This window comes from Antechinus flavipes, chromosome 2 (genome assembly GCF_016432865.1).
Source record: "Antechinus flavipes isolate AdamAnt ecotype Samford, QLD, Australia chromosome 2, AdamAnt_v2, whole genome shotgun sequence".
NCBI lineage: Eukaryota > Metazoa > Chordata > Mammalia > Dasyuromorphia > Dasyuridae > Antechinus > Antechinus flavipes.
In genome coordinates this window covers 610,864,469-610,936,557 of record NC_067399.1, presented here as the reverse complement: position 1 = coordinate 610,936,557, position 72,089 = coordinate 610,864,469, and the positions used below count along the sequence as shown (strand labels likewise).

General features: G+C 36.2%; 1 protein-coding gene across 1 annotated transcript; it reads right to left on the bottom strand.

The window, feature by feature from the left end:
* Positions 1–19,833: 19,833 nt before the first annotated feature.
* On the bottom strand, positions 19,834–32,139 carry SLC35G1 (solute carrier family 35 member G1). The gene is made up of 3 exons (XM_051981688.1): positions 30,897–32,139; positions 25,362–25,542; positions 19,834–23,118 (listed from the first exon to the last, which is right to left on the bottom strand). The coding sequence occupies exons 1-3, from the start codon at positions 31,186–31,188 to the stop codon at positions 22,374–22,376; spliced, it is 1,218 nt and encodes a 405-aa protein (XP_051837648.1). The 5' UTR covers positions 31,189–32,139; the 3' UTR covers positions 19,834–22,373.
* Positions 32,140–72,089: the final 39,950 nt, after the last annotated feature.

The window sequence follows — 72,089 nt, the reverse complement described above, 5'->3', positions numbered from 1 at the left end:
GGGTAAGTGCAAGTGAGGGTTTTTTGTAAATGGGGGAAATGTAGCATGTTTGTAAGTAACAAGGCAAGAACCCAAAAATGGGGAGAAAATTGAAGATTAGAAAAAGAGTAGAGATGAGGCAATTTTCTGGAAAAGAAAAGAGGAGATGAGATCAAGGATGGATTTAAAGGAATTGGTCTTGGCAAGGAAAAGGGCTACGTCTTCATCAGACTGACATGAAGGAAGAGATGGTAGGGGAAGATATCAGAAGGACCTAAAAGGAGAAGATGTAGTTCATGGAGAATGGCCTCAATTTTTTGATGAAGTATAAGGTGAGATCCTCAGATGAGTGGGTGCCATGTCATATTTGAGGAAAGACAAAAAGGTATATAATAACAACTGTCATAAATGGAATAGAAATTCAATTAGAAAGGAATATAAGTATTGCCTTTATGTCTCAAGAGTTTAGCTAAAAGTAGATGAAAATAAATTTGTATGAAACCCAATCAGCAAGATTTTGTGACTTCCTCCAGCTCTGCTCAATAGTACACATACAAGAGCAAAGAAGGTAGGATTATGGCAATTATCCAGGATTAATGTTTGCTAAAGTGGGATTGGTAATAGAACAGAAGTAGACTGAGTGTAAAGAAGAGGGTAGAGGTGAACTGATTCATCAAAGAATTCGAGATTTGGAAGGGAGGAGAGTATAAATTCATGGGTGATAACTTGGGAAAGTATTGAGGGGTAGAGGATTTGAAAGTCCTAATGAGGAGGAAGAACAGGGTTAAGGATTATAAGGTATAGGGAAGGTAAAACAATAAAAGATTATGGTCAGATGAAGAAATTTAGAGTTGATTAAGTTAGAAATGGAACATTTGTGGGTGATGGTAAGAAGAAGGGTATCTCTGAATTGAAGACTATAAAATTGGAACTGAATAGACTGAGGAGCTGGAAAGTTAGAAAATTGGAAGGAATGTAAATACATTTTTTCTAGCTACTTATGGGACTTTTCAAATTAGATGTCTTGTAGATATCATAAGGTCAAAATTTCTAATATTAAACTAACTTTCTTATTGCTGTGGAGGGTCCTACCATCTTTGCACTCACCTGAGTTTACAGTCTAGGTTATTTCATAACCACTCCCATATTCAAACAATTGCCAAATCCTTTATTTTCTACTTTTAAACATATTTCTTATATACTCCTCTCAACTGACACTGCTCCTTTGCTCCAAGCACTTGTTACCTCACATCTGAACCATTAAAATAGCCTTCTAATTGGATTTTCTTCCTCTAGTCTTTCTCCAATTTAGTCTATCCTATACTCAATTGGCAAATAAGTCAAACACTAGATTGCTATGATTGACGATTCTGCCTTGTGAACCTAACCTATTCCACTGATCAACTAATCTATTTCTTAGCCAATACCAAATGGTTTTGGTGACTGCTACTTTATAAAATAGTTTTAGATTAGGTACATCTAGGCCACCTTCATTTGATTTTTTTTCATTAATTCCCTTGAGATTCTCGACCTTTTATTCTTCCATATGAATTTTGTTATTATTTCTTCTAGATCATTAAAATATTTTCTTGGAAGTCTGATTGGTATAGCACTAAATAAATAGATTAATTTAGGGAGTATTGTCATTTTTTATATTCTCTCAGCCTATCCAAGAGCACTTAATATTTTTCCAATTATTTAAGTCTGACTTTATTTGTATGGAAAGTTTTTTGTAATTTTGCTCATATAATTCCTGACTTTCCTTTGGTATATAGATTCCCAAATATTTTATGCTGTTGACAATTAATTTGAATGGAATTTCTCTTTGTATCTCTTGCTGTTGGATTTTGTTGGTGATGTATAAAAATGCTGAGGATTTATGGGAATTTATTTTGTATCCTGCAACTTTGTGATGAATTATTTCTAATAGCTTTTTAGTAGAATCTCTGGGATTCTCTAGGTATGCCTTCATATCATCTGCAAAGAGTGATAGTTTGATTTCCTCATTGCCTATTCTAATTCCTTTAATCTCTTTCTCAACTCTTTTTGCCAAGGCTAGTGTTTCTAATACAATACTGAATAATAATGGTGATAGTGGGCAACTTTGCTTCACTCCAGATCTTACTGGGAAAAGTTCCAGTTTTTCCCTATTGCATATGATGCTTACTGACAGTTTTAAATAGATGCTCCTGACTATTTTAAGGAAAACTCCATTTATTCCTATACTCTCAAGTATTTTTATTAGGAATGGATATTGGATTTTATCAAATGCTTTTTCTGCATCTATTGAGATCATATGGTTTTTGTTAGTTTGGTTATTGATATAGTCAATTATGCTAATAGTTTTCCTAATATTGAACCAGCCCTGCATTCCTGGAATAAATCCTACTTGGTCATAGTATATTATTCTGGGGATGATTTTCTGTAATCTTTTTGCTAATATTTTATTTAAGATTTTAGCATCAATATTCATTAGGGAGATTGGTCTATAATTTTCTTTCTCTGTTTTCAGCTTACCTGGTTTAGGTATCAATACCATGTCTGTGTCATAAAAGGAGTTTGGTAGGACTCCTTCAATCCCTATTTTTTCAAATAGTTTATATAGCATTGGAGTTAATTGTTCTTTAAATGTTTGGTAGAATTCACATGTAAATCCATCTGGTCCTGGGGATTTTTTCTTAGGGAGTTGGTTAATAGCTTGTTCTCTTTCTTTTTCTAAGATGGGACGGTTTAGGATATTTACTTCTTCCTCTCTTAATCTGGGGAAGCTATATTTTTGAAGGTATTCTTCCATTTCATTTGTCAAATTTATTGGCATAAAATTGGGCAAAGTAACTCCTAATTATTTTTCTAATTTCCTCTTTGTTAGTGGTGAGTTCTCCCTTTTCATTTTTAAGACTAACAATTTGATTTTCCTCTTTCCTTCTTTTAATCAGATTTACTAAGGGTTTGTCTATTTTGTTGGTTTTTTCATAGAACCAACTCTTAGTTTTATTAATTAATTCAATAGTTTTTTTACTTTCAATTTTATTGATCTCACCTTTTATTTTTAGAATTTCAAGTTTAGTGTTTGACTGGGGGTTTTTAATTTGTTCCTTTTCTAGCATTTTTAGTTGCAAGCCCAATTCATTGACCTTCTCTTTCTCTATTTTATGCAAGTAGGCCTCTAGAGATATGAAATTTCCCCTTATTACTGCTTTGGCTGCATTCCACACATTTTGGTATGATGTCTCATTATTGTCGTTTTCTTGGGTAGAGTTATTAATTATGTCTATGATTTGCTGTTTCACCCAATCATTTTTTAGTATGAGATTATTTAGTTTCCAATTATTTTTTGGTTTACTTTCCCCTAACTTTTTGTTGAATGTAATTTTCATTGCATCATGGTCCGAAAAGAATGCATTTACTATTTCTGCCTTACTGCATTTGAGTTTGAGGTTTTTAATATCCTAATATATGGTCAATTTTTGTATAGGTTCCATGAACTGCTGAAAAGAAAGTGTACTCCTTTCTGTCTCCATTTCGTTTTCTCCAGAGATCTATCATATCTAACTTTTCTAGTATTCTATTTACCTCTTTGACGGCTTTCTTATTTATTTTGTGGTTTGATTTATCTAATTCTGAGAGTGCAAGGTTGAGATCTCCCACTATTATAGTTTTGCTGTCTATTTCTTCTTGCAGCTCTCTTAATTTCTCTTTTAAGAATTTAAATGCTCAGAGGGCGGAGCCAAGATGGCGGAGCAGGCACACACGACTCTCTAAGCTCCTCTCATTACCCTCATAACCAACTATTTAATCCAGCCTCAAAAATAACTCTTCACTGCTTAAATTCATGAAGATAAGAAGCACTACAATTTACCAGCCGATCTGGAAGATCGCCAGGAAAGGTTTGTCCTGAGAGGCCAGGAACAGACTAGCACAGGCAGCGAGAGGCTAGCATCCTGAGCAGACCAGGGGCGGGGGTGATCTCTGTGGCTAAAGAAGTTATAGGGACCACTCTGCTATAGGCTAACTGCTCTGCCCTGATTACAAAGCAGTAAACTGGCAGAGAAATTAAAGCCTAAAACAGAGGGTCCTCTAAAAAACGCCAGAACCTAACGAGATCTGGCTGTAACCCCCTCAAACCCGGAAGTGAGTCAGGCAGACTTTACCGCAACCCTGTGGCCACATCCGGCAGTTCGGGGCTTTTGCGGGGGCAGTTACTAATCTGCACGGCAAGGGGGCACAGCCTGGGCAGCCTCTGATCAGCAGAGTGGGGGGCACAGCCTGGGCAGCCTCTAATCGGCAGAGTGGGGGGCTCAGCCTGGGGCAATAGAACCCCCCCCAGCTGACTGCGCTTCCCAGGCAGACACTTCCGGTCCCTGCAAATCCATTCACTGCACAGCTGCTAATACCCCTAGCCCCAGGGCAGGGTTTGGCTTGGGGCAGTGAAACTCTCACTGCTAAGTGTCTAGCTCCAGGGCAGTCATTATCTCACACAGCTGAGGTTCTTTGAAAGGCACTTTCCCAGCCCGGCCCTGCAGGCCTGAGTTACTTTCGGGTGGGGAACTCTTTCCCAGAGCACTCCAGTACCTCGCTGCTTTTTGTAGCAGGTCGGCAGAACAGCTACCCGTCCATATACCTTTCACTGCTCTGCAGAGGAAGCTGGTAACCCCCTGGTTCTGAAGGCAGATCTTACAGGCTTTAACAAAATGAGTAAAAAAATCAAAAGAACGATTGATAGTTTCTACACAGAAAGAGAACAGCTTTTCAAACCTGAAGAGACTAATAGCAGACAGTCTCCAGACGATTGTTGGTCTCCAATACAAAAGGCTCTCCTAGAAGAGACTATTAAAAACCTTAAAAGAGAGCTAGAAGAGAAATGGGGAAAGGAACATAACTCACTAAAAGAAAAATTTGAATGTGAATTGGAAAAGGTAAAAAACAGAGTTTGCGAATTGGAAAAAGAAAATGACTCACTAAAAAAAAAATTAGTGAAATGGAAAAAAATTCCATACAGCAAAACAACTCAATTGGACATATACAAAAAGAAGTAAAAAAAGCTAATGAAGAAAATAACTCACTAAAAATTAGAACTGAACAAATAGAAATGACTGATTCATTGAGACATCAAGAATCAGTCAAGCAAAACCAAAAAAATGAAAGATTGGAAAAAAATGTCAAATATTTACTCAGAAAAACAACAGACCTGGAAAATAGATCTAGGAGAGATAACCTGAGGATCATCGGACTACCAGAAAATTATGATGAAAAAAAGAGCCTAGATACTATTTTACAAGAAATCATCAAAGAGAACTGCCCAGAAGTAATAGAACCGGAAGGGAAAATAGGTGTCGAAAGAATTCATCGAACACCTTCTGAAAAAGACCCTAAAATAAAGACTCCAAGGAATATTGTGGCCAAACTTCAGAATTTCCAGACTAAAGAAAAAATTTTACAAGCAGCCAGGAAAAAAACAGTTCAAATACCGAGATGCAACAATAAGGGTCACGCAAGATCTGACTGCCTCAACATTAAAGGATCGAAGGGCCTGGAATCAGATATTCCGAAAGGCAAAAGAACTTGGAATGCAGCCAAGAATAAACTATCCAGCTAAGCTGAGTATTTTTTTTCCATGGAAGAAGATGCACATTTAATGAAATAGAGGAATTCCATATGTTTCTAAGGAAAAAACCAGACTTAAACAAAAAATGTGATCTTCAACAACAGGAATCAAGAGAAGTAGAAAAAGGTAAAAGGAACTCTTGAGAACTATATTTCTGTTGTGAATATACATAAAAACCATATGTATAATTTGATCTTACCGATATAACATAAAAAAGGGAAGTAGAAATGGAAAGGGGATAGTGTCAGAAAAAGGGAAGAAGGGAGATAAAAAGAGGGAAACTACACACGACAATGAGGCAAAGGAAACCTATCATATATGAGGGAACTTAGAGAAGGGGAGGAACATTGTGTGAATCATACTCTCATCAGAGTTGGCTCAAAGAGGAAACAATTAACATATTTGTTTTACACAGATTCTTCTCTCACTTCATTAAAAAGTGGGAGAGGAAAAGGGAGAAGGAAAAAGAGTAATAAAGGAAGGGTATAAGAAAGGGGAAGGGATTCAAAGGGAGGAAGAAGGGATACTAAAGAGGGAGAGCTGCGCAACGTTAGTGGGACCAATAGGGAAGAAGGGAAGGAGGGCAAGAAAAAGAAAAGTATAAACTGGGGATATTAGGATGGCAGGAAATGCAGAATTGGTTATTTTAACCGCAAATGTGAATGGGATGAACTCTCCCATAAAGAGGAGGCGGATAGCAGACTGGATCAAAAGTCAGAACCCTACAATCTGTTGTTTACAGGAAACACATTTAAAACAGGGAGATACATACAGATTAAAGGTAAAAGGTTGGAGCAGAATCTATTATGCTTCAGGTGAAGTCAAAAAAGCAGGGGTAGCCATCCTTATCTCAGATCAAGCAAAAGCAAAGATTGATCTAATTAAAAGAGATAAGGAAGGAAACTATATCTTGCTTAAGGGTACTATAGACAATGAAGCAACATCAGTATTAAACATATATGCACCAAGTGGTATAGCATCTAACTTCCTTAAAGAGAAGCTAAGAGAGTTGCGAGAAGAAATAGACAGCAATATTATAATAGTGGGAGATCTCAATCTTGCACTCTCAGATTTAAATAAATCAAATCACAAAACAAATAAGAAAGAAATTAAAGAGGTAAATAGATTATTAGAAAAATTAGGTATGATAAATCTCTGGAGAAAACTGAATGGTGACAGAAAGGAGTATATTTTCTTCTCAGCAGTTCATGGAACCTACACAAAAATTGACCATATATTAGGACATAAAGACCTCAAAATTAAATGCAGGAAGGCAGAAATAGTAAATGCCTTCTTTTCAGACCACAATGCAATAAAAACTACATTCAACAAAAAGTTAGGTGTAAATAGACCAAAAAGTAATCGGAAACTAAATAATCTCATCTTAAAGAATGATTAGGTGAAACAGCAAATTATAGACGCAATTAATAATTTCACTCAAGATAATGACAACAATGAGACATCCTATCAAAATTTATGGGATGCAGCCAAAGCGGTAATAAGGGGAAATTTTATATCCTTAGAGGCTTACTTGAATAAAATAGAAAAAGAGAAGATCAATGAATTGGGCCTGGAACTTAAAAAGTTAGAAAAAGACCAAATTAAAAACCCCCAATCAATTACTAAACTTGAAATTCTAAAATTAAAAGGAGAAATTAATAATATAGAAAGTAAAAAAAAAAAAAACTATTGAACTAATAAATAAAACTAAGAGTTGATTTTATGAAAAAACCAATAAAATTGATAAACCTTTGGTAAATCTGATTAGAAAAAGGAGAGAGGGAAATCAAATTGGCAGTCTTAAAAATGAAAAAGGAGAACTTACCACTGATGAAGAGGAATGGATTTGCAGGGACCGGAAGTGTCTGCCTGGGAAGCGCAGTCAGCTGGGGGGGGGTTCTATTGCCTCAGGCTGAGCCCCCCACTCTGCCGATTAGAGGCTGCCCAGGCTGTGCCCCCCACTCTGCTGATCAGAGGCTGCCCAGGCTGTGCCCCCTTGCCGTGCAGATTAGTAACTGCCCCCGCAAAAGCCCCGAACTGCCGGATGTGGCCACAGGGTTGCGGTAAAGTCTGCCTGACTCACTTCCGGGTTTGAGGGGGTTACAGCCAGATCTCGTTAGGTTCTGGCGTTTTTTAGAGGACCCTCTGTTTTAGGCTTTAATTTCTCTGCCAGTTTACTGCTTTGTAATCAGGGCAGAGCAGTTAGCCTATAGCAGAGTGGTCCCTATAACTTCTTTAGCCACAGAGATCACCCCCGCCCCTGGTCTGCTCAGGACGCTAGTGTTGCCCAACTTTATGCCAATAAATTTGATAACCTAAGCGAAATGGATGACTGCCTCCAAAAATATAGGCTTCCCAGACTATCAGAGGAGGAAGTAAATTGCTTAAATAGTCCCATTTCAGAAAAAGAAATAGAACAAGCTATTAACCAACTCCCTAAAAAAAAATCCCCGGGACCAGATGGATTTACATGTGAATTCTACCAAACATTCAAAAAACAATTAGCCCCAATGCATTATAAACTATTTGAAAAAATAGGGAATGAAGGAGTCCTACCAAACTCCTTTTATGACACAGACATGGTACTGATACCTAAACCAGGTAGTTGAAAACAGAGAAAGAAAATTATAGACCAATCTCCCTAATGAATATTGATGCTAAAATCTTAAATAAAATATTAGCAAAAAGATTACAGAAAATCATCCCCAGGATAATACATCATGAGCAAGTAGGATTTATACCAGGAGTGCAGGGCTGGTTCAATATTAGGAAAACTATCAGTATAATTGGCCATATTAATAATCAAATTAACAAAAACCATATGATCATCTCAATAGATGCAGAAAAAGCATTTGATAAAATCCAACATCCATTCCTATTAAAAACTCTTGAGAGTATAGGAATAAATGGACTTTTCCTTAAAATAATCAGGAGCATCTATTTAAAACCAGCAGTAAGCATCATATGTAACGGGGACAAACTGCAACCATTCCCAATAAGATCAGGAGTAAAACAAGGTTGCCCACTATCACTGTTACTATTTAATATTGTGTTAGAAATGCTAGCTTTGGCAATAAGAGTTGAGAAAGAGATTAAAGGAATAAGAATAAGCAATGAGGAAACCAAATTATCACTCTTTGCTGATGATATGATGGTATACTTAGAGAACCCCAGAGATTCTACCAAAAAGTTATTAGAAACAATCTACACCTTCAGCAAAGTTGCAGGATATAAAATAAACCCACATAAGTCATCAGCATTCTTATATATCACTAACAAAACCCAACAGTTAGAGTTACAAAAAGAAATTCCATTTAAAGTAAATACTGATTGTATAAAATATTTAGGAATCTATCTGCCAGGGGAAAATCAGAAACTTTATGAGAAAAACTACAAAACACTTTCCACACAAATTAAGTCTGATCTAACCAACTGGAAAAATATTAAATGCTCTTGGATTGGGCGAGCAAATATAATAAAGATGACAATACTACCTAAATTAATCTACTTATTTAGCGCTATACCAATCAGACTCCCAAAAAACTACTTTGATGAATTACAAAAAATAACAACAAAGTTCATATGGAAAAACAAAAGGTCAAGAATTTGAAGGGAATTAATGAAAAAAAATCAAATGAAGGTGGCCTAGCTGTACCAGATCTAAAATTATATTATAAAGCAGCAGTTACTAAAACCATCTGGTATTGGCTAAGAAATAGACTAGTTGATCAATGGAATAGGTTAGGTTCAAAGGACAAAACAGCCAATAACTTTAATAATATTGTGTTTGACAAACCCAAAGACACCAGTTTCTGGGATAAGAATGCATTATTTGATAAAAATTGCTGGGAAAATTGGAAATCAATATGGCAGAAACTAGGCATTGACCCACACAACACCGTACACCAAGATAAGGTCAAAATGGGTTCATGACCTAGGCATAAAGAATGAGATTATAAATAAATTGGAAGAGCATAGGATAGTTTACCTCGCAGACTTGTGGAAGAGGGAGGCATTTATGACCAAAGAAGAACTAGAGATCACTATTGACCACAACATAGAAAATTTTGATTATATCAAATTGAAAAGTTTTTGTACAAACAAAACAAATGCAGACAAGATTAGAAGGGAAACAATAAACTGGGAAAACATTTTTACAATCAAAGGTTCTGATAAAGGCCTCATTTCCAAAATATATAGAGAATTTACTCTAATCTATAAGAAATCAAACCATTCTCCAATTGATAAATGGTCAAAGGATATGAACAATCTCAAACGAAGAAATTGAAACTATTTATAGACATATGAAAATATGCTCCAAATCATTATTAATCAGAGAAATGCAAATTAAGACAACTCTGAGATACCACTACACACCTGTCAGATTGGCTAGAATGACAGGGAAAGATAATGGGGAATGTTGGAGGGGATGTGGGAAAACAGGGACACTGATACATTGTTGGTGGAATTGTGAACACATCCAGCCATTCTGAAGAGCAATTTGGAACTATACTCAAAAAGTTATCAAACTGTGCATACCCTTTGATCCAGCAGTGTTTCTACTGGGCTTATACCCCAAAGAGATACTAAAGAAAGGAAAGGGACCTGTATGTGCCAAAATGTTTGTGGCAGCCCTGTTTGTAGTGGCTAGAAGCTGGAAAATGAAGTGATGCCCATCAATTGCAGAATGGTTGAGTAAATTGTGGTATATGAATGTTATGGAATATTATTGTTCTGTAAGGAATGACCAGAAGGATGAATACAGAGAGGACTGGCGAGACTTACATGAACTGATGCTGAGTGAAATGAGCAGAACCAGGAGATCATTATATACTTCAACAACGATACTGTTTGAGAATGTATTCTGATGGAAGTAGACCTCTTCGATAAAGAAAGCCTTAATTGATCAAAGATGGACAGAAGCAACTACACCCAGAGAAAGAACACTGGGAAATGAATATAAACTGCTTGCATTTTTGTTTTTCTTCCCGGGTTATTTATACTTTCTGAATTCAATTCTCCCTGTGCAACAAGAAAACTGTTCAGTTCTGCACACATATATTGTATCTAGGATATACTGCAACCCATTCAACATGTAAAGGACTCTTGCCATCTCGGGGAAAGGGTGGAGGGAGGGAGGGAAAAAACCGGAACAGAAGTGAATGTAAGGGATAATGCTGTAAAAAATTACCCTGGCATTCTATCAATAAAAAGTTATTAAAAAATTTAAAAAAAAAAAAAGAATTTAGATGCTACACCACTTGGCGCATATATGTTTAATATTGATATTGCTTCATTATCTATGGTACCCTTTAGCAAGATATAGTGCCCTTCCTTATCTCTTTTAATTAGATCAATTTTTGCTTTAGCTTGATCTGAGATCAGGATGGCTACCCCTGCTTTTTTGACTTCACCTGAAGCATAGTAGATTTTGCTCCAACCTTTTACCTTTAACCTTCATGTATCTCCCCGCTTCAGGTGTGTTTCCTGTAAACAACATATTGTAGGATTCTGGCTTTTAATCCATTCTGCTAACTGCTTCCTCTTTATGGGGGAGTTTACCCCGTTCATATTTATGGTTAAAATGACCAATTCTGTATTACTTGCCATCTTGTTAACCCCTGTTTATGCTTTTCTCCCTTCTTTCCCCCTTACCCCCCTTCCCAGTATTAAACTTGTGAGCACCACTTGCTTCTCACAGCCCTCCCTTTTTAGTATCCCTCCCCCTGCCTTAAGAGTTCCTCCCCCTATATTACTCCTTTCCCTCACAGTTTCCTTATTCCCTTCCGCTTAGCTTATTCCTTCCCTTTTCACTTTTCCCTTCTCACTTTTCAATGAGGTGGGAGAAGTTTCACCATAAATTGAATATGTCTAAAATTTTTCTCTTAAAGCCAATTCTGATGGCAGTAAGATACCCATTATATTTATTCCCCTCCATTCTTTCTCTCAGATATAATAGGTTTCCTTTGCCTCTTCAAGAGATGTAGTACCCCCACTTTACCCTTTTTCTAGTACAATGTCCTTTCCACTCTAGTTTCTAGAACAAAGTATATGTATTCTTTATACATCTTTGCTGCAGAAATATAGTTCCCAAGATTTCTTTTTACCCTTTTAGGTTTCTCTTGAGTTCTATATTTGTAGATCAACCTTTTTGTTAAGTTCTTGTTTTTTCATCAAAAATAGGTGAAATTCGCTTATTTTGTTGAATGTCCATCTTCTTCCCTGGAAAAAGATGCTCATTCTAGCTGGGTAAGTTATTTTTGGTTGCATACTGAGTTCCTTAGTCTTTCGGAATATCATATTCCAGGCCCTTGGATCTTTTAATGTGGATGCTGCTAGATCCTGGGTGATCCTTATTGTGGTTCCTCAATACTTGAATTGGGTTTGTCTAGCCGCTTGCAGTATTTTTTCCTTCATCTGAGGATTCTGGCATTTGGCCACTATATTTCTGTGTTTTGATTTTTAGGATCCCTTTCAGTAGGTGATCGATGAATTCTTTCAATGTCTATTTTACCCTCTGTTCCTATGACTTCTGGGCAGTTCTCTTTGATGATTTCCTGGAAAATAGTGTCCAGGCTCTTTTTTTCATCATATTTTTCTGGGAGTCCATTGATTCTCAGATTGTCTCTCCTGGAACTGTTTTCCAGGTCTGTTGTTTTCCCCAGAAGGTATTTCACATTCCTTTCCATTGTTTGATTTTTTTTGGATTTGCTTGACTGATTCTTCTTGTCTCCTCGAGTCATTCAATTCCATCTGTTCGATTCTGATTTTCAATGAAGTATTTTCTTCACTCACTTTTTAAAAATCTTTTTCTAATTGTCCAGTTGAGTTATTTTGTTCTATGGAATTTTTTTCCATTTCGCCAATTTTGTTTTTTAGAGAGCTGTTTTCTGTTTCCAGTTCACTAATCCTATTTTTCAAGGATTTTATTTCTTTATCCACTCTCTCTTTAAATGAGTGGGATGACTTCTCCAGACTCTTTTGCCAAGCCTCCCTCTCCTTTTCCCATTTTTCTTCTAGCTCCCTTGTGAGAGCCTTTTTAATTACTTCTATGAGGTTCATCTGTGCTGAGGAACAGATGATATCCTCCTTTGGGGATTCACCTGGAGATAGTCTGTTTTTAGTCTCCTCAGGACTTAGAGTCTGCTCTCTATCTGTATAGAAGCTGTCAAGGGTTAAAGTCCTTTTCAATTTTTTGCTCATTTTGTCAGAGAAGAATCAAAGACAAACTAGCAAAGAAAAAAAGAAAAAAAACCCTAACTGGAGTCTGCTTTCTTTGGGGGAGGGGCTGGGTGGTGTTACTGAGCTTCCTCTACAGACTGCGGGGCAGCAGTGAGGCACTAGCCCGACTGTGCTGCGCCTGTGCTCTGCGACTCCGAGGGTGTGCTAAGACACTGTGGGGGAGGGGTGGCCTGGTCCCGAGAGACTCCAGATGTTCTGGGTTGTATTTTTCACCCTCGGTGTTTTTAGCTTCTCTGCTGGGCTGCTGGCTTGCTGCCGGAGCAAAGTATCCAATCCTGTAGCAAAGCTCCCTCCCCTCCCTCCCCCCCCCGCCTCAGCCCCAGACTGCTGAGATCACACCCCACCCCCTCCAGTCTGCTCAGCTGTGAGCTGCTCCCGCGCTCTCACTGCCGCTGCCCTCAGCCTGCACCTGATCTAAAACCGTCCCTGCCCTTGAGCAAAAACAGACCTTTCCTGGTGAATCTCAAGGATGGCTTCTCTTGGCAACTATTTGTGGGTTTTTTTTTCAGTCAAGCATTAATTCAGAGGCATGTAATGAAATGGATTCTGAGAGAAAACGCGGAGCTTATGCAGCTGTGTGCCTCCTCTCTGCCATCTTGGCTGGAAGTCCAACTGTCAAATAAGTCATTCCTCTCCCCAGTAATCTCCCTCATTCAATTAAATCAATTCCAGTGACCCTCTTCGCCTCCATGATCAAATAAAAAATATTGTTTGACTTAGATAGTTTTTCATAACCTGGCTTTCCTCCAACCTTCTTAGGCCTCTTATATCTCATTTTTCTCCATGTATTCCAGTAACATTGGCCTCCTTGCTATTTCTCATACAGGACATTCCATCTCCATCTCTCTTCCTCTCTCTCTCTTTCCCTTTTCCCCCTCCCTTTCTTCCTTTCTTTTTCTCCTTCCTTCTTTCTCTCTTTTTCTCATCTCTGCTTAGGTTTCTCTGGTTTCCTTCAAGTATCAGATAAAGTTCCACCTCTTACAAGAAGCCTTGTCTGTGTCCCCTTAATATGAGTTCTTTTTCTCTTTTGATTATCTCTAATTTATCCTGTATCTATCTTGTTTGTACATAGTAGTTTACATGTTGCCTTTCTTAAAGTGGGAGCTCCTTGAGATTAGGGCATTTTTTTTGCATTTCTTTGTATGTACCTCAGTATTTAGCACAATGCCTACTATATCTTAATAAAGGTTTACTAACTGACTAGAAGTCCCATAGAATCAAAGCATGAATTGTATAAAGAGAAACACAGTGCAAAATATACTGCAGTGTGACTTCTACCTTATAGGTGCCAAAGAAAAGCCCAGAACTTAGGGTTTTAGATTTTACAGCAAACTTTGGAAGCAGGAGCAGTAAGCTGATCTAATAATGGAGTATTATGGAAAGTGATTTGTGTTCCAATTCTCTTGCTCGCAATTTCCTTGTCCCTTTTGTTTTCATGGATTTCCTGGATTCCAATAACCTGTCCAGAACTTCATTTTGTCTTTGTACCTTCGAATAGTATCTTCTGGAGTACCCAATACCTCCTACCCAATACTTTCCTGCCTGCTTATGAACATCACTGCTCACTCCTGACTTGCTCACTTCTGCTTTGTCTCTTGTCTGCTAGCTCTTTGGCTATTTCATCACATAATCTGGCTATAAGTCCAGTCCTAACTCCTTTTCTAGAATCTATCACCTGACGCCATCTACTCAATGGCACACTGTAGACAGAGGAATTGATGGGAATCAAGGATCTGACATCTTAGAGTTCTTCCAATGACAGATGATACATTTGGAATATGATCAAGGAAGGTAAAAGGTATCAGTTCAGGTTTGGAACATAGAAGTCTGGGAAACAAGCCAGATGAGATAATATCTGGAGGTGAGGAATATATGAATCCACTAATATAGGGAAGTTAGGATGCTGAAAAAACCACTTATAGATTTAGAACATGTGTTGTGTGCATGTGTACATGTATATACCCATAGATGAGCACAGTTAGGTAGTACAAGTGAAGAGAGTGCTGGATCTGGATTCAGGGAGACATCTTTCTGAGTTCAAGTCTGGCCTCAGGCACAATGTCTGTATGAAGTCACTTAACTCTGTTTGTTTTAGTTTTTCATCTGTAAAATAAGCTGGTGAAGGAAATATCAAACCATTCAGGTGTCTTTGCCAAGAAAAGCCCCAACAAGCTCATAAAGAATCAAACATGATTGAAACAACTAAACAACAACAATCTATATATGAATGCATAATAATGTGTGTTAAATTCAAGCAATGCTTATTAAGTGCCTACAATGTACGAGACCTTGCTAACTAATAGAGATACACAGAGGAATTGTTTTCACCCTTGGGGACCACAGATTGTATAGATTGATCTTATATAGAGTAAGGAGCAATGAGGGCAAAAGGAAATTACAGATGAAGTACATTAGGAATGTCTGATGTGGAAGAAAATTATTTCAGCTTGGGGTGGGATCAAAGAAGATAAATTGAAGCTTATAGCACCAGAGTTAAGCCTTTAAAGAAGAAACAAGCAAGCATTTATTAAGTGCCTAATATGTACTGAGCCCTGTGCTAGGTGCTAAGAATACAAAGTTTAAAGCCAAAGAATATTGTTGTAGCTATTGATGATGACGACAAAGACAATTAGGTGGTGCAATGAATAGATCCCTTGACTTGGAGTCAAATATGGTCTCAGACTTACAATCTATATGACCTCAAAAAAAGTCAGAGGATTTGAACTAAAATCCCAATTTTGCTACTTTCCATCCCGTATCAGCTTGGTCAAATTACTTATCTTCTCTGGGATTCAGTTAACTCTTTCTCTGTGCTATACAAGGGCAAGATGAGATAATCTCTGCATTCTCTTCGAGTTCTATGAGTCTGATTATGGAAAGTCATAAGTGGCAGACTAAGGGAGTTTGGTTTTTATCTTTGTGGAAAGGAAGAAAGTACTATTGAGGTTTTTTTAACAGGAGAGTGAAATGGTCAGACTTGTGCCTTATTTGGCAGTTATTTAAGATAGATTGGAGAGGGAAGAGCCTGGAAGGAGTGAAACCAAGTAGGAGGTTCTTAGAATAATTTAAACAAGGGGAGATATAAGCCTAAACAAGATTGATGGCAGGTAGTAGAAAAATGGGATACTTGTAAGAGATATTGTAGAAATCGAATAGCAACTGATTGGATATGAAAGGAAAGGAAAGGAAAAATCAGCTCTAATTCTAGGATTTTTAACTTTTGTGACTGAAAGAGGAGAAATCAGCAAAGAAACAGACATGTTTGGAGGAGATACAGGTGTAGTGGAGGAAGAGTAAGGTTTCCAAACTGTCCATGCTGAATTTGAGGATATACGAGTGGTGGGAAATAAGAGACTAGAATCCAGGAGAAACATTAGCCCTTGAATGTCTAGTAAAAGGTAAGTTAGGTATGTTTTCTATAGAGATAATTGTATATAGAAAGATATTTTCATGATGTAGCCAATCAAAGATTGATATATTAATGTTCATTTATAGCACCTATATATCAATACTAATCATAATAACATGTTAATACTAATCACATTAGCATTAATGATGATTAATGCTACTTACTAATCATAAATTGTATAAATCAATCAATAAGCATTTATTAGGAGGTCTACTGTGTGCCAGTCACTATCCTAAATTCTAGAGATACAAATAGAGAAGCAATTTCTGCCTTATAGTTTATATTTCATGAAGGGAGATGACACATATCCATAGAGGTGGACAAGTCCTGCCCAAAACAGACATGAGATAATCTTGGATGAAAACATTCAGCAGAAATGTTCAAGAAAGACCTCTTACAGAAGGCAATGTTCAAATCTTGAGTCAAAGAGGGTTTCCAAGATTTGGAGATAAGGAAGGAGAGTATCTCAAACAGAGGGGACACCCAATACAAAGACACTGAGATCAAGAGAATGGAAATACAGTATGAATAACATAAAGGATGCCAAACAATGTGGCAAGACCTTGGGGAGAATAATGTGTGAAAAGGTTGGGAAGAGCTTTAAATGCTCCAAAGAGGAATTTATATTTGATCATAGAGAGTTTAGGGAACCACTTGGGTTATTCAGTAGGGGGAATGACCTGGTTAAACTTATAGAATATCACTTTAGCAGCTATGTGTTGAATAGCCTGGGCTCTGATTCCTGGAAAATTTTAGAGTAAAGTATCAAAAAGATGGTTACTGGACAGATAACTAGAAAAGGAAAGAACCAGCATGGGTTCATCAATAACAGATAAAACCCATTTTCTTTAACAAAAGAAAACTTTAATGTAATTTTCTTTATCTAAAGGGTCAATAAATTTGTAAATCAGGGTAATGCTATAGAAAATGTTTACTAAGATCTTATCAAAATGTTTGATAAAGTATATGATGCAGTTCCTCTGGAAGATGGAGAGATGACAGATTTTTTTTTTAAGCATATGAAAGGCAGTAGGGCGTCTGTTTATTTAAGAGATTAAATATTTCATTTAATATTTATTTTAAATTAATATTTTTAATATTTTATTTAAGAAATCGTAGCCAATTTATTTGGAATTTATTGAATGGTTAATCTAATAACATAGATATTAATGATTTGATGTCAGCTTAAAAGTTTTCAATGGAGTACCCCAGGGATCTCTTCTTGATCATATGCCATTTTTGCCAATAACTTGGATAAAAATTTAGAAGGCATGCTTATCAAATTTTCAGATGATACAAATCTAGGAGAAAGTTAACACACTGGAAGGTACCCAAAAAATCCTGACAAGCTACAACACTGGGATAAATTGAAGATGAAATTTAGTAGACATAAATATTTAAGTGTTACCCATGGGTTTAAAAAACCAATTTTACAAGGACAAAATGGGGGAGAACTGGGGAGGGAAAAGGAGAGAATTAGCATTTATATAGCACCTACTATTTGCCAGATCCTATTAAGCACTTATCTCATTTGAAATAATACCCTTGGATTTCAGGTGCTATTATTACCCCTATTTTACAGATAAGGAGACTGAGGAAGATGTTGTAATTTGATTACATAACCAGTGTCAGAGATCACATTTGATTTCAGGTTTTTCTGATTCCAGACCTTCTACTCTATCCAATACTCTACCTAGTTACAATTAAAAAAAAGGAGACTGACAAACTGTCCAAAGGAAGACAAACTGTACAATGGACGGCCTTGAGTGCCACTTGAGGATGAGCTGAAGGGCACAAGATGTCCTGATGTGCTTGGAGAGAAGGCTCCAAGGACTTGGAGCAATCTTGTGATTGATTATTCTCTTTAATATCAAATAGCAGAATTGGAAGTAATTGGTAGAAGGAACAAAGAAGCAAATTTAGTCTTTGTATCAGGAAAAACATAATTAGAGCTTTCTAGAATCTAAATAAGCTACATCAGTAATGGGTAGTATAGTAGCACAATGAGTAGAGTATAAGGCTAGAAGAGTTTAAATCCAACCTCAATTAGTAGCTGTATGAGCCAGGGCAAGCCATGTAATCTCTTCTGCATATTCCCTTCCCTAACACCTTCCACCTCCCACTCCCAGTGGGTTCCTTTCACTGGAGCTTTTCAAGCAAAGGCTGGTTAACCACTTATTAACTCTACCATGAAGGATATTCCTTTTCAGGCATGGGTTGGATTCAACTCCGAAATGATGGGAAAATTGGGAGAACAATCTGGAGTTTAGGAGATTTTAAGTCAGGCAGTTCTACTCTACAGTATGAGAGACGCCTTGTGGTCCAATAGAATTCTCTGACATAAGCTATTGCCATTTGTCCAGCCAAGTGCAACAAGAAAGCCACTTGGTACCTCCCTCCTGTGGCAGCATTTCTGCCCAGGGAAACCAATATACAAATGAAATGCTTAGTGAAAGCAGACGATAGTGGAAAAGGGAAGGAATTCCCATTGGTTGACTCATGGCATTACTTCCTGGGTCCTCAAAAGCCAGTTTGAAATTTAAAATCTGGGCAAACTATAGGTAACCTACAATGTAAATGATGTTATATCTGGGGTGTTGCAAGCCAGCTCTTTGATATGCAACAACAATTAGAAAAGGAGAATTAGGGAGAAAGAGTAATGATGGAGATAACTACTTGAAAGCCAACAGGCTGACAATAACTGAAACAGGGTGGATGAATTTACCAAAGCAATTCATCTTAAGCAAAAAATAAACTCATATCCCATTCAAAGATTTTATTTTTCTTCCCCAAGTTGTGATCAAATTATTATCATCATTATGTCAAATACTGCTCCTGGAAAAAGCAAGTATCTTCTGGGGAAAATTATTTGAATAATTACCTCTAAATAATTTTTTTAAAATTATTTTAAAAAAATAATTTGAATATTACCTCGAATTTGGGGAAGAGAGTGAGTAAAGCCAGCAAGGAGAAAATTGATAAACACTAGTTTTGGGGAAAATTCAAAAATAATTTCCAAATGATTATGTACTTCTCTTTTCTTAAGTAGAATCATAGCACTTTACCATGTATTAACTAAAATTAATTTGGTAGCAAGTAAGTTTTAATGATAATTATTTTATGTGCTGTTCCTATGGATTGATGTTAAATTTGCATGGAAATAGTAAGTAATTTTATTATTTTCTGAGATAATTTATTTAGAAATGTGTAATATATGCCATTTAAAATTTGATTTTATCTATACTCAGAAATCCTAGACCAATATCCTACTATTTCCTTCCCATGTTGTAGATAAAATCTTGGATTCTTGGTGGTTATGCCAGGAGACTACAGGTCTGAGCATTGGCTTACCTCCAGAACAATGCCTGCTGTTGAGGTGATGAATCATTCCAGCAACGGCAAACAGCCAAGATAATCTACCAAGTATTTGAAGGGTTATAATACTTTCAACCCACACTAAGGAAATCAAAGAAACACTGAAATATGCTTCGAAAGAGAGAGAGCAAGAAATATACTCTAGGATTGATTAATCAACTATTTTCCATTTAGGGTTTATGGTTAAAAAATCAAACGTTATTTCATGAAAAAGAAAGTACACTTATTCTTAATATTTATTTTTATTAGTGCTTATGAAATAAAAACATCTGAAAATATTTTATTTTTCAAGAAATGATAATAATGTCTGCAAAATACATATGCCAAAAATAGCTTTACAACACAAAGGCTTTTGCATATTTTAAATATTATAAGCCCTTTTTAAAAAAGTCACAACTCTAAAGTAAGTTCTTCAGAGTTCCAAGGATGGAGGACTGAAGCAAAAGTCTGGAAAAGCAGTAAACTTTCAACATGGTCTCAGTGATTAAATTACACTGATGAAATCAACTTTCCATGTGTGAGTTCAAAGTGACTTAGCTTTCAGAATCCCAGGGGACCCTGCATTGGATAAGATATTTATCAGTGCGTTCCCTATGAGGCTTAATTCATCTTTGTGAAGAGTATAGAGTAGTTTACTTACCTTGCTTCATCATGTATTAGGAGAGGTAAATGTGATACATAAAAAAATGTAGGAACAAGTCAAATCCTTTCTCTGGATATGTGAGAGGATGAGTTACTAGGTTCTCAAACTTTTTGGTCTCAAGATCCTTTTAGAATCTTAATTACTGAGGAACCCCAAAGAGCTTTTATGAGGGTTATTGATATTTATCATACTAAAAATTATAACAGCTAAGTATTTTTATGAAATTAGTTTTGACCTACAGGCTTCCTAAAAAAGGTCTCAGGATGTCCTGAGAGCCCCCAGGCCATACTTTGAGAGTCCCTGGATTTGATAAATATCGAAAATCCCAGTTCCAATATTAGATGATTTCAGGGACAGTTAGGAACTGAAATGTCTACAAACATTTCAATTAATACATTAGAGGCCAGGTCAGTAATATAGGCAAAAATTAATCTTTGTTTAATTTTCCTTTGCAATTCTTTAATCAGGAAGGACTGGGAGGGAAAAAAATTATTCTCATGATTATTTCCAGAAAGAAAAATAAAATCTCATACAGGTATCAGGACCTCAAATCCCTGTTCCTTCAGTATAAATGAGCAGAAAATGGAAAAGAAGTTGTGTTACTCTAACTCAGTGGCTCAAGGGTTATGCTAACAGAAAAGTCAGCTTGGGGTGGTGAGGGAGTTAAATGTCATCATATACTCATTAGAGAAGTTCTTAGTATCAACACAGAGATCACACTAGTTTTATAACATGTGAAGCTGAAAGTTCTATAGGCAAGGAAATAGAAAACCTAGAAGTAAGTGACCTGGCTCAAAAAATTATCAGCAATAACTGAAATTGAAAATCTGGTCTTCCATCCCTAAATCCATTCATCTGACACTAAGTTACTTAACAAGTAAGTTACCAAATAGTCTTCTGGATACTACAGTTCTTCCATTTGAAGACAAGATAAATTCTGGCTTGACAGAATACTGCATATATAATATTTTATTTAAACCCCTAGTAACATTTAAAGCCTCTAGAGTTAATAAACACAACATTCAATAACATATCAGCAATTATTTGTCCATTACTTTTATGTTCAGTGAGATATTTATTTTTTCCACTCAAAGTGTCAGGAAGATAATGACAAAAAGTTTGGACATTAAAAAAATAAGAAACCACATTCCAATTCCATTGGAAAAACCCTACTTCTTTCACAAATTAGGATGACTAATGCTGCTTAGAAAAATTGGCTTTTAAAAATACACCACAGTTCTCTTATGCCATGTTTTTGGTTTAGAGGTTATTGTAAAAAGTAATTCTGAAAAGTTATTTAAAATCCTGAGAGATTTCCACTTGGTATTGCTTTATATACTAAAAGAGATTTATAGAAAACTATTTTTTCTGGGAAGGAAACCACTTTAGGCTGCAAATGTGGCTAAAATATGCCACATTGTTCCCCTTTATGATTTGAAAAACTGAAATGAGAGACCATAAACAACAAAATTTGAATGCATTTTTATATAATAATAAAGGAAAATCAAATTGTAGGCTATAACTATAATTACTGTTTAATTATTTAAACATTTGGCCAATGTTGACTTAAGGTCTTTTAGCCCCTTAAAAAACCGTGAAGCTTTTGCCTTGTTCAAATTTTAGTATTAGCATGGAAAGGCACTTTATGGATTTAGGCTTTGGTTTATTTGTTGTTGTTGTTGTTTTTTTATGGATATGAGCTATTAAAAAATCAATCTTTCTACTCTAAGTTTCTTCTTGCTTTGCTAAAATGTATAAATGTAAGAATTTATTCACTTAATAGAATATTACTTTGGCCCTCATGTTGCTCAAAATATCCTTAATTCTCTCTCCTACACAGGTGCTCATAATAAAGATAATACTTTTTTTTTTTAATTAAGCATCATACATGTACTTTTTTTGGTTCCAGTCATGAAAGAATTGAATCATTTTTTTCTTTTGATAAAATTCATAATTGTATGAGCAAAACAGTCATTTAAAACTATTAAAAACACACATGTTTTTAGGACAATTATGTTCCTATTATTAAACTTATAAACCGTATGACCAATTAGTAAAAATACACCTTAAATTTCTGTTCTTGGGATGAAGTATTACCCAACAAGTTCATCTTAGCACTGTTACTTTGCTTGGGAATTCTCACACCATTTGCGGATGACAGCTCCAGAGCTACTGGCTACCACACAAAGGGCACCACTCACTGTCCACCAGGTTGGCATTTTATTAAGGAAAATAATCTGAAGTACGAAAGCAAAGACCACATCCATTGTTTTCATTATGGCCACGGGCCCTGCTTTTTCTACCTGAACTGCTTTAGTGAGAAATATCTGCCCCCCCAATCCGAAAAGTCCTATTAATACCAAAAACAGCCGATCTAACCCACAGTGGGGTAGATGCCATTCGTCCACTATAAAGAGTACAATGATAGATTCCAATAGTCCAATCACTACATAATACCAAATGTTCAGGAAATAGTGCACAGATTTCCCCACCTTTCTTAGGATAACAAGAGTCAGAGCACTAAATATGGCACCGCCCACAGCTGCTAGGGCTCCTCTGAGGTGATAGGAATAGTTTTCTTCCATCCCAGCTGTGCTGGAGCCAAACAGAAATGGCGGTCTTGCAATAAGCACCACACCAGCAATTGCAAAAATAGTGAAGAAAAGATCCCAAAGACTGTATTTTTCCTTGAGATATATCCAAGCAAAGAGTGAAGTGAAAACCGGACTGGTAAATGTGATAACAGTAGCATCAGCAATGGGCATTAACTGGAAAGCATAGTAGAGAAGGATCATCGCTGTCGAACCAAAGACTCCCCTGAGGAAAAGGAAAATTCGTTTGCCTTTTGGTCCCACAAACCCCGTTCTGTAAATCAAAAAAGAAAAGCATGTTACATTAACTTAGTGCTGACATGCAAATTTCAGCTTCCCTATAAAGGAAATTCACTAATGAGTAACATGTACTGTTAGCTGGATACATGTCTGGAAAGGATGTGCTCTACAAGAAAGGCTAATACTACAGGAAATATGAGATAGCAAATGGAAAAAAAAATGGATAAATTAAATGTTTCAGCCAGTCACTCAATCAGCTGTTGATTATAAATCCAACTATGCAGTTTGGAAATCTTTCTGCAATATGAAGGACTTAAAATTGACTACAGTATCCTGAGGATACAAATACAGAAAATATCCCCTGCCTTTAATGACATAAGATCTTAAGCTCCTTGAAGGCAAGGGCTCTCTTTTGATATCAGAAATACATTTAATAAATGCTTGTTGATTGATTGACGCTGTTGTTATTAACAGATAAACATGAACATATGAACACATACATAATTACAGGGTAAAGTGCTGATGACTGGTGTCAGAGCTAGATACCCTTCTAAGAGTCTAGATTTGGGAGTACATTATCTGTGAATATCTGGCATTACACTAGGGGAAATGCACATCATAAGAGGCATTCTTAACAAAAATCTCAGTGATTCAAGGGATCAGTTAAGAAGATTAGATTATACCTTGAAAGAAACTGAAAGTCTAAAAATTGACATAATAAATATAGTTCTACAGACCATCCCCCCACCTTCACAAATATACAATGCTTATCAGATTTTTAGTTGATTATCATCTTTAAAACTGCACTAAGACTTCTGGGAAATCCGTATTTTTTCAGATTTTCATTATTATTCAGTAAATAAGTCTCACACTTTTTATATGGCACTAAATGACAAAATTAATTAAAATCTAGATTTACATATTTCTTTTACTAATTTCTTAATATCTGGCATGAAAAACCATTTCCAGTGAATATCCTAAATTATTTTAGAAATAGATTGTCTTGTGTGACAGTGAGGCTAAACAAATGCCGGTCAGAAAATTACTTCATGGAGTGGAAGATGACTGAACTGATCTCTTGGGTACTATATATAATGTAAAATTCTCTGTGAGAGGAAAAATATTTTTAAGTCACTGAAATTTATGGTTTACAATTGGGATTTTTTTTCTAGCTTCAAGTTTGAAAGTTAAGCATCCTTGCTTCCAAAATAATCCAAGGAATTCTAGCTCATTGTTTGCCTCTCCCCCAATAACATTCTGGTGTGATCTAGAAGATTACAATCTCATACTTCTAACATAGGGAAGACAGAAGGAAACAGTGGAAGACAGATATAAGAGCAGATTGGTAGGGATAGAGAAGTCAATATTGACAAGCTTTTTTCTTCCCCATGTAAGCATCAAATGGTCTGTTAATTTAATGCTTTTCTATGTCCTATATACAAAATATTGAGATATTACTACATCACATAGAATACTATTATTTTATTCATAGAAAATTATATATTATTATGATAATCCATTTTTTATTATATTATATAATAATTAGGATAAAAATAAAGCAAAACATCTACTGCTTAGAAAAGACTGCTAACAATAACAATATAACATATCAGAAAAGAAAAATAATTGATAGTAGTGAAAATGAGTGAGAATGAATGAAACCATTGCTCAGGAACATACCATCTTTTCAAAATGTGTGCAAGTGTGTTCCTTATGAGGCAGCTGGGTAATACAGTGAACAAAGTGCAAGGATGAAGTCAAATCTAGGCTCAAAGACCTAGTAACTGAGATCCTGAGCAAGTCATGTAACCTGTCTGCCTTAATTTCCTTAATTGTAAAATGAAGATAACTATTACATTTACCTCAAAGGATTATTGCGAGAATCAAATGAGACAATATTTGTAAAGTACTTATCACAGTGCCTGGCACATAGTAGTCTTATAAACTATGTTTGTTCCTTTCTCCCATTCTTTTGTATGTAACCCTACTACCACCACTTTAAGTGGGTAAGAAAACAAAAACTTTGCACTGTATTTCCTTTTAGTATATATGGAAATCAGAGTGGGAAATCATCTATTAGCATATATAGGAAATCTACTAGCAGATATATTCTATTGATATGACAGTGAAAGCTGGGAATGGATAAGAACATTGAAAAAAATTATTGCTCAGTGTTAATGGGGGTCAATGAACATTCTATAGACAGACAAATTTTAGGTGTGGCAAGCTGTGAAAAGTTACTAAGTCCCTCATTTTACATTTAAAACCAATACTTACTTTTTGTATATTAAGCAAGGAAGAACGAGTAACATTTGGAACACACATCGAAATGCACTAATTTCTGCTGAATGGATATCTTGTATTTTTTTAACTAATAAAGAGGCCACCGAGAAAAGGAAGGCAGACAATAATGTATAAAACAAGCCAAGTCCAGGGCAGGAAGCTTTCTTCTTAGCTTCTGAAAAAAAGATTAAATTCCAATTAGTTTTTGTTTTCATAAATGCTTCTATTAGTTACAAATGGTTATTTTAGTTAGAAATTTGGGGAAAATTTTACAATATTCAAAAGATGAATGAGTTCACAAACTTTACTTTTTAAGCTATCCACTCACTATCCCAAGCATCAAAATTTTCACGTCTGTTATTTGTACATAGTCATTTTTTTGCAAGTATAGAAATACCATCATAAAACCAGGAAGCTCTTTGCCAAGATAACAGAAAAAACTCTGGAAAATGGTTTGCCAACAAAGCAGGGGAAAATTTCATTAGCCCCTCTGAAAACATGTAGTTACTATGGAAGCAGACTTTTGAATGCAAGAAATATTCTCTAACTACTATGTGTTAAAACAAAAATATATTTCATAAAAGAACTTTGTGCAAGGCAGGGAAACACTTTCATAACACTAGGAGGCAGCATCAGCTAATAAATAGAGATCTTTTATCTTGAAATGCTAACTTTAACTTTTCATGTATGCTGGTCTGATCTCCCAGGTTGACAATAAAGATTTTGAGAACAGGACAGGCCTATGTTTCTCTGTAATTCTCATTATAATGTCTTTTACACAAGTACACAACTATTTCACTTTTATTTAAATGAGATTTGGGCTTTATTATCTGAAGTTTATATGAAGTATGTTAGACTTGAAGTCAGAAGACCTGGTTTCAAATCCTTTCTTTGCTACTTTCTACCTGTGAGAACTGTCTTGATTCCCTCATAAATTGATGAGGTTGGACCACACTCAAATTCCTCCCTGCTCCAAGTCTATGACTTTAGTATTCTTGGCTCCCTTGTTGATCATATGAGCTTTAAATTCAATCACACCAATTCAAATAGAATTGTGCTAGAGAGAGCCATCTGCATCTAGAAAGAGCATTGTGGGATCTGAATATGAATCAAAAATAGTATTTTTACCTTTTTTTGTTGTTGTTTGTTTGCTTTTTTCCCTTTCTCATTTTTCCCCTTTTTGATCTGATTTTTCTTATGCAATATGATAAATGTAGAAATATCTATAAAAAAATTGTACATGCTTAACATATATTGGATTACTTGCTGTCTAAAAGAAGGGAAGGCAGATTATTTATACCTTCTGAATTCAATTCTCCCTGTGCAACAAGAAAACTGTTCGGTTCTGCACAAGTATATTGTATCCAGGATATACTGTAACCTATTCAACATGCAAAGGATTGCTTGCCATCTGGGGGAGGGGGTGGAGGGAGGAAGGAGAAAAATCGGAACAGAAGTGAATGCAAGGGATAATGTTGTAAAAAATTACCCTGGTATGAGTTCTATCAATAAAAAGTTATTAAAAAAAAAGATTAAATACAAAAAAATAAATAAATAAAAGGGAAGGAGAAAAATTTGGAACATGGGGTGTTGCAAGGGTGAATGTTGAAAGCTATATTTGCATGTATTTTGAAAATAAAAAGCTATTATTAAAAAAAGAAAAAATAAATTCAACCATAAATTTCTATATCCTTTATATTTATAAATATAGTTATAGTAATATAGAGTATTATATATATAGTATAAATATAGTTATAGTAATAGCAATAACCAAGGGTCTTCTCCCTGGTGAGAGTATAATTTGTAGCAGAAGTAAATTAGGCCTGGGATAAGATAGAACATAAGGTATCACAAACTTTTAAAACTAATGACAATAAAATCATTTAAATTTTCAAGTGCAGTTCCCCTGATGCACTTCATAGTTACGTAAGAAATGTTTACAAAAGTTCACACAACCCTCAATTCCCTGAGTAAGGGACAGAAAGCCAACCACATGGTAAGCTTTGCGAACTAAAGTTTATAATTTTCAAAACAGGAATGTACAGGGTTAGCCACTAAACACTATTGCTTAAGAATATTGCTAGTGACTTGTAAAAAAAAAAAAAAATAAAACAACAATAAGTAACAGCCCTATTTCTATAAATGAATTGGTCACATTTAGGATTCTAAACACCAAAATTTATATATATTTAAACTTTTGAGGACCATTCCTTTCTTTTTTAAATGAGTAAGGTAATTTACAGCCTAGAATATAAGTATAATCACAGATGTAAACTTTTTATGAACATTTCTAATAATTTATCTTTTGTATTTAAGAATGGATTTGCTTGTTTTTTGATTCCTGTGTGCATAAATTTGGCTGAAGACTAATTTGTAAGTAGCAGTCATTAATATATGTAACCAAAACCCCCTAATTTATATTCTGCATGAAAATAAAAACTAGATATATTTCATCCCAGAAGAATGAAATTTAAAGCTTGTTGCAAGTTAACTCGTGTGAAATACATACTTCAGTTGCGGTTAGGACTTAGAAATTACATTTTTGAAATTTCATACTTCAGGTCCAAAAAAAGTAGATTCTTTTTAAAAGAAAAACATTCATGGAGCCTGAAATCCTGGATTGTAACAGGAAAAAGAAAAAGGAAAAAAAAACACCCTAGGATAGAAATACTTCCCCCTTTCTGCAATTCCACAGTTATAGTCATTAATGACTAATTTTATTACATTTTCTTCAAGAAATATTTTAACTTCATAAGAAAGTCTTTTAACTTAAATCATATATTTTGGCTGCTGTCATAGAGACATAACTATAGTATAATTATATTCATAATTGGGGGAAATGGAACAGGGCCATGAAAATTCAAGTGGGGAGGAGGTGAATGGAACTGGTTATATATGGATAGTGGAGGGAATTAATCATATTCAAACTGACAAATACTAATAAGACCCTCACCAAATTATCACTGCCCTCTGAAACTGCTTCAGATCTGGCTGGGAAGATAAAATATAGTGACATTAAGCAACTAGAGAACATTTAGAGTCAAAGCAACTTGCAAAGCAGTATAAGAGATGTCACAAAGCATGCCAAACAAGCTATCTGTGTTATCACAGAGTTCAATGGGGAAAGACTTCTGAGAACTAGAATGATCAGAAGAAACTTCACAGAGATGGAAACACTTGCATTGAGTCTTTTGAGGAGTGCTGGGTTATAGAAACTCTGAAACAGACAGATGGAATGGCTCATCTTCCCTACTAGATTGTAAAACTCAAAGGCTGGAATCTCAAGTACTTCTGTGTCTCCTTTAGCACTTCACAGAGTACTTTCCATATGGTAAGCATTTAATTAATAATTAAGATAACCAACAAACGGAATTTGGCAAAATGTCTATAAAGGTGACCTGGAAAAAGTTGTGGTAGGTCCTGAATGAATCAGGTAGAAGGGGAATGAACAGCTTGGACAGATTGGACTTTGCCAAATTACATTCATATTTCAATTGTTGGCAGTAATAGAAAGGAGCAGGAGAGGAGATCATCTAAAGTAGCATTTGGCCTTGTAATCTATTTCTCTGTTTTTCTTGAATATGAGAGAACATTCTTCTATAACAATGCTTTAAACCAAATAATGAAAATCATTTTGTGAAGTTAAGCCAAAGTACTCTATTATAAATTTCAGCTATTGTGATAATGTTCGTCTACAAAGAACTTAAAGAAATTAGGGTATCCATTTTTAAGACAAAACTTTTTTATTTGTGGAAATAACAGAAGCTGGCCTTAAGTGGGAAGAAAAGAGAGAGAAAAACAACCTGTAATAACATTTAATCTTCCTTTTTAGGGTTTGTTTTCCAAAAGGACTTTTTGTTTCAAAGAGCTTCAACTGCCTCAACCTGAGTAGTTTCAATTAACATACTGTTATTAAAAATGGCTATAGAAATCCTAAGCAAAAAGATGTCTCCCAAAACCTGGTGCAGTTTTAAGCATTAATAGCTTACTAGCATAAAACTGCACCAAGACTTTTAGGACACACTCTATGTTTAAAGTTTTCTTCCTGTCTTCTGTTTTGGATATCACCATAGCTATCCCCAGGATTCCTTCCCTACCTCTTCCTAGAAAGCCATGCCATATCACAAACTGAACTTTTTTTGAGGAAAAAAAAAATAAGAACACTTGATGATATAGTTTAAAAAAAAAAAAATCCCAAAACACGTACAATGTGACCTTCGTATCTCCAGGGGTTTGGAAGAAAACTGGAAGTATATCCTGTATTTTAATGTGATTATTTAGTTTCAAACATTTGGCATTATAGTAATGATTTCTGAAATGAAGAGTGATCATTATTACCACACTATTTCATAAAATAAACATTTGTGTTTTATGTCAAGCTAGAGAAAACTATAGAGTTGCTAAGGAATTACCAGCAATAAATATCATAAACAATTTTATGAGTTTGGAAAATAGCCACTGATCATTACACTAGAACAGCTAATTGTTAGGTAGATAAGATGGTATAACTAGTCAGTGACAAAGAGTTGAAGGTTAAGCCACACCCCATCTTTGTTAATGGAGTGACAGGACTATGGACCACAACAAGCTGGAAAGCACTGTAAGGACCATGCAACCACCAGTAATATTTATTCTAATTAGCCCATTTTATAGATGAGAAAATCTACCCAGAGAAGTGAGCTGTCTGTCCAAGGTCACAAAACGAGTCAGTAGGACAAAAACTCAATTCCACTGGCTCCCAGGGCACCAATCATACTATATATAAACAGCTTTCAATTTTATACTGTTCATTCTACACAGATTTTTAAAAATACTTTCTATATTTTCTGCTGTCTTCTAGCTTAATTCTATACATTTAACAGATTTAAAATCTACTTTCTATACTTTTCCCACTGCTTTCTAGCCTAACTTTATGCTTTATATGACTTTGCATATATAAACTTCAAACAACCTTTCTATACATTTCCCACTGTCTTTAAGCCGAATCCCAAATATTTTAGACTTTTCTAACTTCCAGCCTAATCTGCTACATGTACCTAATTGGGCGCTCCATTCAACTTAACTGAAATTCCTTTTGGAGATGGGAAACGGGACAACTTTTCTAGGGAAGGAGTCTGAGAAGCAAGAAGCATTTGGAACTCACCCCGAGTTAATAGACAACTGCATGATCTTTAAGGAATGTTTCTGCACCCCCTGCCCTGCTTCTGCCCAGACCCCCAGCTTACCCCGGCCCTCAGAGAGCGAGCCGCGCACCGGAGAACGGGTTTGGCTACAATAGCACTTGACCGCACTTGGTCAAGTTCAAGTTCAGGCGTAGGGCGCTCGCGCGCTCCCTGGCCAGGGGAATCTCCCGGGATCTGGCTGCCCGCAGGAGCGGTCCAAAGAACGTGCCCAGGTGGGCACAGCCTTCCTGAGAGGGTCGGGGCCGGGGCGGGAGGGATGCTCCGCCGCTGGCTCGCCTGCAGCCCCAGCCCCCTCCGGGCCGGGGGCGCCCGCAGCGCGACCTCAGGGACAGCCCGCCGCACTCACCGGAGTTTTCGCTTCGGAACGCGCAGGGGCAGCAACAGCCAGCGGCGTACTGAGAGGGGGCCGCCGCCGCCGCCGCCGCCGCCTCTTCCTCCGGGCCGCCGCTGCGCTGCAGAAGCTCCTCCTCGCGAACCTGCAGCGCCGGCTCCAGGCGCTCAGGCTCCTGAGGCTCGGCCGTCACAGCGCCCCCGCAGCCCATCCTGTAACCCCCGCCGGCCGGCACTAGCGGCCGCCGGCCCCGCAGCCCCGGCTCTTCCGGCAGCTCCGGAGCGGCGCATGCGCGTGGCCGCCCCATCGCACCCCACCCACTCACCCACACCCGCCCCCTGCCCACAAGAGGCTTCCCCGGGAGTACGGGGAGGGCTGTCCCGCACGCTCCCGGACCACTATGTCCCGCCGCCCTCGCGGTCTCCTGGAGTCCTGGGAGCCGCTGGCAGTTACCAGCCCAAGGCTGTCAATTTAAGCGACCCCTGCGTATGTGGAGCGCCCCTCAACTCTTACCTGCGGCCGATGCCCTCAGATAAAGAACCGTAGCTCAAGAGCCCGCATCCCTGTGCTTCCATCGGAGTGCCAGCCAGAGGACAGGAGGAGCTAACTGCAGACATTCCCTGAAATATCATAGTGGCCAACTCCCCCACAAAGACGTGTCTCCCAAAACACTCCATCCCCAGACACTGGATGCTCTCCATGCCCGCCTCGTTCTTCTCTCCCGGCTTCCTTCCAGTCCCGTCTTCAATAGGAACTCCTTCCAGGTCCCCCTTCTCTCCACTGATCTCCAATTTATCACATATTTTGTTTTTCGTTGCTATGTTGTTTTCACCCCTCTCTCAGACTGTGAGCTCCTCGACCTCTCTATCGTGCCATCTAGCCAGCCTGAAACCTAGAAGGTGCTTAATAAATGCTTATTGACTGACTGGAAATACAGAACACCATAGGTTCACAAGTGAAATTGATGTAATGTGATTTTGGGATCCCCTGATCTTGGGGCTTCTGTTCTAATGAGTCCTTGGTCTTCTGGCTTTGGAATCTGCCTCAAGAAACTAAGCCCACCCAATCTATCTGAAGACCACCCTTGATTCATCTGGAGATTACTTCCTAGTCTTACCCTCAGGTCATAGAATTAACAAATCTACAATTGAAAACTGTATAAGTCTATCTCCTTGCTTCAGTCTCTTTATTGGATTCTACTTAGAATTCAATCCGCTCTATAACGGCATCACATTGCTTTTAATAAACTTTGCCCCATTACTAAGAAATGGGTTCAAGTGTGCAAATTTTTTTGAGATACCTCGTGACCCGGGTCTGGGACTTTTGGGATCCTCCCTTCTCATCCTTAACAAAATGGCATATACTTGGCTAACACTACCTATACCCCCAACGCCCCTTGCCCTAATATTTTCTCCAAACTTCTTGTTGCGTTGCTGAGGTTCTACTAGGAAAGATAGTATGGCAGATCTCCGTGTTTGCTCCTGTATTGGATTGTGGTTCTCCTCTCTCAGGCATTTGCAGGGTTCACCTGAAACCCTGCCTTAGAGTACTATTATACACTTTTTTGGGGAGGAAGAACAAGGTCCTTTACTCCAGCATCAGCCCAAGGAAAAAACAAAAACAAAAACAAACATCTCCCTCTCTGAATTTTCCAAGCTTTTCAGGTTTGTGGAATCCATCTTGACTAGGGAGGTGGCCCTGGCTGACCTGAATTCTTGGGTTTGCACTGGTGCCCCAAAATCTTTGACATGGGACCCCTCCCCAATATATCTGGCATAGAGAGTGAGACAGCCACTAGGCCACAGACCTGTAACGGGACACTTAGGTCCAAATTTCTCCCACCCTCTTTCCCTGGGGTCTTAAGAGTCTGTCAATTTCTTAAAACCCTGTAGTTGCAACGAAAGGGCAGTTTTCTGCTACTGTAAGTTTTGGGATTGTGTGTTTATACTAGAATTCTGATTCTGAAATTGTAGGAGATAATTACTATTAACTCTAAAAGTGTGAAGTTGTTTATTCTGGCATGAGAATTTAGAAATGTGTGCATTGATACTGAAGTATTTTTACTAGAAATTTATATCCATATTTGATTTGATTTTAAGTTAAACATTTTAGTTCCTTAGGAATTTAAATCACGTTTGAATCTCCTAATTAGATGAAATATAGTTAAGCTACTGTGTTGCTAAATTATGTATTGGGTAATTTGTAAAACTTGTATGAACTGTGCTTTAACATTTTGTCAGCCCAGCTAGATGTGGCATAAATTTTGTGAAATTTGATCCAAGGTTATTTAGAATATTAATCTTAAGGTTTGTCTTGCTTTCTCCCTTTAACAAAGAAGTAAAAGCAAGAAAATTTGGCAAACAGGGATGTGTGTAATTGCAGAACAAATTGTATCTGAAAAATGTGTGATGTCTAAAAATAAATAAGTATTGAGGCAGTGTCCCCCCAATTCCCAGAGAGAGGGAGCCTGACTCCAGAATATTTAGGTTAGGCTTTAATGAAATAACACCAGTGAGGAAAATGTGCAAGATGCTACTGTCTATGGAGAGATGATGGTGAGAAAGAAAACTCCTCTTCCCCCCAGTGTAAAGTACAGGCTAGCTCCCTGGAGAGCTTCCAGGTCAGCCAGAGTCAGGATAAATTAAAGTCCTTAGGCTTTAGGGGGAGAAGTGAAGGAGTCAGTCAATCAAAGGACAGGTGGGGCATGATAGCAGCTGAGGTTACACCCAGAGAGACTTTAGAAATTCAGGACTCTGATGTCATCAACCAATAGAAAAGCAATCAGGATTACAGTTGGGAAGAATACAGGCCTTTTAAGACAACAAGGCAATATCCAGTGCAAACAACTCCAATGTAATTACCAGATGATGAGGAGAAATCCCAAATTTGGTAAATAGAAGGGAATTAGATTAACTGCTTGGAGAAGAGGATCTGCTTATATTTCCACAGATGGAGAAAGAATCAGAGGGCTGACAATGAGACTGTTAAAAAGACTTTTAAAATCTTCAGGAATCATTGGATTTCCTAACACAAGATGAAACTGTTTTAGTTCTTGAAAAACCAGCAAGAATCATTGGGTTCCCTGAGATGAAAAATTGTTGATGAGACTTTTGCAGTACTTCAGAGCTTACAGGAATTATTAGATTCCTGGCACATGAACTAATGGACAATGGATTCCTTATGGACTATTTCTAGGACTTATGGACATGTGTAAATTTTCAGGTTGAATGTAAAGGACTCTTGCCATCTCCGGGAAGGGGTGGAGGGAGGGAGGGGTAAAATTGGAACAGAAATGAATGCAAGGGATAATGCTGTAAAAATTACCCTGGCATGCGTTCTATCAATAAAAAAATTATTAAAAAAAAATTTCAGGTTGATTCATGTTATTTGTTACATTAATACTAGTCTGTGTTATATTGCTATGTGCTTATGTATTTTATATAATTACAAGAATCATTGGATTTCTTGAGATGAAATATTGTTTATGAGACTATTGCAGTACTTAAATTTTCATGTTGATTCTTGTTATTTGTTACATTACTACTAGCCTGTGTTATATTGCTATGTGCTTATGTAAATTATGTATAATGCCTCCCATATTGATGGATTTATGTATACCATGTATATCTGTTACAAAGTTCTGGCCCATATTGATGGATTTATGTGTACCCCCATCCAAAGATGTATCCTGGATTCTAGAGGCTGGAGTCTCTAGCCTCTCTCCTCCCTGTCCTGAGGCCAAGTGACTCTGACTTCTCTCTTCCCACCCTCCAATCCTTGCCTACGATTATCTTATTACCAAACATCCAGCAAACATCAATGGTAAGGAGAGCCATCATCCAAATATATACTAATAGAGCCATTGTCTCACATCAAATAGGTATCCTTAAGTGCTCTCATCTGATTCAGAATTTCAGCACTCTATACCTCAGTTGTATTCTTCGAGAGGTTCAAGGAAAAAGAATATTTTTTTTTCCTCACTCACTGGATAAAAGGACTCTTCAATTTCTTCCATTTACTCAGATTATTTCATACCCAAAGGGCAAGTCCATTGTCTAGATAAATCCAGTCCTATTTCTTGAATCTTACTTACACAAATATTCATTCAAAAGTTTCATACTTTCCCTTTCAGCAAGAGAAACAGGGAGACTACTGATGAAGGGTCCCCAGAATGACTGTCATGTGCTATTCATTTTTGTTTTCTTTGCATCTCCACCAAGAGATGTTAAAAGAGAAGGTCCAAGTTTGAATCAGAACATGTTTTCCTCAGAAGAAGGAAAATTGTGTAAATTAGGCCTACTTAAAAACACAATAGACTAACTCTAGTTGATAGGGCCTAGCAACTTAAAACTTATTCTCAAAAATCCCAGAACCTGCTAATAAAAAAATTTTTTTAACAGTTTTACAACAATTATTTCTGCAGACACAAATTGGCCAGTTCTGGGTTCATAGAAATTTTTCATTTCATTAATTATTTTTTTTAAGTGGTAGCACACTGCTTTTCCATTTCCCAAAAGTTCTCAAACTCTCAAATCCCTTTCAGTCTATGCTCTTCTCATTCATACATACTCTAACTAACCTTTCTATATATTATATTTCTATATCAGTTAAAGATCTTGTTTCCAACTCAGCCTGAACTCTTCCAAACCAGTAACAGAGGCTGACTCCTTAACTCTCAACTTTTAACACAGAACACAGAATGCAAAGACACATACATGGAAATCACACAGACACACAGAAATCTATTTTACATACAGATTTGGACAAACTCAATTAGCCCTGGGAGCATTCTCCCTATACAGAATAATCATTTTGGGCAGTGGGAGATTTTTGGCTGAGCCCTTCCATTTTGAATATTTGATAAGACTTTTCAGAGCATCCCTTCAGGGTCTCTCCACTCAGAGGTGGGTTCAAGAGTCTCACAGATAAGTTTCTCAGACGAGTCACCTCTAAAGCCCCAAAGGTCTGTCCTGTCCAGAGCACCCCTCCAGAGTCTGTAGCACCCCTCCAGATTTGCCATGGAATTTACTAATTTATTGATTTTTGTTTTGCTTTGAGTCTTTCCTCACTTGGAAGCTGGGGAAGTCTTGGAAATTCACAGGCTGCCTAAAGCAAGGCAGGGAGAACCATCCTGCTAGCTCTCAAGACCTCCTCCATTCACCAGACCACATAATCCCAGAGAACCCCCATAAACTGTATGGGATGAAACCAATGGCTCAAATAAATCAAATAAATTAAGAAGATTTCTCAAGGCAAAAGCAGAAAGGAATTTTATTATGATCACTCGAGAAAGGGCATCTTCCTCCCCACAAGCAGTTAGACAAGGAAAGAAAAGACTCAGTTAACAGACAAGAATTATAAAGGGGCCTGGGCTAACACTCTCTAGAGACTGGATCTTTACCCTGATTAGACAAGACAAATGACCCCACATTCTAAGTCATAAATGAGGAAAAACTTTCAACCCAACCACATCTTTAGGATGACTATATTATCTTATATACCTTATAAATATTATATAAGATGGCCCCAATTTAATCTCACACACAAAAAGGTCCCATTCCTTGAAAACTAGGTGATTTCTGGAGAAAGAAACCTGACTCTGGGGCACAGCTGACCTTCTCTCAATTTTTAGAACACTGTCTCCACCTTGTGAAACAGCTTTCTTCATTCAACAATTCACTTCAACAATAATAGCTAGCATTTATGTGCTTTAAAATTTGCAAAATGCTCTGCAAACATCTTATTTGATTGTCATAACAATCCTGAGAAATAAATACTATTATTATTCTCATTTTGCAGATATGGAAACTGGGGCATTTGATGATTAAATGGTTTACCCAAAATTCCATCAAATTTTGTAAGAGTTTGAAGAATACTGAATCTGGAATCACAAAAATATGAGTTCAAATTTGACTTCAGACATTTACTAGTTGTGTGACTCTGGGCTAGTCACTTAATCCTGTTTCCTGTAAAATGTGCTGGAGAAGGAAATGGCAAATCATTCCAGTGTCTTTGCCAAGAATATCCCAAAAGGAGTTATGAAAAGTTGGACATAATTGAAAAAAGTGACTAAATAAGACTTCCTGACTCCAGGTAATCACTCTGTCTACTAGACCACCTGATGTCAGAAGAATCAAATTTGAAAGTGATCTAAAAGTAAAGGTAAATATCACCAATAATGATGATTACAAGAAGGCAAAGGAAAACTGTGCAAAGAATGCTAGATTCAGAGTCCAAAAATATATAATGGAATCCCAGCTCTGTATTAATATTTGTTTCACCTTTGAGAGGTCACATCATTTCTATATGTTTCTGTCTCCTCATCTGGAAAAATTAAAATTGAAATTAAGATTACTGACAATTCTAAATTATTTACCATATTAATTCTTGGTGACTTTAAAAGACTTCATCAAAGACATTAGGATAAGAAAAGAAGGTAAACCTGTCGTGTTGGTAGAATGAGAGATACAGATTCAGTGGTATGACTGCATTATTAACCTGAGAAATATTAAAAGAACCAAAGACCATCTTCTACCATTGACTAGCTCCTTGATGGAAAGGGATGAATAAGAACCACACAATTTTAGAAGGTGTCACTATAATCTGATCTTGAAAAGGCATTGTTATTGTTCAGTTATTTCAATAGTGACTGACTTTTTGGAACCCCATTTGAAGTTTTACTGACAAAGATACTTGAGTGGTTTGCCAATTTCTTTTCCAGCTCATTACACAGATGAGGAAATTTAGGTAAACGGGTTTAAGTGATTTGCCAGAGTCACATAGCTAATAAGTATCTGAGGCCAGATTTGAATTTAGGGAGTTTAGTTTTCCTGACTCTATCCACTGTGTAGCTGCCCTAGGGAAATAACCATATCAATGAGATAATAGATATAACATACTTTGGAGGTTGTAAAAATTTTTTGTTTACATAGGTTTCACACAACTTTGAACTCCTGTGGATATTCCAAATTCAGCATAAGGTTATTTTGTTAGTCAAATTGTGCAGTTTATAACAAGAGCCCCCACCCAGTGGATTCTTTACTGCCAGACCATACATATGACACATAAGTTAATTGATCTATAAAATAAATGTTAAGAAGAAAGGAATTAAGTAGCAGAGTGGATCTATGCTCTAAATATATGTAACCTTCTACACTTCCCCAGAGGGGGTTAGATTAAGCTACCAGATAGAAACTTGCTGGAGAAGGCTAATGAAGAGATGGAGAAACTGTCCTTTGCATGTGGACAAATGAGATAAGGGAACTGTGAATGAACCCTGTTTTTTCTCAGCATGCTGGCAATGTCAGTCACTGAGATCTGCTAACCTGGGGGAGGGGAGGATGAGGGATGAAGAAATCTGTTGCTCAGGAGTCATCAGGTTTCTGCCTGACCTCCTCTGTCCCTACTTGCTCCCACTGTTCTGTTAGCCTTGTTTTTCTTAATCTAGTCTGCAGGTCCAGCCCCATGCTCACAGCTGTTCAGTGTGGTCACTTCTCTTCTTCCTTCTCCAAATATCTCTACTTCTTTTTCTTGACCAATTTTCCTTGTCTGATTCAACCCCCATATTCAAGTATAATTTCCCTGGGAGTCTCATGTCCTACCAGTCACTTCTCCAATGAACAACAGCTCCCTTCTATCATAACTATGGGCAATTGAAGCTTTCCTGGACAGCTTCCTTCCTATTCAGGATAGCCTGTCTACTATATTTTTTCTACTACATTTAAATCTATGAACTGATTTATTCTTTTCAAGCCACATTCACTCTATCCATAAATGACTCCCTGCTTGACAATTGAGCACTTGTGGGAAACTTCTTCAGGAATACCATTTTTGTAATCAACTGCCCTTGTAGAAAGTCTAGACATTGCTATGCCTTCCATATACTTTTCTTTTAATAATAAAATGTTTCATCTGCTTTGCTCAAAGTAGTTTTGCATATTGGCTTTTGCCTAGGAAAAGAACAGACTTTTTATTGTTTCAGATAAGGAAAAAAAAATAGTAGGATTATAAAAGCATTCAGGGACCTTAGTGATCATCTAGACCCACCCTCTTTGCTGTGTTCTGGGAAAACTTCTTGTTTTTCTTGCCCAGATTTTTCTGTCCAACAGGCTGCCTATTCCTCAGAAATAACTCTTTCTCCTCACTATACCCCCTTCCCTTTTGCCCATTCCACTCTCATCCCGATATATAGGAACCTTCTTACTTGGAACATTCCAGATTAGTTTCCTAACTAATTGTCTTTTCCCTGACTGTGACCTCAGGGGTAAAAACAAACAAAAAACCAAGTCCAAACAATTAAATCCCAAGTAGTACATCTCCTCCCTAGAAAAATGTCCAAGTGATTTTGATCTGGAATAAGTTTGGATATCCTAGCCAATCCAAAAAATATCCTAGCCTTACAAAGGTTTGAATAACTCAAAAATACAGATCCAGGAAGCCTAGGTCTTTATGAACTCCTTTACAGTATAGCCTAAAGTCTATGATTCTTAAGGCTTCCTGGTAGCAACCTCTTTTGGGAGTAATATTCTAACCTTCTCTTTCTCACAAAAATTAAACTAGTGTTTTCTTGAAAGTTATTGAAACCATCCTCAATATTTGATTGGATCAAGGAACTAAATCTTCAGAACATTTCCTAGTCTTAATCCTAACTTCATGGCCCTCTGAATTCTAGAGGTATGTACTCCAAAAGTACTCTGCTTTTTGGATGCTGAACCATAATGGATAACTTAGGCGGAGAAACTTTGATCAGCTAAATTAACTTGGAACATTCTCATTACATATCTTCATCGAGTATCTTCCTGGTGTGGGTAAGTAAATCTCCTTTTACTAACTATGAGAATTTTGGTTCATTCCAAAATCAATAATAAACTGCTAGGGGACTAACCCAAATTACGACTGGTCCAGGACATCCCCCTAGATATATTCTTTTCTGGCCATTCCCTATCTCATTTTGGACATGTTAAGTCCAGCATCAATGTGTGTTTGTAGGGGGTGTGTGAGAGAGGGGAAGAAGCTAACTGAAGATAGCATCTATGAATTGCACTAGTTTGGAGGTACCAATTCTCAGTCCACTGTTAAGTGTTTCACAAGCTGCTTTTCTCTGAAGGTATTGGTCCTGACCACTGTTGAAAAGAGGAGGAGGGTCAGTGTGTGGTTCTAGTATTTTTCCCTTGTCCTGGTTTCCTACTTCCTTAAATGAAATTGTTAACTCATATGATATTTCCTTATGAGACATTTTTTAAATATGCATGTCAATCAAAAGTCTTTAAGCTGGAGTTCATAAAACAATTGATTGGAAGTCAAAGAGCAAAATGTGACCTAATATTCAGTTTCAGTTCAACAGTGGCAGAGATTGGCTTATCCATCTTTCCTTGGATGCACTGCATTTGGAAGTGAACTTGGTAAAGTTAATGCTATGTGGAAACTTGATATAAAGAAGAGTGTAGCCCCAAATTTATATTCCTATGCTTGCTTGATCTCAATAAAATCTCTTAGCAAAAACTAAAAATCACCATGCCCTTAAGGTACTCTCTCGCTTTCTTCCACAAGCATTTTATTTATTTAAAAGGTAAGGGAAAGGCCATATTTTGTGAAACACAGAAAACAAAAAAGCAGCTTGAAAAGAAACATAACCAGTTCTGTGAACAGCCCCTCAGGTAAATATGTTTGTAGAGATACAAAATATTAAGGTTAGAGTGAAAATATGCTTCTCAAGAGTTAAAAGTATTGAGATTCAGAAGGGATCCCCAAAGATTGGGGATCACAGACTAGTGTCACGAGGTATCTCAAAAGAATGTGCAAGCTTGAACCCATCTCTGAGTCAAGTGGCAAAGTTTATTGTAATCGTAATGACAATTGAATCAGGCTAAGTTCCAAAAGCATTAGCAAAGAACCAGAAGCAAGAAGATAAATTTATAGGAAAAAGATGGAGAAATCAGGAGCTTAGTGCCCCTGAGGAGTGATCTCTTCACTATTGTCTCAGGAATTTGGTTGTCACTGACTAGCAAATTATCTATTTGACAGTCTGCAATGTTGTTAGGCCTATCCCAAGGCTAGAAGACTTTAGAATCAGACAGATGGTTCCTAAATTCTGGGAACTCCCGTCACTGCTGTTTCCCCAGGGAATTGTACTTTATTATTTTCCCTCTCAGGCATTTTTGAACCCTGGATTCATTTGGGACAAAGGGATGGAGAGCACATCTCCTGGACCTGCTTCATGTTAATAAGAGGTATAGAGCTGTTCCTGCCTAGTGAGGTCTGGACTGAGGAGGGAGGAGGGAGACAGAATATGCCCAATACCCAAAGAAAATACCAAAGATATACCCAAATCCCTGCTATAAATTGTGTAGCTCCCCTTCTCAGTCTGGACTCCACTAGGGAGGGTCAGCTCTACATCCCTTATCAGCATGAAGCAGCTCCAGAAAATAAGTTCTCCAACTCTTTGTCCTAAATGAATTTGGGGTTCAAACTGCCTGAAAGGGAAAATGATGAGGTATAGCCCTATGGGAAATAGCAATAATGGGGTGCCCTGAACTTAGGGTGCTTTTGTTTTAATAATCAGTCTGATTCTAAAGTCTTCTGGCTTTAGGAGAGTCCTACAAACATTGCTGACTATCAAAGAGATAATCTTTTGGTCAGTGATAACCAAGTTCCTGAGGCAATGGTGAATAAACCACTTCTCAGTTCTACCCCTAGGCCATAAAATTAGCATATCAGTAGCATGAAGTACCTGCTCTCTCTATCTTTTTCCTATAAATTTATCTTCTTGCTCCTGGTTCTTTGCTAAATGCTTTTGGAACTTAGCCTGCTTCAGTTGGAATTGCAATTACAATAAACTTTGCCCCTTGACTTGGAGATGGGTTCAAGCCTGCAAATTCTTTTGAGATACCTTGTGACACTGCTCTGTGACGCCCAACTTTTGGGGTCCCTTCTGAATTCAACAAAAGAACTGACCTATTATAAAGCTAGATGTTGTGTATTGTTTAATTTACATGTGAGGTAGGTTTTTTTGGGGGGGGGTATTGTGGTTTTTTGTTTGGGTTTGGGAGCTTTTTTTTTTTGAAATTTTAAAACTGGGAAATTGAATTTTAAAAGTTTTTTTGGCATTATAGAACTACTATAGAATAACTATTTGGGTAATATCAGAAAAATGTGGATTTGAGATTTGATTAACTGCTACATTAGTCACTAAATCCAAATAGCCCCTCGGTAATTTCTGGTGGCAATGACCTGGTCTTGAATTTTTGTCATAAATTACACTGTTGGGGCAGCTAGGTGGCACAGTGAAGAGAGTATTAGCCCTGAAGTCAGGAGTTCCTGAGTTCAAATGTGACCTCAGACACTTAACACTTCCTAGCTGTATGACCCTGGGTAAGTCACTTAACCCCAATTGCCTCAGCAAAATTAATAAATAAATTACTCTGTTTCCATAGACAAAATTCCAAGACTCAACCATTTTGTTTATTGCTTCTTTGGCTGATTTTTAGCATCCAATTACAAATACTATTATTTTTACTTATGCCAATATCGCTTAGACCTTTCTCTCTATTCCCACTGTAACTCCCTTGTATTTACTCCCATCTCTTTTCATCTAAACTATTGTAATATCACACTAATTGGTCTTCTTGTATCTAAGCTATCCCTTTTTCAATCCATTTTCCCCACTATCTCCTGAACTGCTATGATGATGTCATCCCTCTACTGAGTGGTTCCTTATAGTTTCTTCAATAATGCATAAATTCTTTACCTTGACATTCAGTTATTACAATCTGGTTCCAATTCACCTGTTGAACTTGGTCATATATTCCTCTTTCATATATCCTATGTTCTAGTTAAACTGGACTATTTTTTAATATTTGTTTTTATTCACATCATCAATGCCTGGAATGGAGTCGCCTCCCTAATGCCAGCTTTTTTTCAAATTTCCATTTGTCCATCATTTTGTTCAAGACAGCAAAGATGTTACCTCATCCATGAAGTTTTTGTTTGCCCCAGGTAAAAACAATTTCCTCTGCCTTCTGTGATGACCAAGTTAGCACCCTGGATACCTTAGAATCACCTGGAGTCAGGATAAGCAAAAATCCTTAGTCTTTATTCTTGTTCCTTAGAGGTAGGAGTGAATTGGATGGAAGCAGAATCTCTGAGACCTTCCTTCTTCCTCTCCTGCCCAGAAGTGACCCTGGCTAGTCTTACTCCACCCCCTAGTCCCTCCTACAATTCTCTGTATATACCAAGTGTTGAGCCAGCACAGGATAGTGGGAAGGGCCATTTTCCAAGCATATGCTTATAGAGTATTGTCCAATTGGTAATTAGCCTTAAGTGCTCCAACCAAAATCAGTGCATCGACTCAAGAGTTTCAGCCCTTTACAGCCTTCTATTTCCTATTACTGTGCCTTTGCATTTATTTAACTCACCTACTAGGTAATTTGTTTTTGTACATGTCTTCCCTTGTTAGACTATAAGCTTCTTGAGAGCCAAACCTATTTTAATCTTCACATCTGTCTTTGAATCCACATTGTCTAAACATAGTAGATATTTAATTAATGTTTGTTGAATGAAAGATGAAGACATAAATGAAATGCTGCATTTTTATGTGTCAAAAATGAAAAGGAATAGAATTTAGAGCAAAAAGGTTTCTTAGGACTCAAAAGTCCAGTGGAAGAAATGAACTGACTTACTGAAGCTCATATAACTAGTAAGCTAGTAAGTAGCAGCATCAGGAGTCAAACATAGGCCAAATTTAGTGCTGTTTCCTGACACTAACTACATTGCCTGGGTATCAATCAATCAATCAACAATCAATCAATAAATAGCTTTAACATTTATAAACCAGGCATTGTGCTAGGTGCTATTACCATTTATCTTCCAGGAGACCATTCAAAATTAAAAGATGGTGGTCTTGACCCAGTGTTACCTCTTAACCTATCTAGCCTGGTTACAACTATTAGCAGTCAGACCAAGTAAGAGTTAAATATATTAACTGGATCGAAAATTGATATATGTGAGTACCTACATATACACTACATGATGTACATTGTTCTGAACATATTTGTTTTGTGACAGTTTGGAGGGCATAAGGGAGTCTCTCCTAGGAAGATATGGGGTTTTCCTTTTAACCCTTGTTTTCTAAAACTGGGCTCACAGTTCCATATTCCCCCAATGTAGGTGCAGATATTAAAAGGTTATTTGAGCATCAAATTTACATCTAAGGAAAAGCCTGTGGGTCATTCGGAGACATAAGGGAAAATAACTCCCTAATGAGTTTAGATGCTGATAATAAACAATGGTAATCAGTTCTATGCAAAATTTTATTGTAAGCATTGAGGGACAAGTAGAAATGAAGAAGGAGAATTTACCTCCTTCAGCAAGGGGGTACTTCTGCTGGAGAGGAGGGTATGCTCTGAAGGGTCCATCTGACAATGGCGTTCTTACCCTCTAATTTTGGATGGCCTCCCTGGAACTGGTCAATTTACAAATCAAGGGTCAAGGCAAAAATAATATTTTGGGGGGTTTGTTAACAGGGAGAAAAAGAAGCGAGTTATTGATGAACAAAATATTATTTTGGAGTTTTGCATATTAAGGAGAAAAACAAGCCAGTGGTAGACAAAATGTTATTTGGGGGGAACACAGCTGTACTAACCTTCAAAAATGTAATTCTCAGCCTTTTTCTATAATTGTAGTATGTTCTATAAGTGTAATTTTCTTTAAGGGGAGACCATTATGGTGACTTCAAGACCTTTAAGCCTAATCTTATAACAACATTCCAAAGACAAACATAAACTAGCTCTGAATCATCTATTGTTTGAGATCACCCACTTGGTTTACCATGAGCATGAATAATCTAGTGCACATTAAGTATCTCACAGAGCTAGTATAAGGAAAGTACTATGTAATCCTTAAAGTACTATGTGACCTATTATTACTACTAATCTTCAAATCCTTTTTGACAGCTTTACTTTGCCAGGATTGTCAAGATGACTTAAGAAGTAGTTTGCAAAACATGGAAAGACTTGCATGAAATAATGAAGAATGAAGTGAGCAGAACCAAGAGAACATTGTTATAATAGTAGCAATATTATTCAAAAAATAATTGTGAACAATCAAGTTATTCTGAGCATTATAAATATTCAAATCAATTATAAAGGATCTATGAAGGAAGATGCTATATACCTCCAGAAAAAAAGAACTGATAAATAGAATTATACAACCTATGGTTTTACACATAATTATAAATCTGCATCAAATTGTGGTCTTTTCTAGTGCAGAATGGAGAGGAAAGGAGGGAGGCAGTTTGGAATTTAAAATGTAACCAAAAAAGAGCAGTATGCAAATAAAGTTTTAATTCAATAGTGTCATACTTCTAAAGAACCCTAATGCTTTGCCCACTACATTGCAGTCTTTTAGATGATTTCATAACACATTTTAAACTTACTCAATTTTGCAATAAATTTAATTCAGACTTATTGATCCATAAGATTTTCTTTACTGGTTTAATACTTGTCTGTACTTATAATTTATTATTTAGTTGTGTGTGTGTATGTGTGTGTGTGTGTGTGTGTGTGTGTGTGTGTAGGTATGTGTGGGGATGGGTATGAGTGAAAAGTCTCTTAACTGAAAGGGCCTTTCCTGCTTAATGCCTCATACTTGTCTTTTCCTCTGCATTTTCTGGATCTTTAGGCAGCAAAAAGAAATGAGGCAAAAGGGGAAAGAGAACAAGCATTTATTAAGTATGTGCTATGTGGGGTGTATGGGCTGTTCAGGGAAGACTAGCACCTCTGGTGTGAAGTCTTACTGAGACCTTTTCAGAGCTGCTCATCCACTTTTGGCGTCTACCTGGCACTCAACTCTCACCTATAACTTCAAGAAGCTGTAACATGCAGTGGGCACACCCTTATAAAAATTTGCAGATTGGCTAAACTAGGTTGAGGGTAATAGAAATCAAATCATTGGTGTGTTGGAGATGGGGTGTCTACTTCAAGCATGTGAAGTCTTCCCCTGGCAGAATAAGTGGATGAGAACAGTTTGTTCCAATAGCCATGAAGGCAGCTGAAGCAGGTGCCGTGGAGAGCTTAAAGACACCAAGATCATCCATTGCATCCTGAGCCATTACTAGTTATCTTGACTTCTTTTTTTCTTTCCTTCTCTCCCCCCCCCTTTTTTTAAATTAAAGCTTTTTTTTTTTTTCAGAACATATACATGGATAATTTTTCAACCTTGATCCCTGCAAAACTTTGTGTTCCAGATTTTCTATCCCTTTCCCCCATCCCATCTCCTAGACATTAAACAATCCAATATATGCCAAACATGGTAAAAAAAATTTTTCGTATAATCCAATATATATGTATGTATGTATATATGCATATACATACAATTATCATGCTGTACAAGAAAAATCAGATCAAAAAGGAAAAACACAAGAAAGCAAATAAAATGGAAATAAATAACATCAAAAAGAGTGAAAATACTCTGCTGTGATCCAGACTCAGTTCCCAAAGTCCTCACTCTGGTTGACTTCTTTCTTGCCACTGGACTTTGATAACTGTAGAAGAAAGAATGAGACTGACAACTTTTTGCAACTCTGCCTCACTTAAATCCAATTCACATGCAACTCAAGACATCCCCTTGATATCACTGGTTCTCTTTAAAAACAAAGGATGAAGAACAACACCTATGTGCCAAGCACTGTGCTAAATATCTCATTTGATCCTCAAAATAACCTTTAAAAGTTTTGTAAAATACAAAAAAAAATTATTATTATCATCCCCATTTTACAGTTGAGAAAACTGAGGAAGACAGAGGTTGAGTGACTTACCCAGAATCACACAGCTAGGTAGAGTCTGAGCTGGATTTGAACTTGGGTTTTCCTGACTCTAGGCCCAGCCCTTTATCCACTGTACCACCTAGTTGGAAGTGAAAAGAACAGGAATAGAATTTGATGTACATTGGGTAGTCACTTTTACTTTTATCCCTGAGACCAAGAATGTTAACTACAAAGGTCTACAAATGGCCTTTGGAAGTTTCTATTTCTTATTGGAGAAAAGCAGACAGAATGCGGGAAAGGATTGGATATTAGAGAATCAGAGTAGCCGACTTCAAATTTTAATTTTATTACATTTTATTATAGTAAGTTTCATCCACTCTAAATGTCAAATGAGTATATTCCTGAGAATTTATCTTCAAAAGACAAGATTAGGAACTTAAATGGAATGAGAACTGTGCCATCTGATGTTATGATTTTGACTGAATTAATACATATCCCAAGTTTTGAATGCACCTAGAACACTTGAAAATGTATAGAATAGTTGGAGCATGGGAGGTACTTTTGCATGAACTTAATGTGCTTGAATTGTCATAACTCTAGCTATGAATGCCACCTGGTGGCAACTACTTCAAACTCCATTCCTAATGGGGGAAACATACCAATCAGATATGGTACATAGGTATTTATTTAATACATACTCAAATCTTGCAATTACCACTTTGTTATTATTATTACTTCTACTTTAAGAAATATATTGTAAGTATTATTATTCATTCATATACTATTCACCTTAAAAATAGGTTATGTTCAAGTAAGTACATAAGCTAATTGTTGGAACTTGGAATATATTCTCACTTAATAATAATGTCAAAAATGGTGATTAGGTTCTCAGGCTAAATCATAAAAATCCATTTATGGCATTTCCCAAATGAAAGATAGGACTAATATATTTTAGATCCTATAGTATAATCTAGAGTTGAGAGCCTTATTATGATTTATATTTTAATTTCTAAGGAAAAATATTCTCAATTTTAATTTGGGACATTAGGGACGCATTTCCCCTAATGCAGTCAGTGCAATACTCAGTGCTATGAAGTGAAGGAGCTAATGTGAGCAACAAGACCTAGCTTATTCATATGGACAGGTTATTCATAAAACTAGTATTTATTAGTTGCAAACTGTTTTGTTTCACATTTTATTAAACTTTTTTCTTGATTTTGATTAATCTCATGACCTAGTATTAGAATTAAGAGTGTGCTTACTAAGTTTGTAGTTTCTTGGGAGCCATGTATATATGTTTTGGGAGGAATCCAAAACCATTTTAGGAAAGATCAGAATGGGCATAGTGACCTTGGTTAAAAAAAGAGGAAAGAAATAAAAGTTCAATAATAACAAGGGTAAAGTGAGTGGTAGATAAGGAAGAAAAAATGAACTGTTCAAATATAAGATAGAAAATGATTAAGTGCAGTTTGCTTATGCTTTTTTTTTTTTTGCTCCAACTTTTATTTATTGACAAATCATATACTTAACTGCTAAACATTTTTACTTTAGTCATCCATTGTGTGTATTTTTCCAAGTTGAAAGCAGAAGAGAAATTTTAGAGAAAAAATAGTCATTCACAATTCATCAGGAAGCTAGGAAGTAGGTACAGATGAAAAATGTAATAAGGCCTATAGTTTGGGAAACTGGAATTGGAAGAAGACAGAACTCCCTTGTTAGCCCAGGCTAGTGGCCCCACAGTAGGAGCCATTCCCTCTTGTTTTTTTTATTTTATTTTTAATAATAACTTTTTATTTTTCAAAATACATGCAAAAATTGTTTTCAACATTCACCCTTGCAAAATCTTGTGTTCCCACATTTTTATCCTTCTCTCTTCCTCTCCCCTCAGATAGCAAGTGATCCAGTGTATGTCAAACATGTGCTATTCCTCTAAATGTATTTTCACATTTATCCTGCTGCACAAGAAAAGTCAGATCAACAAGAAAAAAAATGAGAGGAAAAAACCAAGTAAGCAAACAACAGAAAGAAAGGTGAAAATACTACGCTGTGACAAGAGAACTGTTTGGTTCTGCACACATATATTGTATCTAGGATATACTGCGACATATTTAACATATATAGGACTGCTTGCTATCTAAGAGAGGGGGTGGAGGGAGAGAGAGGAAAAATCGGAACAGAAGTGAGTGCAAGGGATAATGTTGTAAAAAATTACCCTGGCATGGATTCTGTCAATAAAAAGTTATTATAATAAAGATAAAAATAAATTAAAAAAAAGAAAATACTATGCTGTGATCTATATTCAGTCCCTATAATCTCTATGGATGCAGAGAGCCATTTCCTCTTAAAAGATGACATTGCAATGAAGCCTTTTATTATACATCAGGATTTATTGGACTTTAACCCAGTAAACTTTGAGTTTCTGACAATGCGAGACCAGGTTGTGGAGACAATTATTTACTTAATGGAGGTAGGATAGGATGGTCAGCATCTGCCCCTGAGAAAAGACAGGATTTTTCATTAGGAAGAGTTGGGAACTTACACACACCAAACTTTGCAATATTTACTGTTGTTTGCTTTGAACATAGAGGAAATGCTTAGATTGAAACTTAAAACTAAACTTCCTTTTGGTAGGCATATGAGCTTGTTGACTAGATCAGTTTTAATTGCTCCCTATCACTGTGGCCGCTACAGAAAAATGTGTATTCAGCTCTGACTTGAGTAAGCTAGTTCATATTTGGATACCATATCTGCTGAGTTCTCTCACAAAAAGAGTTGTTTGTCTTTCAAGTTTACTGGATTTTGTGTTGCCCATTAGCATGCACACATGGCTGATGAGTGGAATCATCTTTGCAAAAGTTTTTGAATTTTTATGTGTGTTTTGGCTGCTGGGTGCAATCCTTCCTGCCATAGTAAACAGGTCAGGGTGGGATAGAAGCAGATAATTTTTAGAGCACCTTTTCTAGCCCTTTCCTCATGCTCATCAGGAGGTGAGCTGTGGGGCCCTTCCAAAAGGCGGTTCAGACACCCAAGGGACTGTCAAGTCTAGCCACATGACCACCTTGTGGCAGTAGAAAACTGCCACATCCCAGCCAGAGGATTGTGGTTCTAATTTGTAACTTGTTGCCTCAGGCAAATTACTTAGTTTCATTATGTATCACTTTTCTCATACATAAAATGAAGTAGATGGCATCGAGATTCCCTCCAGATCTATATCTGCAATCCAAATAAAGGGGCAGTCAAAAAGTTCTGACAAATAGAACTCGCTTGAGATAGATCTGTGATGGGACACAAAGACTTCTGAAAAGAAACTTAGATTTAGAGCCTGTTCGAGGAAAAGTCTCTTGTCTAAGGATCAGAAAAATACAGAACATTTCCAGATCCATAGTCAGCTGTATTATGCATACCTTTGACAAGGTTGGGGGGAACAATTAAGGAGGATTGTCTGTGCCAGGAAAGATAAGCTGGAAAGGAGAGGATCAACCAACCTCATCTGGAAACCATGTCATCTTAGCATAATGCTCTGTTCCAGACCTCAAAAGTGAGTGAGCAACTAGAAAGCTATTTTAGAGTCACAAAGTCACAATTGCAAGACAATACCTCTTATTATCCACATTAGGCTCTTCATTTCACTGCATTGGGTACTGCATTGATTGGGGAAGATGTGTCCCTAGTGTCCCAAACTGAAATTCAGAATGTTTTCTCACAGAAATTAAAATGTAAATCACAATTAGACTCTAGATTATAATAGAGTCTAAAATATATTAGTTCTATATTTCATTTGGGAAATAGGATAAATGAAACCACAACAAGGGTCTATGCAGGAGGAGAACAATGGATTCAAAGCCAGAACAAGAACAGGAAAATACCCTATTGGTCAGAACTTTTTGATTGGTTGCACCTTTATTTAGATGGCAGACAGATCTGGAAGGAATCTAGATGCCATCTATTTCATTTTATGTATGAGGAAAATGATGCATAATGAAACTAACTAATATGCCTGGGGCAACAAGTTGCAAGGGAGTCCTGCAAAGATGAGTGTGGTCTTTTTTTTTTTTTTTAATTTTTTAATAACTTTTTATTGATAGAACGCATGCCAGGGTAATTTTTTACAGCATTATCCCTTGCATTCACTTTTGTTCCGATTTTTCCCCTCCCTCCCTCCACCCCTTCCCCCAGATGGCAAGAGTCCTTTACATGTTGAATGGGTTGCAGTATATCCTAGATACAATATATGTGTGCAGAACTGAACAGTTTTCTTGTTGCACAGGGAGAATTGGATTCAGAAGGTATAAATAACCCGGGAAGAAAAACAAAAATGCAAGCAGTTTATATTCATTTCCCAGTGTTCTTTCTCTGGGTGTAGCTGCTTCTGTCCATCTTTGATCAATTAAGGCTCTCTTTATCGAAGAGGTCCACTTCCATCAGAATACATCCTCAAACAGTATCGTTGTTGAGGTATATAATGATCTCCTGGTTCTGCTCATTTCGATGAGTGTGGTCTTATTAAAAATTTAGAATACTGAGGAAATATGATTTAATATCTCTATGCTAATCTACTCTGCAAAACGGAGGCAAAAAAGTAGCCCAAAGAGTGGACAGAGAGAAATAAAAATCTGAGTTCAAATCCAGCCTTTGGGGGCTTTGTGACCCCAGGCACCCTAGCTTTAGTTTCCTCAGTATCCTCTGTAAACTGATTATAATAATAGTACTTTCTTAGCATGCAGTAGGCTTTTAATACATTCTTAATTCCTTCCTTGGTTTGACCAACCAATAAACATTCCTTCCTTGGTTTGATCAACAAATAAACATTTATATGTGTCAACTACTGTGTTTGATGCTAGAGGTATAAATATAAATATAAGGGCATTTAATTTACCAAAAAGAGCAGAATAAGGATATTTTGTGCAAAACAGAAAAAAAGTAGCCTTAGAAGAAGCATAAACAATTTCTTGAAAGTATTTTATCTTTCCAAATAAATATATGCAAAGATAGTTTTCAATATTCAGCTTTGCAAAACTTTGTGTTCCAAATTTCTCACTCTCCCTCTACCATCCCCCTCCTTCTTGAGACAGCAAGTAATCCAATATAGGTTAAACATATGCAATTCTCCTTAATATATTTCCATATTTGTTAAGCTATACAAAAAACCAATCAAATCAAAAGGGGGAAAAAAGCATGAGAAAGGACAAGCTAAGCAAACAAACAATAACAGCAACAAAAGGTGAAAATACTATTCTTTTATCCACATTCAGTCTCCATAACTATCTGGATGTGGATGGCACTTTCCATCCCAACTCTATTGGAATTGCCTTTGAATCACCATATTGTTTCCATCACAGTTGATCATCACATAATCTTTTTTGTTATGATATACAATGTTCTCCTGATTCTGTTCACTTCACTTAGCATCAGTTCATGTAAATCTTTCTAGGCTTTTCTAAAAGTTTTAAGAAAACTGGATATGTCTTTTTCAGGTAAACTGCTGCCTAAGCTGTTTCTCTGTTTTTGTGAATTTTTTAAGAGACCAAGTGTAAAATTTTCCATTTATCATTATTGAATTTCATCTGATCAGATTTTGTCCACTACTACAACTTGTCAAGATTTATGTGAGTTCTGTCTCTGTCACCCCAGTGTGTTAGTTCTCTTTAGCAGATTTGTGTCATCTGGAAATCTGATGAGTTATGGAAGCCTTTGTCCAAGTCAGCGATAAAAATCTTATATATCATGGCATCAAGCATAGATCCCTGGGGTAGTCTTCTGGAGATCTTTTACCAAGTTCACATTGAACCATTAATAACTGCAGTCTTAGTCCAACTATCCAACCAGTTCTGAATCTAATGGCATTCTCATTTAACCTACATTTCTCCATCTCCACAAGAATAGAATGAGATATTTTATTATAAGCTTTGCTAAAAATCTAGGTAAATTTATATCCACAGTATCCCCCTTATCTTTTAGTTTAGGAATCTGGGGAGGGGGACAGAAATGGAGTTAATCTGATCTAACTTATTCTTTTTGTATATATAGTTTTTTATTTACAAAACTATGCATGGGTAATTTTTCAACACTGACCTTTGCAAAACCTTATGTTCCAAATTTTCCCCTCCTTCCCCTCATCCCCTCCCCTAGATGGCAGATAGTCTGATACATATTAAACATTTTAAAATAAATATTAAATCCAATATATGTATACATATTTATACATTTGTCTTGCTGTATAAGAAAAATCATGATCTAACTTATTCTTGATAAAGCCCTTGCTAGCTCTTTGTAATTACTACTTCTTTTTCCGGTTATTCACAAACTGTGTCTTCAACAATTCATTCTAGAATTTTCCTAAGAATAGAAATTGAACTCAGTGCTCTATAATTTATCAATGCTTTTCTCCCCTTGCCTTTTTTTTTTTTTTTTTTTTTTGAAAAACAGTCATTTGCCACTCTCTAATCTTGTGGTCCATATGTTCTCTATAACCATTCAAATACAGGGTGTCTTGTAAGTCTTAGTACAGTTTGATATCTCCTTTAGTTAATTGGGGCTCACAATAACATCTGCAAGTTCCTTTAGTATGCAATGATATAGTTCATTTGGGACCAGATGTCTTGGATTCATCAAGGGTAGATATGCCTGAGGGAGCTAAGAAGAGTAGGTCATGTCCTGAAGTTTATATATGTATAAAATAAATAGCTTTGTATTTTTCCAAATACAAGCAAAGATAGTTTTTAACATTCACCCTTGCAAAACTTTGTGTTCCAAAATTTTCTCCTTCCCTCTCCCAAACCCCCTTCCCTAGACAGCAAGCAATCCAGCATAGATTAAACATATGCAGTTCTTCTAAACATATTTCCAGATTTGTCATGCTGCATAATGGTCTTGAAGTTTAAGCCATAAGAGGTCCTTTGCATTTTCCTTATTCTGTGCCCAAATATTCAAAGGAACTGTTATTTCTGCAGTGAGGGCTATCCCCATACATGTAACCTGGTAATATCATTGTGTGACTCAAAGGGAGACAAAATAGAAATCTCTAGCTTCTTTTTCCTCCAGTTTTCTCCAAAGAGGCTTCAGTTCCTGCTAGGAGGTGAAGTAGGAGGTGGGGACCCAAAGTTTGGCCACTGTTCTCCTCAGAGAAAGCGAGTATGAAGTTAGAATTATATTTATCTGCTCCCTCAAATATCATTAGTCTAAGGGATATAGTTTTCAGATTCAGGTTAAAACTTTTGATTTCTGTTCTTTAATGAGGGAAGTAGGATGCTAAGCTTTACATGCAAGGTTTGACTCTCTTTCCACCAAATACCAGTTGTACAATGAACATACAAAGCAATTAGCAAAGAGGTACATTTATCTAAATCCATAGTAAAATACAAATCAGAACAAGTATACATAGGAGAATATATACTAGATTACACAGAATAAAGGAACTCTCTCATTGGGTGACACATAACTCAACTCAAGAGCTTCAGGTCTCAACCAAAGGGAATTTCTTTAAAATTGTAGCAAGCTGGGTCTTTTTATGTTGCCTTTTCCCCAAAGTCTTATTTTTCTTTCAGTAATCTGAAGTGGGGTTAACATCATCTATATCTGAGAGCTAGAGAAGCCTGAAGAAATTGAAGAGCCCCAAGAAACCCAAGAGAGAAGTTAGCACAGTTCTTGCCATATAGTAGGCACTTAATCAGTGTTTTAAATTGAATTGAAGAGACTCTAGAAATTGGAGACACTGAAGCTCTTCTCTCTCTACAACCCATCCCCTCACACAGTTGTGAGGCATTGATTCAGTGAGGAGACAGTACCATCCTATTGGTTTTGGGTCTCTAGTAATGTTTCATCAATATGGGGAATTCCTGATATGGGAACAATCTCCATCAACACAGGCAATTCAAGTTGTTTGAGACACCTAGAAGTGAGTTGAAAATAGTAATAACTAGTAAATGCCAAACGGCTGAACTTGAATCTAGATCTCCATGATTCCAAACTCAATTATCTATCCATTTTATACCACCTAGGTGCCACAATGGATATAATGCCTGGCCTGAAGTTAGGAAGATTCATCTCTCTGACTTAAAATCTGACTTCAGACACTAGCAGTGTGACCCTGTCAAGTCACTTGATCCTATTTATCCTCATCTGTAAAATGAGCTAAAGAAGGAAATGGCAAACTACTCCAGTATTTTTGCCAAAATCCAAACCAAACCCAAATGGGGTCACAAAGAGCTGGACTCAACTAATTAACAAAACAACAATAACAACTTTCCTTCCCACTCTGCAGGTCTGGGGCCTCCTTGAACCAAAAGATGGAAGACATGGATGAAAAGAAGGAAGATCAAGGGTAAGAAAAGCATCAGAGGAGAATGGAAAGGGCACTAAACTGTGACTCAGGAGACCCGCATTCAAAGGCCAATGGTGCCAGAGCCAATTGTAACCTTTGATTAGCTAGATCTTGGAATCTTGGAAAGATCTTAGAAATTTGCCTTTCCAGGTTATCTTTTCCTGGGGCTTAGATGAGGGAATGGACTAAACCAACTGGTTGATCAAGGTAAAATTATTTACTCTTGAACTCCAGCTTAGTGTTAAGGAAGCCTGGTAGCTTCTCTCACTTCCTGTTCCCCAACTCAGATCAGAGTGGGCTGCAGAGTGGGCTGGATTTGCTTCTTAGAAACCTCCTTTCTAGCTCTCCTGACCTGATCTCTGACAGTGCAATATTCTGTTATTGTAACCAAGACACAAAGCACATGGTGCCAACTTGTAAAGAAACTAAGAGTCAGAATGGTAGGGTATAGAAGAAAAGAAGTAATAACACCTTTATTAACTTAAATATAACATATTAATCCTTTTATTCTTTCAAAGCCTTCCCTACTTAGAAGAGATCTTTTGATATAGTGGAAAGAGGGGAGGACTTAGAACTAGATAACCTGGATACTTGTGGAAGCTCCAACATGAAGTAATCCAATCCACTTTGGTGATAATATCCATTATCTTACCTTTCAGGCAAAAGGTCAAATCCAGTCACAAGAATCATAAAATAAGGATACTACTTAAGTACCTATAATATTTTGAGTAAATTGTTTCTTATCCTAATTTGTTTGTTTTAGAAAAATCCAGAATATTTTACATTTTTCTAATTGTTTTAGAAGTGTTTAATATAGGTTGCAAAAATATCCATTAGAAAAAAGAGATAATAATAGCACCTCCCTCACAGGATTCTTATGTAGATAAAATGAGATAATAATATAATGGTTTTACAACTTAAATCTTATATTAAAGGTACTTTAGTGGGACAGTATATGGAGAAATGGTCTTAGAGCAGGAGGGTCTGAGTTCAAATACTGCCTCAGATATTTGAAACTTATTAGCTATGTGAGCCTAAGCAAATTATTTAACCTGATTGCCTCGCAAAACAAAATAACAAACAAACAAAAACCCCAAACCAACCAAAAACAACAAAAAAGGAAAATCCTTATGCAAATGTTAGCTGTTATTGTAATTTTTATTCTAATACTCATGATTAAATTTAGAAATTATTCTACTTTCCAAATTTTTCCCCCAAGTTTCTACTTCAGTTAACTTTGTTACATAAAATAACCAAACAATCACTGAGCTTGCTATTATACCTACAAAATCAATCTGGGGAAAAAAATTGCTTTTATATATGAGACAAGGTCACCTCATGTAGGCAGGTTCTGTGGTCACCCAGCTAGGGCAATCTTACTGGCTCATGTGTGCTAGCACAATCTTGAAATGACCCTGATTGTTTATTCTTTTCCTATAACTCTAATGACCATTAATGACAGTGAAATGGTTGCTACTTGTTACCTGGCATATATATTCAGAGATTATAATTAATCTTAATAGCATGAGAATTATCTTTCAATACCTCTAATTTCACTTTTTGATACAATTAGGACAAAATCATATTACCCTACAAAGTAAATTCATATTCAGAAATAATAACATCATGTTTTTGGTTGTCCAAAGGACTGTGGTAGGTAAGTTGAAACATATTCCTAAAGAGGAACTATGTAGAAAATCAGTGTAAAAGATAATGATTATGCAGTTAATGTATATGGAATATGGGCAAGAAAGGTCAGACTATAAAGTAGATTTAAATGGGTTTTCTAATAAAACTAAGTTGAATGAGTGAACATTGAAAGAATGAGCAGACACAATGAGGAGCTTAGCTTTGATACATACAAAATAGTAGGAGAATAGTGAAAATTCTTAAATTCATGGGATGGATGGGATGAAAACAAGTTTGGGATTATCCAGACAACTCTATATGTATTGGAGAGAAAAGGAGTGAGTGCACATTAGGCAGAGATTTCACTCTCCCCTCTCCCCAAGTTCCACCAAACCCTACTCTTTTTTGCTAATTAGGAAGTTGCTGTAACAATTCAGACATAAAGTCCACTTTTTATTTTTGTTTTTAGGGACATTGGTTTTCTCTGCCAAGTAGCTCAAAGGACACATCCATACTCAAGCAGAGTAAAATAACAGATCAATAAACAACCATAAATCGGTAGAAGAACAAATCTAGAACTAGAATTCTAGCTATTTGAATTCAAAGTTCCTTTATGAAAGAAATAGCGATTTAAAGCAGCAGGGAAAAGTCATCATGGAAAAAAGCAAATAAAAAGTCAAATTAAGAAGTCAGTTTCAGTTGTGCTGAAATATCAGATTAAGTAAAATAAACAAGGAACTTTCTATAGTTCCTGGAATTTAAGGAAATCATTCTGAATCTCCCTGAAATACCTGGCAACAGATAGAAACCTGACCCAGCATGACATGAGTATTACAAGATGGCAGCATTGGTGGAAATCAGAGGCTCTTGGGAGCTTTTATCACTTGTTACTTGACAGCTTATCTCAACATTGATTTATCCTACAAGTTGTTATTCATTTTTCTGTGGTATTGATGCAGGGTATTGTCCATTCCAGTTTTCCCCTTTATTTGCCTTGTTCAGTTTCGGTATTTTATCATCTCATGGCTACTATAATGGACTCAGCTTGTGCTCATATTTGTATTTCTATCTGTCCCTCTGGTTTGATGCCTTAGTTGTCCCCATCTATCTTGCAGTTGGTCCGATCTCCTGGAAATGGCATTAACTAATAAATTATTTTTGTCAGACACATAACTGCAGTAAAGTGGCCTCAGGGCATCAGTGGCAGGACACAATATGCCCTTAACTTTACCCTCCTCCCTGGATCATATCTTCTAGATGATTGTTCTATTCCCTTGCCAAAATGAAGGAAAAGGAGAAACCTATGAAATTCCTCATTTTAGCAAACCCTTCTATCTTTTTTACAAAATTGAAGGTAAAATTTTCATCAGGTAGCAACTAATTCTGCTTAACGCATCCAATTGCTATGCTGCAACTGCTTTCTGCAGAAAATTCGCTTTCTGCAAGGACAGATTTTAGTAATTGCATAAAACCTATGGTTCTCCAGTAGTTAAAAGAAACAGACCTGTTTTCCTCTGGATTTTTTTTTACCTGTAGGATATATAAGTCTTACAGGTTTTTCCACTATCCATAGAGTCACACAAATGGAATTAAAAAGATAGATTTCAAGAGGTGGGTCAGGGACAGATATGTAGCATGTCACATTAGTAGTCACATTTCTCCCTTCCTCCACACCTTGGCTAATCTCTGCCCTGAGAGATTCCAACTGGAAGAAAAGATGGAGTATGTGAACAGTTGATGAAGAGTAGTCCAGGAAGGGAGTGAGGGTGGAAGTGAGGATCCTGATGTCACCTAGCATAGAATGAGAATTTCAGCCTTGGAGTGATTTAAACTCACCCTTTCTCCTTTTACCCAGGGCTGTTGGGAAGTGTGCTTATGTTACTGAACTTCTATTTATTTTTCTCTAAAGTGTCATCTAAAGCAAGGTCCACTACAGTAAAGACAGAAAAACTGAGATGGCTGCTTGCTTTTGTGATAGAAATGATTCTATTTCTTAAAAACTATCTTTTAATCTAATCTGATTAAACTGCTAAAATAAAGCTCCTTTGGACAGAAGCTATTAGTTGACAGACTGAAGGAAAGAAACAGTCAGTAAGAGATTAGATTAGTGGACATACAGCTACCTCTAAACTAGTGGAGTGCTGCTAAATGTTTAGCAATTGGCTCTCTGAGAAAAAAAAAATTATATGTACAAGCCATTTTAATCTAATTTGCATTATTAACATTTGCTCCATTTTTCTTGCGTCTAGTTTAAAAAAAAAAAAACAATAGATTCTGATTTGTATTATTTTTCTACTTCCCCAGCTGTAAATGCTCACACTGAAAATTTAACAGTGGTTCAAGCTGCTCTCCAGCACACCCTGGATAGGAGGTGAAGCATATAGATGAGTAGCAATAGCAGTCTTTTGGGCCTGATTCAGGGCACTTGTCAGCTTGACTAATGCCACCTCGTGGTGGCTATGCCTAAAGCAACATCGTGTTTCTATTGGGGCAAGGGAAGTTGGACTGGATGTTATTCTTCCTTAAAAAGAGATGACTGGGTGTTATATATTTTTGTGTTGGTGCATTTCTGTTCGTGGATAAAATGAACTAAGATATCAGAGGGATATTCCTGATGATTGGGAAGATAGACTGAAGAGAATTTAAGTTTCCCTGTAAGAGGGAAAAGTCACAATTTTTGGTCACCAAGTGTTGTCAGGTGATTTAATGACATTTCAGTCCCAAACTTAAAATTTTCCTGTGTTAAGGGGGGAAAATGCATATGATTTAAAGGTTAAACTGTTTATATCCCTAGATGGGAAAATGATACTTGTAATTCTTGAGAACTGTATGTTTTATTGGGGCAGTTATAGAGGACATACATAGAGGATATGGGGATGAATTAACTCTGATGTGATGATCCAGTTTCCCCAAAAGATTAATGAAGGTATGATTTGCTTTAGAAAAGCCCAGCCTGGAAAATATGCTTTCTCCTACACTCTTTGGAGCCTGGGAGACCCCAATCTTTCTTCTTTTACGGATCAAAGGGGATATAGTTTCAGTGATTATTTTACATAATTTTTTACAGAGTTCACCCGTTTCATGAGGCGAAAGAAGAAACAAAAGGAAGGGGCTGAATAAGGAAAGGGAGGGCAGAAACACTAGAAGAAAGGTAGAAGAAGGATGATAGAGGGGAGGGCAGATTGAAGGCAGGGTAGGTTAGAAACAAAACATTACTAAGGACGGACAGGGTGGAAAGAGAGAACAAAAGCATATGCAGGAGAGAAAATAGGATGGAAATACAGAGTGGTCATCATAACTGAATGTAATTGTGATAAACTCTCCCATAAAATGGAAGCGAATAGCAGAGTGGATTAAAAATCAGAAAACTTATCTTCCTCAGTGTCTTTGGACTTTACCTAAAAGTAAATTTTTTCATGAAATGCATGACCAATTTTATAGTAGAAATATCAATGAATAAATGTGTTTGTGTGTATATATGTTTATCACATACACATACCACACACATATATATGACACTTCTTGTTTTGTGGAATGCTTATATCTGTTTGATATTATCTGTATAATGGTGTTAGCTTTAGTTAGCCTGAACTAGAGCTGAAAATAGCATTTTTATGCATCTTCAACATTGTATTAGTATTCCTGAAAGTCAGATTTTAAAAATCTATATTTCCTTTCAAAATTCCAAAGATTTGGAAGGTGGAGTCAAGATGGCAGAGTAATGACAGGACCTCTCCCGACCTTTCCTCCAAACCACTCCAAATTCCTTTAAATAATGATTAGAAGCAATTTTTAGAGCATTAGAACACCAAAAAAAAAAAAAAAAAAAAAAAAAAAAGCAATAGAACATTTTCCAGCCAAAAGCAACTTAAGTCAGTAGAAAAGTTTTGTGGCATCAGGGTTACAACTCCATATGTGGTCTCCTAACTGAATGTGGGGGTTGCAAATTATGATTTATTATTGTTGAGGTGTGAGAAATGAGGGTTGAAAGATCCCTGGACTGCAATGGGGTCCCCTGGCCAGTGTGGCTGGCTTTGTGAAAGAATTCGCAAACTCGAATGAATGAGGCGAGGTTTGTGGCAAAATTGGATTTATTACACTGAGAAGAAAATATCTTCATCAGCAAAATCCTGTTAGGATTATTTGCAAAGGTTTGGGCACACTGCTTTTGGTTATATTGGATTTTTGTGGCCTCTGAGCTAGGGAGCAATTTGAGGGACTAATTTTTAACCCAATAGAAATTGGTGATTATGCCCCAGGCCAAGATCTTCAATTGAATTGTTGGTGGAGATCACCATCTGGGAGTTTTCCCTATAAACAGGAGGGTGGGGACCCTCCCAGATGCTGGGAGGGTTTGAGACTCAGGACCATCCTTCCTCCAAAGATCAAAGGGGACACAGTTTATATCATTATCAGTAAATATTTGGTTTATATACATATTTTATATATCCTGGAATTATGTAAATGTTTCTCAGGTGAAAAGGGGTTACAAGTAGAAAAAGTTTAAGAAGCCATGTTTTAGAGTACTATAACAGAAAAATGTGTCATTCTCCAACTCCCACTAATTTGGTGATAAACCTCTCCAAATTTAGCGGGTCCTTGGACAACAGAGATACAATCCATCATTTGACCTGTATTGAAAGCCTTTCTTCTTTGGTAGTGCTTCCCAGCATTTGTATTCTTTTGGCAGGGTCTTTGAGAACCCAGTATTACCCTCATACACCACGTTAAAGCATTGGAGTAGTAAGTAAATATTGCCACAGTGGCAGTAGTTAGTAGTAGGATATACAAGAATATGTGTATCTAGGTCATTATTAAAAGTTAGCCTGGGATCAAATTGTATCCTCAAAAGAGGCAACATCAGAAATAACTCTGTTGGGTGACCGTAGGATTATTAACATAATGAAGACATAAAACAGAAATATATGATCTCTAGAAGTGTTTGCCACTGCCTGGGGGGGATGTCAGCTTTAGGAGGAGAGGAGATTTCTAATCTTTTATTTGTGTATGGTATTGTGACAATTACATCAAATCTGGAACATTGAAGAGATTCCTAATAAAATACATAATCATTCAAAATTTGACCCAACTATTCAGCAAGGAAAATTTTAATTGGGATTAATAGTGTCTATTTTCTAAATTCTTTGCTCTCCAGCTGTCAATGACCCATAAAACTTTCAAATGGAGTCCAAACCAGATCGAAATATAACTTGTTAAAATTTCCAAGTAAAAGTACAATACAACGTATGTTAATTTGTAGTTTTCAGAGCCAATTGAGGCCTGTAGAGCTCAATTTCTATTTGAATTTGGCACCAATGAGCTATGAAAAGCAGCTGGATCATATGTAGAATTTGTGTGTGTGTGTGTGTGTGTGTGTGTGTGTGTGTGTGTGTGTTGGACAGACCCAGCAACTGGATATAAGAGGGGCCCTTGAACAAGTACAGAAGAATATGCTGGATTGGCATTGGTAGATTAAATAATGAACTGACTTTAAGTTTCTTTCTGAACAAAAGCCCATCTTCTCAACATCAGTATTCTTCCTTTGATGTACTATGACTATGAACCATGGAATATAAGAGTCTCCAAATAATAAAAGTTATGGGTTACCCAATGGAGGGGCATATGTTGGGTGTGAAAAGACTATAATATATTACAAATGAATTATTCAGGAGAAATGGAACAGAGAAAAATACAATTTTTTAAAAGATGGGCTACTTTTAGAATTAGTGGATAATTAGTAGATAGCCCATGTGCTTCACTGATTTCTATGAACTATCCAGAAATCTAGAGAAAAACTGTATTATGAGTGGAGGATTTTTAGAACTTGGACAAGAATCAAACAGAATAGATTAAGACGTGTAAGAAGAGGAATCATTCACCAATTAATTAATGTTTAAATGATACAAGTGGAGTATTCTCAAAGGAAGAAATCTAAACAATTTATAACTATATTAAAATACTCCAAATCACTAATAATTAGACAAATGTGAATTAAAGCACCTCTGAAATTTTATCTCAAACCTGTCAGATCGGCAAAGTTGTCAGAAAAAAAAAGGAAAATAACAAATGTTGGAAGGGTTGTGGGAGAACAGATATATTGATTTAATGTTGGTGGAATGGTGAATTTATATAGCTCTTCTGGCAAAGAAATTGGAGCTATGTTCTTCTTGGCTTGGCCTGACTTAAGTCCTGCTGAGCGAAACCTCTACCAGCATTCATCCAACAAGCATCTTAGAAATCCTCTTATTCCTCATAGCTATTTTGTATTGGGGAATTGAGGAACTAACATACCAACAATCTCTGCCCTTGGTTCTTGAGCTTACCAAGCCTAGAACAATGTCTCAGTATCTTTTAAGGAAAAACTAACCCGACTTCATGGGAGGCAGGGGTTAGGGTATTGGTTCTGCCACTAAAATGCTCTAAAAGTGACCAAATTGTGTGTACTTTATGACCTTCCACTACTACCACTAGACCTGCACTCCAAAGAGATCAAAGAAAGAGGAAAAAATATATATACAGCAACATCTTTCCAAATGGCAAAAGAAACTAAGGGGTACTCATAAACTGGGAAGTAGTTGAACAAATTATGGTATATGAATGTAATGAAATATTGTTGTGCCATAATAAATAGCTAATGGGATCTTTTTAAAGAAATTTACAAAAACTTCTATGAACTGATTCAGAACGAGGTGAGCAGAACTTCTGAAGATGAATAACTGGGGAAAAATTTAATAACTGTTCCATGTAATGATCAATCATTATTCCATGGATCCTTGTTAAAAAAGTTAGTTTCTTCCAAAGTAGTTTCCTCATTTTTGGTTCAGTTAACAAGCAGCCAGTCTTTTTCCACTGTTGATTATTCATCAAATTTCTTTGAACCAGAGGAATTTCTTTTTGGCCTGAAAAAAACTCATTTCCCACTCACCCTTTCTTTTTTGATAAACTGTTTAATATCATACTTGGCCAGTAGATGACAGCATTTAACACTGAATAATTTCTGTCCTGAGTACTCTAATTTTTAGAAGTTTTACTTCTATATTCACCAACTTTTTAAAAAAGAGCCATTTTTATAGACATTAATTTCCATTTAAAAATAAATAATAAACATTTTGAAGAAAAGCTTTACTAACACTTTTTCTTTGTAAAAATATTTTATTTTTTCCTAATTACATGTAAAGAAAAATTTTTAATTTTAATTAAAGCTTTTTTTGTTCCAAATTTTCTCCTAAGATTTATCACCATAAAAAGACCAAATTATATCTGTAAGTATCTTTAATTTTTTCCCCCACTAATTATTTCCACTTTGGGAGATGTTTTGATGGACATGACCTTTGTTCTGTTTTGTTTAGTTTGGAAATATCCTCATGTATCAATACAAGTATTTTCCCATTCTAAGTACACAAGTATATTGAAATCTGCACTTATGCAACAGGTAAATTAGGAGATTGAAAAGCATTAATTGTCCCTTGAGAAGATGCCATGAGAACTCGGCTCCCACTACATTTTGAAAAGTTCAACTTTTTTTTTTGTGCTATTAAGAGACATAGTGGCAAAGAAATACCAGATTTTTGAAGCAATTTGCTTAGTGTTGATATGGTCTCCACCATAGCAGTTTGTGAAATACTTGGATTGAAATACAAGGATTCTTAACTTTTCTGCTAAGTTTGTCATTGGATAACAGATCCACCTCAGCACTCTCCCAGCTTTGCTCCCTTTCTAGATCCCTTAACATCCCCTCAGTAACCCTTCTCTGTTTATTGTACTCTTTAGGGTGTTCTTCATCCTTTCACCTCCTAAGAATGTAAATCTGGGCCAAGTTCATCTTTATTCCCTATTGCTTATTGTAGGAGTGTGGAGTGGACCAGAGGTTCAAATCGACAAGTTCTTCAGATTCTGGGTCAAATCACTCATTCTGAGCGATAGCTTCCAAAATAGTACCATCCCAAAGGACATTGACACAGGAGTCAAACTCAGTGGGGACAGAGGCTGCCATTGTGGAAATAGCTGACTCTGGGACTGGTATACGAGCTGCATTTGGAACTTTTGTCATTGGTAATACTAGGAATCCCTCCATAAAGTAGCAGCTCTTCTCTAATGCTATCCTGGGTTTTACTATGTCTGAGACATAGAATTTTTTTTGGCCTGATGGTGATCTTTTTGACCCTCTTTGACATTCAAAGGAGCCATTTCTACTCAGAACCATTTCTCTCATGCTTCCTGTTCCTCTTGTGTCTAAGCTACCCTATGGGTAACTTTCCCTTTTCCTCTCCATATAGCCTTGGGGAAAGCCATTAACTCTGGTTTTGACAGAGAGAAGACAAATAAATAGTCTGTAATTTTTTTTTAAATCTAACTTCTCTCTTTTTTAAATTAAAGCTTTTTATTTTTCAAAACATATATGTGGACAATTCTTCAACATTATTTCTTATAAAACCTTGTGTTCCAATTTTCCCTCCTTCCCCCCATGCCCTCCCCTAGATGGCAAGTAGTCCAATCAATGTTAAACATGGTAGAAATATATGTTAAATCTAATGTATGTATATATATGTTTATACAATTATTGTGCTGAATAAGAAAAATCAAATCAAACCAGTAAAAAAAGAAGCAAAATAAAATTCAAGCAAGCAACAACAAAAGAGTGAAAATGCTATATTGTAAACCACATTCGGTTCCCACAGGCCTCTCTCAGGGTACAGATGGTTCTCTTCATTACTGAGCAATTGGAACCGGTTTAATCATGTCATTGTTGAAGGGAGCCACGTTCATCAGGATTGATCATCATATAGTCTTCTTGTTGCTGTGTACAATGATCTCCTGGTTCTGCTCATCTCACCCAGCATCAGTTCATGTAACTCTCTCCAGGTCTCTCTGAAATCATCCTGTTGGCCGTTTCTTACAGAACAATAATATTCCATAACATTCATATACCATAACTTATCTAGCCATTCTCCAATTGATGGGCATCCATTCATTTTCCAGTTTCTAGCCACTACAAACAAGGCTGCCACAAACATTTTGGCACATACAGGTCCCTTTCCCTTCTTTAGTATCTCTTTGGGGTATAAGCCCAATAGAAACACTGCTGGATCAAAGGGTATGCACAGTTTGATAATTTTTTGAGCATAGTTTCCAAATCACTCTCCAGAATGGCTGGATGTGTTCACAATTCTACCAACAATGAATCAGTGTCCCTGTTTTCCCACATCCCCTCCAACATTCCACATTATCTTTCCCTGTCATTCTAGTCAGTCTGACAGGTGTATAGTGGTATCTCAGAGTTGTCTTAATTTGCACTTTTCTGATTAATAATGACTTGGAGCATCTTTTCATATGGCTAGAAATAGTTTCAATTTCTTCATCTGAGAATTGTCCCAAATTAAAATTCTTAAAATATTCAGACTTAAATAATAATTATTCACACTTCCCCCCACTTCTACTCAAGTTGCTTCAGTGGCTGCTAGGTCTATCTTATATCCCAAAGATATCAAAAAAGGGAAAAAGACCTATTTGTTTAAAAATATTCATAAATATTTTTGTGGTGACTAAGAACTGGAAATCGAGGGGATGGAAATGGGGAATGGTTAAACAATCTGTGGTATATGATTGTGATGGAATATTATTGTACTATAAGAAATGACAAGCATGATTTTGGAAAAAACTGTACTTATATGAACGGATGCAAAGTGAAGTGAACAGAACCAAGAGACTATTGTTCACAACAATAGCAATATTGTACAATGAATGTACAATGTAAATGACTTAGATATTCTCTGCAGTGATTCAATGATACAAGATAATCCTAAAGGACTAATGAATTATACTGTCAGCTTCCAGAGAAATAACTGATTTTACTTGAATACAGATTGAAACATGCTAGTATTTACTTCATTTATTTCATTCTTTTTCCTTTATTGAATTACAAAATAAGTAATATGGAAATATTTTACATGATTGCACAAGTATAACATATCTTGCTTACTGTGTAGGAGAAAGAGAAGGGGAAGCAAAAGGAGGGAGGACTAGAATTTGGAACTCAAAATATTAAAACAAATTAAAAATTGGGAAAAAATAAAATATGTATTTTAAAAAAAGGAAACTTCAGTGGTCAAATTTTTCCTTTTAGAGATATTGTTATTTGAATTCAAGGACAGAAGACAGTTGCAATTTATTACATTTAATCTCAAAATAACCTACTCCTCTTAAATTCACTTGGGTTTTCTTAAAAGAGTAATAAATAGAGATGTTTGAGACAATCATCTTGAGTTAATGGGCAATAGTAGTCTTTCTCCTCTCCAAAGCACTCATGCAAAGCAGTAATTCCTGATGATCTCTTCCCTTCTTTAAGACAATCACTTAGGGAGAACTGTTGCTTCATTTTTGGAATTATGAAACCACTATTTTCACTAAGAAACTAGACAGATTATATAAGGATTATATAAAATTATATAATAGGATTAAATTATATAATTGCATTATCCTAAATTTGCAAGTCAATATTGGTACTGTTTCTATTCATGAGATTAAATAATGTAAAATAAACAAAAACAACCCCAAAAGCAAAAAATCCCAACAAGAAGAGTAACATACCAACTTGTACGACACTGAAGAAAGTGATAGATTTTTGAAGTTATCTGATATTAGAAAAAATTAAACCTATAAAGGACTGTGGGTGCTATTTAAAATGATTTCCAAAAAGTAAACATTGCACTACTAAAGCTGGTATGATTTCATTGATATATGGAACTCTCATTGAAGAAAATCCCTTTAATAATATGCTTGGTCAACTGTTTGCACCTTTAGTCTTAGTTATATAGGGCACCAAAGATAAAATGATTTGAGAATTACACAGCCAGTTTGTGTGAGAGATGGGACTGAGTAAATTATTCGCTACATTATGCTGTCTATGTTTTATCTATATATGTGCTTATTATTGGTATCTTAGTATCTTAATAGAATATCTCTCTATCTGTATCTTAGTATCTTAATAAATATCTATTGAAAGAATAAACATATAGGCATATGTGTACATATACATATATGGGCACATAGACACATATATACATAAATGTATGTGTATGTATATTTTTCTATGTGTTCATACTCTGCTTTTTGCTTTAAAAAAAAGACTTCAGAGATATTTGTTTATCACTGATCTTGAATTCCTAAGATTGATTCAGTTTCTGCCTGCCTCATTATTTGATCAAATCTATGAAGTCAAAGGTAAAATATCAATCTAAACTCCTCCCTTCCCTTTAAAATTTTTTTTTTATTTGGATAGAAATCTTTGATTTTGGTTGGGAACACCCTTGTACAAATCTAAGATTTTGACCTCGGCCTCTGGGCTTGGGCTGTAAAATGTAACCTCTGATATGATGCAGATAAAAAGGATGTAGATTCAAATCTTGTTTCCTTTCCTTTGGGGACTTTCCAATCTTTGGTTTTCTCAAGTGCAAAAGGAGAGGTTTAGACTATAAAGGCTCTAAGGTTCCTTCCAGCTCTAGATTTAGGATTTTAGACCATCAATAGGAGCCAGAAAATTCTTTCTTCCCCACCAAATAATTAAAAGAACATGGAATTTATGAAGAAAATTATCTATGCCCAGAGAGAGGACCATGGGAACTGAGTATGGACCACAACATAGCATTCTCACTCTCTTGTTGTTTGCTTGCATTTTGTTTTCTTTCCCAGTTTTTTTTCTTCCTTCTTGATCTGATTTTTCTTGTTCAGCAAGATAACTGTATAAATATGTATACATGTATTGGATTTAATGTATATATTTAACATATTTAACATGTATTGGAATACCTGACATCTAGGGAAGAGGGTGGGGGGAAGGAAGGGATAATTTGGAACAGAAGGCTTTGTAAGAGTCAGTGTTGAAAAATTACCCATGCATATGTTTTGTAAATAAAAAGCTTTAATAAAAATAAAAATTAAAAAAAAACATAAAAAACAAACGAAAGAACATGGAACTTTTCTAGAGTTCATTTTTCATTGGGCATGTTTTTGATCAGTTGGGAGCAAGGGTCATACAATTGTACCCCAAATTTTGCACCTTTCCTAAGATCCTTTTGCATCTTTTTCTTAGATATTTAAAAATTTTGTGCTTGTGTTGTTAACTTTCATGCTTGCATAGCTGCCTACTTCCTATGGAAGATATCCCATTTTGAGGATATTTGAAGCTCTACAAACCAGAATCCCCCAATCCAATTCATTATGCACAGAGAAAAAACAAAAATGGATTAAGAATTCCTATTGTTTACTATGATATTCAATTAATTGAACAATATATCATGTTCATCCGTCAGTATACCTATCTTAAACAGTCATTGTAAATGGACAATGAACTGGACCCAGAATTCAAAGGGAGAGTGGGCTGAATGGCTTTTAGAAAACTGTGCATTGCTTTTAATGACCATAATCTTTTCCCTGTAACAAAGGTCCATTTTTTAAAAACAATAATATTGTGTTGATACATGCCCTTGAATCATAGAGGAAGACATTTTCTGATTTTCTAAAGTTGAAGGTCACTCAAGGTATAATGGAGAAATATATAACTTATATGAGTAGCCCACAATATATTGCATGGGGGAAGCATTGTAAAAAAAAAAAAGTAATCAGTGATGTATATGATAAGGAAGTGTACAATCAATCACATAGTAAGAACAAGAAATTAAAAACAATGGACAACCCTATTCCATTGAAATACCTGCCATGTCAAGAGATACAAAGAAGGTCCAAGCATATTGAGTAGATTCCCTATCAAAGATTTAACATGGATAAGGCTCTTATAAGATGAGCAATCTGATGGGTTGCAATCTTCACCATTGAAGGGAGCATCATATTAATGAAATTAATTTTATTGAAATCATCTATCAAGTATCAAAATAAGTCACGGTTATATAGAGTATTAGTTTTTACAAGGATCATTGCTCACAACAACCCTGCGGTGTAGCTAATAAGGGTTTCACTATCCTTGTCTTGTAAATGAGGAAACTGAGCCCTAGAAAAGTTAAGTAATAATCCACAGTCACATAATTAGAAAGTGACAGTGGTGGGGCTTGAATCCATATTTTTAAATCCTTAGTCTAATCTCTCTCCACTACTTCTCTCTCTCTCTCTCTCTCTCTCTCTCTCTCTCTCTCTCTCTCTCTCTCTCTGCAAGATAGTTGGGCTTAAGGGACTTGTCCAGGGTCACATAGTTATAAGTATCAAATGTCTAAGTCAGATTTGAATTCAGGTCCTCCTGACTTAAGGGCTGATGCTCTATTCACTGTGTATTTAGCTGTCCCTAATATACTATTTCTCAATTAAGAATCTGCTCTGTTTAAGATACTGTGCTAGAGATAGAAAACATCAGAAAAACTGAAGCAAAAAGAGGCAATAAGGGGAATACTAATCAAATGGCAATTAAGAGATTTCAAAAAAGAGAAAATATGAATGAAACATCTTTGACATTTTCCCAAAGATAAGTTCTTATATATAATGCCAATATGTTCTGCCAAATTTTCCTCAAGAAGAAGTTGTTCTAAGAATAGAAAGAAACAGTCTATGTTTCCAAACTAGTTCTCAATGAGAAAACTAACAATATACTGATGAGTAAAGCATGAGCCACAGATTATAAAACTAAAAATGTAGCAAAGTAATACCATCTGTAAATATCTAAAGCTAATTACTTCAACCTCCCTGATTATCAGCTTTCTTATAGTATAGAAAAACATTTATTAAACCTTTAAAATGTGCCAGTTTCATGGCAGATGGAAAAGACATCTATAAAATAAAGCAGTTTGATGAGGTGATTTCTAGCATCTCTTTTATCTCTAAGATAATATGATTGATTATTCATAGGATCATAGATTTAGAGTTGGAAGGAACAATAGAAATCAACAAGTCCAGTCATCTCATGTTACAGATGAGAAAAATGAGGCCCAGAGAAATTAAGTGAGCCAGATTTTGAATCCTGGTCCTTGAACCTGTTATGTCATTTGCCCACATGATTAATCATGATTAATTAAATATTAAACTTCCGAAGGGAATTTTAAATATGATTTAGTTTATAATTGATTTGCACTCAATTTTTCAGGAATATATCTATTGTGTACAAATTATGTACTCATAATTCTTCAGTTGACCTGTGGCAATTGTTTTTTTTTTTTAATCTGATTAGCAGATTCTTTTCTTCATGACATTTGTATCATGCCTTAAAATTCACAAAGTACTTGACATATATCATCTCATATTAGCCCTACGATAATCCTATAGAAAGTAGATAGTGCCTTTGCCTTATTATATAGATGAAGAGACAGAGGTTCATAGGAGTCAAGTGATTTGCTTACACTCTCAGGACTAGTCAGTGGCAGTCTGGATTCAAACAAAATCTGCTGTGCTTTCCACCACAAGGTAGTACACTCCTTGTTGGCAATGACCCTATATCCCTTGTATCTTAGGCAGGGGCTAAGCCAGTACTTTCACTATAGAAGATATTCAATAAATATTGAGTGAATGAAGCATTTATGGTGTTCATAAATGCTACTACACACTACATCTTTACTATTAACTAGTACACACTTAAAGCCTGACTAGAATAAGGAGAGTTGGATTTGAGTTTCTCTTGGCCATTTATTGCTGTGTGAGTGTGGGAAAGTTAGCCAGTCAACACACATTTATCAAGTGCTTTCTATGTGCTACAATGCTGGAGATACAAAAAAAGGTAAAAGACAGCTCTTGGTCTCCATGAACTCAGTGTACATTGGTAGCCACATGGAAACAACTAGATACAGGATAAAGAGAAGGAAGGCAGTCTCTCTGGGCCTTATTTTCTCCATCTGAAAAATAAGAGAAGATCAGATAAGGTTGAAGGTACCTATAGATGCATCCTATGGTTCTTATGGTAATGTTTGGTAGGCCTGTCAGTTTCATCAGTCTCTGCTATCCAGAGTTTTCTTCCTTTATCAAGTATTAAGCATGGTGCCATGGAAAGAGAGTTAGATATTCAGATTCAAATTATTGTATTATTGTAAATTATTGTTCAAGGTTCTTTTTTAGAACTCATTTGAACTGCAAGGTATAGGTAGAGATGATTTTCCACTCTTTGATTTGCTCTTTTCTTTCCCTATCTGTTTATAGGTCATTTTTTAATTTAAAAAATAAATTTAATTTTAACATGTTTAACATATGTTAGATTACTTGCCAACTGGTGGGGAGAGTGGGGGAAAGGGAGGGAAATTTGGAACAGGTTTTGCAAAGGTCAATGTTGAAAAATTATCCATACATATGTTTTTAAAATAAAAAGCTTTAATAAAAAATAAAAAAATTATTATTTATTTATTTTTAATGTTTATTTAAAAATTTTGTTCCACATTTTCTCCCTCCCTCCCCACTTTTCCCACCCACTAAGAAGATAAATATGATATGAATAATGCATGTGAAGTTATGCAAAACATATTTTCATATTAGCCATGTTGCAAAAAAAAAGTGAAAAAATTATGCTTCAATCTAT

Bases quoted from the DNA above. Each gene is read 5' to 3' on its own strand.
- SLC35G1 (XM_051981688.1), bottom strand. From the start codon at position 31,188: ATGGGGCGGCCACGCGCATGCGCCGCTCCGGAGCTGCCGGAAGAGCCG. The intron at 25,543-30,896 runs GTGAGTGCGGCG...TCTTTTTTTCAG, and splicing joins GTTCCGAAGCGAAAACTCCG to AAGCTAAGAAGAAAGCTTCC. The intron at 23,119-25,361 runs GTAAGTATTGGT...TTTGATTTACAG, and splicing joins CCTTGCTTAATATACAAAAA to AACGGGGTTTGTGGGACCAA.